At 47.6% G+C, this 72,089-nt stretch overlaps 2 protein-coding genes across 3 annotated transcripts in view; both read left to right on the forward strand.

Moving 5' to 3' along the window:
• LOC144130342 (membrane metallo-endopeptidase-like 1) overlaps positions 1–80 on the forward strand; it is a 9,062-nt gene extending 8,982 nt beyond the window's left edge. The window contains exon 2 of the mRNA XM_077664272.1: positions 1–80. This exon is cut by the window's left edge and continues 2,307 nt beyond it. The gene's annotated coding sequence lies outside the window, so the exon portion shown is untranslated.
• A 16,032-nt stretch (positions 81–16,112) lies between these two features.
• Positions 16,113–53,655, forward strand: LOC144130343 (uncharacterized). Of its 2 annotated transcripts, none has more exons than XM_077664274.1 (8): positions 16,113–16,246; positions 18,326–18,479; positions 23,854–23,969; positions 26,344–26,453; positions 35,682–35,822; positions 38,414–38,487; positions 49,679–49,877; positions 52,574–53,655. In XM_077664274.1, exons 4-8 carry the CDS (start codon positions 26,355–26,357, stop codon positions 52,925–52,927), a joined length of 867 nt encoding a protein of 288 aa, XP_077520400.1. In that variant the 5' UTR covers positions 16,113–16,246; positions 18,326–18,479; positions 23,854–23,969; positions 26,344–26,354; the 3' UTR covers positions 52,928–53,655. The 2 variants fall into 2 exon arrangements, with proteins under 2 accessions (XP_077520400.1, XP_077520401.1); XM_077664275.1 differs by having other exon boundaries at positions 52,577–53,653.
• Positions 53,656–72,089: the final 18,434 nt, after the last annotated feature.

Here is a 72,089-nt window from a genome sequence, read left to right on the forward strand (position 1 = left end):
GCTGTTCTGCTGTTCACCAGCGTGCACCTTGACTAAGATTTCTTAACGGTTATTCTGCCTAAACCGTGCTGCAGAGAAATTGTGCGTTCCCACATGTAATTGTGTTTTTTTCTTGAAATTTTGGTTTTGATTACCTGTGATCCAAAGCGCATTTGGCGTAGTGTTCCAAAATGCTGGTGGCGCACACATACGTGTTAATTGTTTATTTTGTCTCGGATGCTCAAGCTGTCACGTTCCACGATATTATTGTACGCGGCTGCACTGCGGGCTTCTTGAGCTTCTCTGGAACTTGTATTAAGATTGTATTTGCTATTTGAGGCTTCGCTGGAGACAAGCGCATCTAATATGAAAGTGCTGTAGCCATTAGCATGGGGCTTTTCAAGATTAGCGAACTTACTGCTTCAGTCATTAAAACTTCTTTTTCAGCGATTTGGTACATTCTGATTTTATAAATAAAATTACAGCGCCAAAACATGCAGCCACAGAATACTGCGTCAAGGACAGTGAAGGGATTGTCACCTTGTGTGTATACGAGCCGCCTTTTGTGTTCGCGCGCCTGTTTTAAGTAACAACTAAGGTTTTGAACATCTTCCGCAGATATTTTCTGCTCTAGTTCAAACTTGTTTCACGAATGTTAAGTATCAACCGCCCAGACGACAATTGAAAAATCAACTGAAATCAATTGAAAAGACACCCTTATTAAAATTTTCATGCTTCCAAGCTGGTAAAAGTCATTTTTTGCTAGAGGTTAATGGTACCCAGCGTGAAATAGCACATTTTAGGCTTGAAGACAAAAAGTTCTAGCAGGAACTTTATTGTTTTCAGGCACTGTTTTCAAGATCAACTTTCATGCTGATAAGACAGTGGGACTGGCAGAAGATCCAGAACGTGTGTTTATCACAGAAGCTTTATCAGCTACCACATGGTATCTTGCATTCTCTAACTGAGCATCCGCATGACATTGAGGTGCAAAATCTTTATTAAAATACTTTACTTTGCCGCAGTGAGGCAGGTTACTTGAAAGAGAACAGCATAGCGCGAATAATACTTCCAGCGTCTCTCGAGTCGGCTGCTTCGCTGGCTACTCGGTGCTGCTCATGCTCTTTGGTGACAGCCATCCACGCTCACTCCTGTTGGAAAGTGCTACAAGTCCTCAAATGGCTTGCGCTGCGTCCCTCACCGATAGTTTTTTTATAACTCTTTGTGGCTACGCGGCAATTTCCAAACGCACTCGAAAGCTTCATTATCTCGTTGCATTGCAATAGCGTTGTTCCCATCAAGTATCGCTTTTCTCCTTTCGGTCGTGTGCTTATCTCGCTCCTTTAGCAGCTTCGCGCCGTGGTAAGGCGCTGACAAATCGGCAGGTTGATGGTCGCGGGGTGTGCATACAACGACGCGTCAATGACGTCACACGGCATGTCACCGCGGCCACAATAGACCGACGACGATGCCAGCAGGACGAGGAGCAGCATATTCTTGCAGCGTGACATGCTTTTAACGTCGACAACACCGAAAGATACGGCCGGCGTGCGATCATCGTTCATGTCGTTGGCTGATCGGTGGCTTAGCGAAAACTTGAAGCTAATGAGGCGGCGGCGTGAATATAACTGCGCTTGTTTCAATATTATCCGCATTAGAAATCAGCACAACGAGCGGCTACATTTCAGATGGGCCTACTTAAAAACTCACCAGCGATACACGCTTGTCAAATTTAATCGATGACAATCTCTTTCCACGACGAGCTGGACTATTGGCTAGCGAGTCCGCAGGATTGTTGCATGCGATTTCGGTTATTGTGGAGAGTGAATTGACACGTTTTAGCGAATGTGAATAGCCATCGAGTGTAGTTCTGACAAAAGTGGCCTGAAAGCGGCTATTGCTTACATAGCAGGACGCGCATACAACCAAACGGAAGTGCAGGAGTGACCCAGCCTGCCGAACAATGAATGCTTTAGGCGACCAGGAGCGGGCGTAGCCGTCGATTGTGGATAGCAAATTAGGCCGTTTCAGTCAATGCGAACAGTCACTAAACATACTTCTGGACAAAGTTATTTAAAATGAAGGAGTGCTCACATCGGAGAAAACACGTGAAATTAGCGAGAAGCCTCGGTCCTACGCGATGCCAGAAGCCTGGCTATAAGTATTTTCCATGAAGCGTACTCCTGGAAAACATATGCGCTGGCGCCTGCATTATACTTAGGATAGGTCACTCATGCCCGGTGGCCGACCACATAGGAACAGTATTGAGGAAAAAGCATGGGCATACTGCTTGTTTCACCTAGAACTGCTAGCTATTCCTAAAATGGCTTTATTAAGTTAAAAGAGGCGTATTCGTTTTTCCCAGTGGTCTCTATCACAAAATAACTTAGATGTGGTAATTTGGAAGTTAAAAACTAAACTCTACTGAACAACGTTTAAGTGACGGAGGCCAATAGTCACCGCAACCAAGGAGCATAGGAGCTATCTTTTTTTTCGCAAACCACAAACCACAAAACACAAAAAAATCGCTTAGGCTCCTTGGATTCGGTGTCTGTTGGGTTGCGTCATGAATGTCATAACGAGCCCCTCTTTTAATGCGACAACATTTCTTATGTCATGAATGGCGTGTACAGGAGCGGCCAGCAGAGCGTGTCTGCAAGAAAATGACCATTTATAAAAAGGAACTCGAAGGCATTGCGGTTCGCACCCAGGTCCTTCGTGTGCCGGGCGGGCGCGCAACGCATACATCACAAAGGGTTTTAATTTTTCTCATCATAATATTTATTACAATGATGTGATGTTTTATGTACATGAGCTACCGGCAAACATTAGGAAAACAGTGTAAATCAACACATAAGCAATCAAGCACGAGAAAAGAGTCAATGCAGAGCACACAGCTATTAGATCATAATACGACACATCTAAGCAACGAATAACTAGAAGAAAAAAGAAATGAAGAGCACAGCACTAACACTGGGTGCGTCTGTTGTTCATACTAATACTGGCCATACAATTTTTTAGGTGTACAATGATTCCAGTGAAGAGGTCTTTAACAGAAACAACAGATTTACGATTTTCATCCATCATGCGTGTTTTGCACAGGCTGTGTAAGCTAATTAGGAATAACTTATTTAATGGTTCAACAACAAATGGCAGTGCAGGGAGATATCGTACAAAATGCGGCAGCAAATTGTCTCTTTTCAATGTCTTTCGCTTGATGCCCCAGTAGAGTATTGCATCTTTACAATTGAGGATACGGTGCTCAATAGTTTCAGGAGCATCACAAAGGCGACAATTACGCGTAGACACAAAAATACCCTTCTTTAGCCACATTTTAACTGGCAATCTCTCAGTACCTAAAGAAAAACGTTCATGCACATGGCGAGAGGAGAATTTTATGTACTCTCTTGAGTACGTCATGTTCCGGTAAACAAAATTACACAAGGCGATACATTGGCTGAAGGAAGAGCATAAAAACTAAGTCCTTGTGCAAACTTTCCCTCGACACCGAAAACTGGGACTCGGGGCAAAATGAACAAGTAGGAAACGAACAGCCAAATGCACTACATGCACGAAGTCCCACAAACACGGACGATCAGAAACATCACAAGACACATTGAGGCTCGCTAAAGCATGAACTAGATTAACTTTCAAGAATGCACGCACTATTGGGAGAGCGGTCTCAAGGAAAATCATGAAACGTGGAACTACCTGCCGGACATAGAGGTGGACTAAAGCAAGGCCGCCAGCGCTTACAGGCCGATAAATGCTATCACGCGCTGTAGATACAAAAAACGAATTTCTCACAAAAGTGGCGAAAATTCTCTAAAAGGTCGATATAGAGTCTTGTGCAATGAATAATTTGCAGGACGTAGTGAATTTTACTGGCGAGAAACAGATTGCATGCGGTCTCCCTGCCAAAAATCGAGAGACCATAGGGCAAAAAATTCTGAGCGTAGCGCTGAAGAGTCGTCACGCTGTCTTTCCAGTAATGTGCATTAAATTTATAGGCATTCAAAGGAACGCCAAGGAACTTTATTGACATACGTGTCAATTGCATACCAGCATATTCGGCAGGCGTCGTGCCCCGCATACCAAACCAGAGACCGCAACTCTTAGAACGATTCATTCAAGCTCCTGGCTCTGCACCGAAGTCTCCCCTCAAACGAATAACCTCATCGATGCTTGGCTTATCAGCAAGAAAAACGTGAGGTCGTTTGGCCGATGGCTCAAAAGGTTACATTGCTCGACTACTAAACCGAAGTACCCGGGTTAGCATTCAGCAGCGGCGGCCACGTTTTGATGTAGGCGATTCGCTAAAAGGAGCCCGAGTGATGTGCGATGTCAGTGCCTGTAAAAGATCTCCATGTGGTCGAAATTATATTGCAGCCCTCAAGTAGGCACCTTTTTCTCCCTTTCTTCTTGAGCAGCCAACTTCTCCTTCCTCATGGCGCGTTTGTGATGTCCACCTAGAAGTTGAAAAGTTTCGGCCCCTTAATTTCCTTATAAACGATTCTACACCTCCTGCTCCTACTCTTTTCTTGTTCGAAATGATTTCTCTCTCTCCACGCCGTTCATTGGCCTTTCCACAACATCCGGTTAAAGGCTACGCTAACTACGATGCCACTGAAGCCTAGAACGGGCGCTTAACAGCAACCTACACCAAAGAAACACACATCCCAAGCCCGATGATGAAAAAAGGGGAAGAGCACGACAGGGCGAAATGCAAAATATTTACTCAAATAGCGACTCCAGCATAGCGTATAGATACGCAGCCTTTATTAAGAGCAAGAACCGTTGCAGGTCTTCTGAAAAAAAATCTTACTAACTGAAGGAGTCGGTGTGCCCGTGATCGGACTAAACTATCTTGAAGCCCACCATGACTTATGTTTTCACGTTGGCAGTTGCTTGAATACCGACCCTGGAGAGGCTCACAGGTACATGACTAGAGCTACCAAATCGAACACATTCTCTTCGCATAGTTTACGCAGTACAATATGTCCTTAATTCACTCCTTGCAAGAACAATCTCTTTGAAACACAGGTTTCTCTTGTTTCTTTCATGGGGTTCTTGAGTTCATACTGCCTTGTCTTGTGAAGCCTTAACAGCAATCGCTTACCATTTAGAGTCACTAATGCGAAATTATAACCTGTGTATTGCACTGAGTGGATGTTCGTATCAGCTGCTTTGTTCTTCACACCTTTCATAACAGCAGGGAAATCGCAAGAATAATAAGAAGCTGTTATTTATGTAAGGCAGGTTCCTTGATGCAACCTGCATTCGGCAGGTCAACGTCGCTCGAAACACATGACGGGACAGGTCATCGCATCTGGTCTCGTCGTCTCTAAGACATGTCAACTCCAGGAATGCTAGCTGTAACGGTGCGTGGCTGTTGTCTATGCAAAGAATCAGTGAGAAGTTGCAGAGCTCAGCTCTTTTCAGTTGCAGTCGGCTGCGCGATGACCATCATTTGCCTACGTATTTTAATGGAGGCATTGTCTACAGCTTAGCACGCTAGGGTTTCGCTACGTCTCGACTCTTTCGCGCCGGAACGGACTTCTTAGAAACTTGGAGCGTTCCAGCAAACCATGGAAAGGACAAACCGAACAATTCTGGAAAATCATTTTTGAGCGGGAAGAATTTTATGAACGCACTTTTTTCTTACAGTGTGCGATTTCACTATGACAATTAATATATCTACAAATCTCCCGTCGGCAGGCTTGAATTTTTCACTTTCAACGTTTTTTGTGTTGTCAAAAGCTTTCTCTATGGTTTTTTTATGGCAGCCTTAACTGCTCGATGCGATCAATGAAAAAACTTTGGAAGAAAGGTTTTGCTACACAGGGGACGAGTGAACCATTACCTTCAATATTTCTATACCAGAACCTTACAGTTATCTATTATTCAATATTTTTAGCAAAGAATGTTGGAGATGTATTGTGCTACAGGTCTGTAGTTAAGAGAGTTGCTTCCTCTATGAGAGAAACGGTGTTCCTCTTCCTCTACAGTCTTCTTTCCCAGAACCGGGCTCATAGCCCGGAGGAGCTTCTAATGAGGTGGCGAGCGCCAAAAGCAAGTGAATCCTTTTGAAAGCGCCTTTGTATGTTGCACGGTCGCTTGCAATAATGCCCCTCAGTGAACAGCCAACTGAGCGTAAAAGGACACCTTTTCGCTGAGCAACCACTTATTTTCTCTCTTCCGGCTCCTTGCTCGTTAATGAGGTGAAGTGGCCACTCCCTCAGTACACAAGGCTGATAAAACTTTCTCTTCCGACCTCTCTAGACAAGCATCGCAGAAACGAACACAGTGGCCCCAGCTTAATCTTTACAGGCAGTTTTCCAGGGTTATATTCTCCACAGCCATTATTAGCGTTGATGTATTTGGGTCATTTTCTCTGTAAGAAGGAAATAAACTAAAACAACTTTGTTGGTTCAGATAGTCTCGTTCTACAGTGTGCTGAGTCAGTCAAGGCGAACCATTTCCAGCCAATGAACCAGTAGTAGTGATGTTAGCGATAGTCGAAATCTCAAAAATATGTTATCCCCAGTGAACTAAAATATCGCGCCAAAGCCCACACGCTTTTGGTCTCCGCGGCATTATCCTGACTTCCGCTCGGCTCTTCGAAACCTGATTAAAGTCTTTGTATAATAATGTGACTTTGTAGAACCATATCCTGCGCGCCTGTGCAAAAAGCCGCTACTGCTAAGTTTTAGCGGTCAGGATGGCGGAAGCCTTCCCAGATGTTGGCGAGAAAAGCGTGCCCCTGCTCAAGGTAAATTTTAAAAGAGCTGTAAATGGTGCCAGTCTCGACGGCCGACGGAGAACTTCGGACTCCTAAAGAATCGAAAAGACACTTTGTGTACTCAGATCCTGCGCACCGACCTCTCGTTTGGGCTCCAGGTTACCAGGGCCTCCACGGAAACGAAGCAGCCGACGCCGGCGTCCGCGCACTATCGCACCGGGCATTTCCCACGGGACCCGACGCTGACCAGGACTCTGATTTCAATCCGGTTTACACTTTTAAGGACATATGCGATTATTACAAATCCATGCACCAAACCCTTCCCACCCCGTGCAAAGGGCTGGGGAAGGCCAATGACCGAGTACTCCTGCGCCTGCTCCCTAACACGATGTTGCGCTTAGCAACTCTAAAGCATTTCAATCCTCAATTCGAAGGGCGGTATTCAGAGTGTGGGGAGCTGTCTGACACCTACCTCATGGTGTGGGCCTACCAGCAGAACACATATCTAGCCCGTATCCCAAACCCCACCCCAGAGGAGTGGGAGGCGACCCTGTCCGGCTGCTGCATCCTCGATGCCAAAAGAGCCTTAGCGCAGCGCACCTAGACTGCGGCAACCGAGAATGTGGTGCCTGACTAGGAATGCCACCTAGTGGTTGTAGGGGCATGACCCTTCAGGTCACGACCCCGAACACCTCTCTCTGTAATTATTAAATACTTTCACCACCACCACCACCACCTTCACAAGCTGGTAGAACAACAGCGGGCTAACGGGGTGGCATTTCCTATTATGGCGCTGATGCTTTAGTTTAAGATTTCGACGTGTCTGTCTTTATGTCTGAAAATTACTTGACATGAAATAAAATAATCGACATTTTTTCACAGCGGCGAGTGATGTTCGAACCAGGATCGGCGATAACGCATCAGTTTTCGTGGTTACTGAATTAGACAACTGCGACACTGCCGTAGCCGAGCATTCAGCGTCATAAAATACCAATCTCTTGCACTGTGTTTTGAATTTCATCGTCTTCATCAACTGCATCCATGCGCAACGGAACAGAACACCGAAACAGCACTGAAAACCGAAGTGCTAGCACTCATAGTTGCATTTGGCGTAACCACGCTAAATCGTCCGAAATTTGTTTTTGTGCCACTGTTTACCTGTGCCATGCTCTGCTCTTGTAGCAAAGCTGGTGGAATTCATAAAGCTAGTGGAAGGCAATAATGAACGTAACTGATCTGCAGAAGCTCTGATGCCATTTTTAGGAGATTTTACTCCGCGTGTGGAGAGACCCTTTGCCAGGACTGACAAATTAGCAGTTGTAAGTTTTGTTTTATGACATGGCTTGAGACAAGAGTGCGTCCTCGACCTTTCGGGGCCGTTTTCGCAGAGGCGCCGCCTTCGTCGTGCTTCACCGTAGGGAGCAGAAACATGGAGAATTCAAGGAGAAACCGCGGTATGGGCTCCACGGTCCGACGAACAGTAAAAGGAGGAAAAAAAGAAAGACAGGCAAACGGGCACCGCAGGAGACCTCTCCCCACTGTCCTTTTTTTCCAACCCCTCACCGCTCTAAAACCCGCTGCACGTGTAGTTCTTGAAAAAGAATTTCTCTCTACCCATGCGCCTGCTGACATCATCCTTGGCCATTCACGATACCGCCCGTACCCCTTCTTCGTGCGTTTGATACTGACAAGTGCGTCTTGTTGTTGTAGCCTTTGTGGAATGAACACTGCCAATAATTGTGTCCGACGGATTGGTTGAAATTCAAGCAAATTTTAGTTAAGACGATTGCGAATACCTGCTTATTTGTTTTAAAATCAGCGACAACAGCAATGGCACATCTTTTAAGCATGCTTCTCGAGGACGGTGTGTGATTCGTTCCACAGTGCCGCTTTGTACCCTTCGGTTTCCAATGGGCACAAGTTTTCTCGAAGCCTGGTGCATGGTTCCTTTTAGTTGAAGTGCTTGTAATATGGTCTTTCACCTAACGTTCTGTTACTTGTGTTGAAGAAAACACTTCATCCCATTGCTCTTGGTGCGAGGTTGCCATTGCACTATTAAATCTCAACATCAGCAAAAGAAAAAAATTCTAAGAAATGGATATCCAAGATTCTTCACTCGATGTATCATCCAAAACCGAAAAGAATGCAATGATACAACAATTCATGAGAACCAGAAATCAGGCACCCATGACAATAGCACTGCAAGAAAAAAAGTGGACCTGCAGAACTCTCCGGGTACAAGATCTTTGATGACGGTTTGGGACGGAAAAGCAGAGTAGCCATATTTGTCAAATCTAATATAGCCGCCCTAATACATGAGGTTAGAAACAAGGAAGCAATCGCAGTTCTGCTCGAGTGCATCACCGAAAAAGAACAGAGGGAGCGTCTTCATCCTAAACATATACAGCACGCCTCAGCAAACCGAGACAAGATTTGCGACTTGCCTAAGTAGAGCCATGAGAATAGCAAACGGGAAACCCCTAATTGTCATGGGAGATTTCAACGCCAGCCACACCAGATGGGGGTATCAAAAGATTGACGCCAAAGGAAAAATGTTAAATGACGACATAGAAGAACTGGAATTAAAGTTGCTCAAACAAGAAGGCATTAAAACAAGAAAAGGAGAAAATTATCAGGCAGACACTACTCTGATCTAACCCTATCTAACTCGGCGGAAGATGCCATATGGAGATGCAGTAGTAAAGACTTCGGGAGTGACCATTATATCATAGAAGCAAAGTTAAACAGGAAGATCATCATGAAGCACTGCCAAAGGGTCAAAGAACAGGTCACGGACTGGGAGAAGTTTAGAGATCTAGCGGAAGAAATCCCAGACTTAGAAATCAATAACATAGCCGAATGAGTAAAGGACGTGATTTTAAGACCTAAGAAAGCCACCAAAGAGGATAAAACGGAGAATGAAGGGATTGAGCCTGACAGTCACGTGTTCAAGCTTTGGGAAAATAAGGAAAAGCTAGAAGCGAAAAGAAGAACACCTAGGTGAACAAGAAAGGTTAGAAGACAACTAACCCTACTCAACCACGAAATAGGAAAACATGCAAGATACCTGGAAAGACAAAGATGGGAGAACAAGTGCGATGAGCTCGACAGGAACATGGGAATCACCAATACCTGGCAGCTCTTCAAGATTCTGGTAGAACCAGTGAAAATCAAAAGTGTCACAAAAAGAGACCAGGAAATCAAGAAGCACTGGTACAGAGGGACGGACGGAGCCACGGAGGCTAGATATGAAGACTATAAATGGAAAGCTAACGATGAGCTAAAGGGACCAATCAGAGAGGCCGAAGTAAGAATAGCACTTCATGCACTCAAGAGAAGACCTGCCCCAGGACCAGATAAAGTCAACAAGAAGGTGCAGAGGAATCTCGATGAGGGAGTCATAAAGAAAATAATGGAACTCTTCACTGAAGTCTGGAGCAAAGGAGAAATCCCGGAGATGTGGAAACATGCCAACATCATACTAGTACATAAAGCAGGGAAGACACCTAGATTAGAGAACTTAAGACCAATCTCGAAAACATCGAGCCTAGGAAAAGTCATAGAAAACATAATCCAGAAGACAGTTTCAGACTATACGGAGAGAGAAGGCCTATGGCCTCACGAAATGGTTTGTTTCAGGCCGATGCTAAGCACACAAGATACAATGCTTCGACTGAGAAGGACATCAAGTGCGACAAAGAGAAAGGGATAATGGTCGTTCTTGGTATAGACATGACCAAAGCGTTTGACAATGTAGAGCATGACAGCATATTAGAAGAAACTAACCAGCTGAACCTGGAAGAAAAAGCATTCAAGTTGATCAGATCTTTCCTGAAAGACAGAACAGCCAACGCCAGGTTCCAAGGAGTGGAAGCGGGGAGCATCAAACTTAGGAACAGATGTACCCCGCAAGGGGTGGCACTCTCGCCAATGCTCTTCAATCTCACCATGAGGAGGTTGGTGGAAAAAATCAAGCAAATCCCAGGATTAGAAGTAGGAATCTATGCAGACGATGTAAACGTTTGCGCCAGTATGAGGGGCAAGAGGAAGCCAGAAGCATATCTTCAGCTAGCAGTGCATACGATAAAGGGTCATGCAGAAGAGAAGGGACTTACTTGCTCGCCGCAGAAATTCGAACTTCTGATAATGGGCAGAAGAGCAGAACGCCAAGATATTAGGATGGAGCTGGACGGAACAGAAATATCAAAAGTGGAAGAAGTGAGGATACTGGGTCTAATCATCAACAAGGCTGCAAAGAACGCCACTACGACAAAGAAACTCAAGGACGAGGTGGTCAAAGTCTGTGGGATGATCAGAAGAATCACCAACAAAGTCAAAGGCATCAGGGAAGAAAATGCAATAAGCATCATCCAAGCATTCATCATCAGCAGTTTGCTACGCACTGGATTATATGAACCTAAAAAAGGCAAACAAAAAGTATGTAGAAATCATCATAAAAAGGTGCGCCAAAAGAGCGATAGGCCTGCCGATTACAACACCGGACACAAATTTGGAAGAAATGAGCATTCTAAATACGCTTGAAGAATACTTGGAAGCTACGAAGCAAGCGCAGAAGGTAAGACTCGCCAGGACTGCAGCAGGCAGAGCAATAATAAAAATGTCATGAGTAGAAGGAAAACCTGCAAGACGGCACTCCACCTACCGAAGAACACACCGAACGAAAAGCTGCTCCAGCTGGGGATGAGCAACGCCTTCACCGAGCTAGTGGAAGCGCAGCTTGGAGCACAAATAGTAAGTCTCAGAGGCACGGCCACAGGAAGAGCGCTCCTGACGAGGTTAGGTCGAGACATGAGTGGACGCCTCGTTCGATACGCCTACGTACCCGACGACATCCGTAAGACCCTCCAGGTCAGCCCTATACCGAAAAACGTGGATCCGAATCTCCACGCGGCCAGGAGACAGGCGCGGGCAGAGTAAGTAGAACGGCATCTAGCCAAGCTCGAAAACACGGTGTTCACGGACGCAACATTATACCCGTGGAACAGGAATTCAACATGCATTAGAGCAACAGCCGTAGTGGTATACAACACAGGCAAGCTGATTACCTGCGCAACCACCGGAAGCTATACGGTAGCTGAGGCGGAGGAGGTCGCCGTGGCGCTGGCGGCGGCTGAAGGCTACCAGAAAAACAATTCACTATACATCCTTACGGACTCAAAAGAAGCATGCAGAAACTACACGAAAGGTAGACTTTGCAGAGCCGCCCTAAATATCCTCCGTAAAGTAGGGCATCTCAAGCACAACACAACCCCCAGAATAATCTGGATTCCAGTACACACGAGAATAGAGGGTAACGAAAAGGCGGATAGCTTAACTTGCGAGATCACGCACCGAGCAGAGCAGACACAAACCCTGGGTCACCACTATACCGTTGAGATCGGATATTCGGAGATATTGAATTTTCGCAGAGGAAGGAGGATTAGATACTCTCCTCCGCATAAGTCTCTAACACAGCAAGAAGCAGCTAGTTGGCGTAGGCTGCAAACCGGAACTTTAACTTACACATCCTACACAACATGCATCCTAAACAATTCAGGGACATATGCCCTTGGTGCGGGGCGACCCCCACGCTATACCATATCACCTGGGAGTGCCAACGCAACTACGCATTCCACCAACACAAAACCCCGAGTGCGGAGCAATGGGAGAGCCGGCTCACCAGCTGCGAGCTCACTTCCCAAAGGGCACTAGTGTAGCACGCAAGCGAAGCAGCTAGGATCAGTGGAGCCCTGAAATAGGGGCGCAAACTTGCTGAAAGAGGTGAAGCGTCGACAGCGATGAAGACGAAGACCGAACCGCCAATCTTTTAAGAGACCGCAATAAAGTTTCTCTCTCTCTCTCTTTCCCCATCAAAAGGAGCGCTACACTCCATGTTGTGTCGTCTGCTCAGCGCATGCATGAAGCAGATCACGCAATTGTCGCTAAATTTCTTGAACAGTAAGTTCATCGATGGAAGAAGGGTTGGCGACGAGTTCCTCGTGCGAACTACAAAGCATCCTGCTTCTGTTGAGACTAGAGGAACAGCGTTCTGCGCCGCGTTGACCCCACGGCGTTCCGCGGCATATGGGGTGCCACTTTCGATGGCTGTTCCTCTGCTCTCAGCCAGCGGCCTGACCGACCGCTTTGAGGCGCCGCCTTATTGATACACAGACGTGATAGACGATACTGTAAGCCTAGGGAGCTTCGCACTACTATCCACAGATACGTAAATGACCATGTAGGCAAAATACATTTTTTCACGTGGATCGCTCATCACCGATACCAACGGAACGAACGCTGCTTACCTAAACACGAAGTAGCGTTCGGCAGAATAAAATACGCACATTCAGAGGTTTAAGCAGTTTTTATCTTCGCAGAGGGTAAGGTTGCCGCTGCCTGTCTCGTGGGTGCACCACCAAAACGCTGCAATTGTTCAGGCGGACGAACTTCACAGACTTGCGAGGCTGCGCTGCAACCGTTCGCGAAATTTAGTCACAAAATGGCGCTGTGCGTTTGAAACGCGCGCCTTCTTTTTTTGTCTGCTAGCCTACACCTCCAAAGAAAACAGTGTAGAAAGTGTACTTACCCTCCTACACTACGCATAAAAGAAATACGCTCGTGTAGGTGTGCGGAGCTACACTTTTTCTACACTGGTAAAAAAATAGACCGATGCTACACTGGCTACACTAGTGTAGATATTGTAGGTAAAAAAATGGCCCTAGTGGAGGCTGCTTAGACGAACAACTCACTCTTTTTAGCAGGCCCGGCTCCTTTCTTGAGTGTAGCGTTCCGTGGTGAGTGCGTCTCCTGGGTCTTCTGTGGGTTCACCGGCTTTCGAGGTTAGAGGCCCGCGGTTTGGTGGCGTCTGTCTTGGTACCACTGCGCGCTAAAGTTTTACGACCGGCGTTCACGGTGTCCACACTGTACTTTTAAGTGTGATTTTTGTTGTCTTGTGTGTGCGACGATTCCGGGTTATCTGGGTGGCCGTGGTGACTTCTACGTTCTACTTCCTGAGCGGTGGAAGGGGTGGCCATTCTTCAGCGCTTCTGTTCCAAGGTTTCTTAGGATGGACGGTGAGTGCCTTACTTGGACCGTTGCTCTGATTCACTTCCGTGGGCAGTGTTGCGCTGTTGCTGTATCTTTGCGGTTCTGCCGGCCGATCGAGTTGGGTTTGATTCAAACGGGGCCGATGCTCATTCTTGGGTCAATCCTCAGCCTTCTGCTCCTGCTCAGTCTTGTTCTGCTCAGTTTTTCTACTTCTGCACATCTAGAATAGTGCTCTGTGCAGCAATTAGAGAGACATGAGAGAGAGGCCATATCGGCGGAGACCTGAACCGCGCCGTAAGGGAGGGGATAAAGGAGGGAGTGAATGAAGAAATGAAGAAACACGGACAATTGAGGGAGTTGGTGCATCATTTTAAAACTTTCGAAAGCACTGACGGGTGCCTCTCGGTGTCCCCGTAGCAGCGCATTCGAAAGTTTTAAAAAGAAATGAAGAAAGGTGCCGCAGTGGAGGGCTCCGGCTTGTGGAAAAAACCCGCGTTCTGGAAAATTCCACGCTTTCCATTTCCTGCACGTGATTACTGTTCACGTGCCTGCAGACTTTTTTAAAGCGAAAGCTTTACTACTACCCTCCGTAGTTTCTTCGCTGTTTTTTGCGCCGTGTGCGCGAGTTATACCAGAACTACGTAGGAAGCGCATGACAGCATTGACGTTACTCAGCCGCGGCCGCCGAACCCTAGCACGCGCCTCTGTTAGTATAGGCCATCGGCGTTCATTGTGTTCATTGGTGATGACAACGTTCTAGACTCCAATGATTTTTAGGAACGTAAGGGAGCATAACTGGCTCCCTTGGTCAGCGGAAGCCTCAATCGCGCTTTGAGGTACGTGGCGGTGTCGAGAGAGAGATGTGGGCTGCATGCCTTAACGCTGACAATGTTGCCGCAGACACGTGGCACTGCAGCAATAGAGCGCAGCGTTCACAGGGTGACAAACCTCTTGTGACAACCATCAACTTCCCTCTGCCAGGGCGGGCGCGCTGCGTATCGTGTGTGCGGTACGCATTCAACGTTACAGACAAAAAGCCACGTCTATGTGCTCGATACATCAGAGTTTCGCTCTCTAATCAGTCAGCAATAGTTGAACCGCAGCTAATTTTGAAGCCAAAAGCTTCACTACGCCAGCTTTTAGAGCCGTCAGCGGAGCCGCAAGTTTGGCCTCAAATATAGCTAGAGGTCACGGTGGCCGCAAGTTTCGCCTTGAACGAAGGTAGAATTCAAGCCATGAGCATAACTGGTGGTAGTCAGGATCGACACATGACGTCTAATGCAGCAGCGACATCAGCGGCTGTTACACCATCTCGACTGCTGTTGCCGACAGGATGAAAGAAAAGGAAAGTGCACGAGCCTGCCTACTGGCTTAAGCCGAGGTACGCTCGCTGCCGCGTGCTGAAAATATACAAGAGAGTTTAAGGATAAGAGAGCAAAGACAGAATGAAAAGGCCCCCGGCCAGCGTCAAGCGTCAAGCGGGAAAACGTTTGCCGGCATCGCATGCGCAGGTCAAGAAAGTTGGTTCTTCATAAAACACAGGCGCACTTAAATGCGTTCAGTAAAACGGAACGCTAGGTGTGATCGATGCGACGCCTGCCGCGGAGACCGACACCCGAACCGCGCCCGTAAGGGAAGGAAAATGAAATGCAAATTGGTTTCAAGGATAAGTATTTAGGCCAGTCTCACATATCTCCGTGGACAACCGAACCGCATCTATGGAAACCGCCGCTCGCTCGACCACACACGCAGCCAGGGAAATGCAGCTTTTAGCTTTCGACCAGGGTTAATTCCTGGTAGCTCCCCACAGCGGTCGCTCAGTGTTAAGACGCTCGGCAGATGATCCGGTGTTCCCGGGTTCGAACAAGACCGCGACGGCTACGTTCTTATGGAGGCAAAACGCTAAGGCGTCCGTGTGCTGTGCGATGTCAGTGCACGTTAAAGATCGTCAGGTGGTCGAAATTATTCCCGAACCCTCCACTACGGCACCTCTTTCTTCCTTTCCTCTTTAATTCCCTCCTTTATCCCTTCCCTTACGACGCGTTTCAAGTGTCCGCCGATACATAAGACTGATACTGCGCCATTTCCTCTCCCCACAAACAAATTATTATTATTATTATTATCATCATCATCATCATCATCATTAATATTATTATTATTATTATTATTATTATTATTATTATTATTATTATTATTATTATTATTATTATTATTATTATTATTATTATTATTATTATTATTATATTCGTTGTCATTACCAGGGTTAACCTGAGCTGAGCCACCAGCAATTTTTTTCATTTCGAACCCACGAGCCTTCGTAGCGCGCTCTCCGCGTGCTCGCCTCGCAATCTCGAAAGACCTTGGTTTGTTTCCACGTATCTTCACAAGGTTTTTATTCGGAGATTCTCGTGTTTCGTGTTACAATGCCAACAACATAACACGCCAGCGACCGACAACGCCGTTACCGGATTATCTGCGGTAAGAGCTTCTTAGCGCTATCGCGTTAAATGTTTCTACCGCCACCATCATGGCACCTCTTTCGTCTTTCACTCCAATTTCCTCACTTCCCTTAGGCGTGGTTCGGGTATGTACCGATATGTCAGACAATTTTGTGTTGAGTGTTCCTTCCAGAAACAGTGAGACAAGCAGGTTGAAACGCGTTCTCGATGACCAGCAAATGCGGGAGAGGACCGCGCAGCCAGGTATGGGTTTAGCCACTTCGATCTACACAGTTAAACAGGTCGGTCAACACAATAAAACAGCATTCGTCTTCAGCAGGTGGACAAAACCGCCGCTTACCTCAAAGCGCGATTGAGCTGTGCCCTAACCCAGAGAACCAGTTATGCGCTTGTCATTTCCTCCAAATCAACGGAGTCTAAATTGCCTTTTTGGTTTTTGAGGAAAGGAAATAGCGCTGCAATTGTCTCTCATCACGTAGGACACTGGACCCACTGCGTAAGGCAAGTGAAGAAGATGGCAGTGAAATAAGAAAGAGAGAAAGAGGTGGCATTGTGGAGGTCTCCGCAATATTAATTCGTACGCCTGGAGTTATTTAACCCACCGCGGTGGCTCAGTGGCTAGGGCGCCTGGCTACTGAGCCGGAGTTCCCGGGTTCGAATGCGACCGCGGCGGCCGTGTTTCGATGGAGGCAAAACGCTAAGGTGCCCGTGTGCTGTGCAATGTTAGTGCACGTACGTTTAGGATTCCCAGATGGTCGAAATTACTCCGGGGCCCTCCACTACGGCACCTCTTTCTTCCTTTCTTCTTTAGCTCCCTCCTTTATGCCTTCCCTTCAGGCGTCCGCCGACACCTGACACAGATACTGCGCAGTTTCCTTTCCCTAAAAAGCAATTTCAATTTTTTTCAGACTACTAAGAGCTTGACTGAGGTGTCCACTTACCCCTAATGACCCAGTTGCATTTGCTACTCAGAGGCTTTAGACAGGCGGAAACCGCTGGAACCCGGGGAGTCAGTGCTTTAGCAATAATAGGTGCTCGAACCCCAGATGGTCGAAATTATTTCGCAGAACTCTACTGCGGCGTACGGCCTTTACTGTGGGGAAGTGTCCGATAACTTCCACATGGTTTTAGTCCGTCATAAGAGTCCTTCCCTTCCTCCAAACCCTTCCCCTTCCCGAGAGGCATGGGAGGCAGCTCTGCTCAACTGCTCAGGGCTTGAGTCTCAAAGGGCTGTAGTCCAACGGGCGCGAGTAGCGGCCTCGTTCAGCGGGGTCCCGGACTAAGGACTCGACCTATGGAAAGGGCCATTTTTGTCCTGCAAACTCACTTCACTGAATAAATAGTTTTCACCATCACCACTACCACCACAACATGCGGTGGATTAGGCACAAATATCAGGCAAAAAACTTTAGTAGTAATGATGCAGGAGGCGTCCTTTGTATTTTCTTAGTCACCTTGGCGGAATACATCTGACACAATGTCAATACACATAAGCCCATCCGTCGCTAGTATATTTTTGTACTTTGTATGTTAGTATGCTTTTCGTGCCGATACACCGTCCTAGCGAATTCGTTCTGAAGCAGGGCGAAGTCTCAGATCTTTTGCAGACAAGCCTACCCTTTGCACTCGATAACTCTCGACGCGACACGTAACGAAGCATGGATTCCCTGCACTGGTTGTAAAGCGCCGCTCTAGTGGCATCCGGAGGAACAATTCGAAGTGGCGTCCTCCTTGTCATCGTTAGGGGCCAAGATCGTCTCTATCGAATCCAGCTGCACAAGCGACTTTGTCTTAGCACTTCGTCTCGCAAAGCCAGCGCTCCGCTGTCCACGCGATACTGGTGTGTCCGTCCCAAGGTTGGCCAACAAACGCGCTGTGAACGCGGCGCACGACAACGTCACGTGCCACTGTTGGCAGCAGTGCTTGATGCAGGGCACTGGTGTTCGACCCATCGAGAGGCCAGACCTCACTGCGACGCGCGTACTGGGGAGCGTTATCACGGTGGTGGTGGTGGTTATGCATAACGGTGTCGATCCAAATCAACGCGGACGCGTTGCTAAACGCAGCAAGCCTGTGATAAGCAGCGACGACGATGCAGGCGGTGTGGCGGTCGGCGAGTCGGAGGTCACCGGAGCCACGGCGGGTCAACGCAAGACACCAGGCAGCTGCTGGTGTGGGGATGACCCCGGATTCAGTGCCCGACACACCCTGACCGACGACTTGACCGGCGTGGTGGTGATCAGCGGGGGCAGGTGAGTCAGTCCTGATTGAAATTTATTCTCCATGAAAACTTGTGAAAATTGTGAAACGCGGCAGGTCAGTAATTTAAAGAAGCGAAGTATGCTGTCCAGTTGAGTTTGTAATGAACGAAATATCGAAATTTACTTCGGTTCATTCGATTGGAAATAAAGGACGCGTAGATGCGTGCACGTGGGCTTCTACACGAAAAATGATGGACACTAAACGCTGTGCACACAACTTCTTCGTGCCGGAATTCGAACACTGTCTAATGCGCAGGAGCCATGTCTCACTCACTAGGCTTTCTCGATTCTTATCTGGTTAGCTTCATATATTATGGAAGCGTAAAGCCTCTCTACGCTAGGTAAAGCAGTCTTCGGTTAGGCAGCGCAACTACCTTGAACGACGTTCATTCCAGCCAGGATAGCCATGCATGACCATATGTAGTACAGTTATGGTGTCGAACCCTTGACCCCTGATCTTGAACCATTACCTTTAGTTGGCCTTTGACCTTTGATATTGGGCGAATTCTGGATTGATCTTTGACTTTAAGAATATCCGATGGGGTCATGTGATGCTACGTGATGATATACGATGGGGGTGTCGAACGACCATGTGATAATAAGTCATAGCCACGTGGTCGTGTGGGTATATATAGAATTGCTGTCGTGAGCGTGTAGCGGCCATTCTATCCATACCCACACAACCACGTGGCTAAGACGTGGTACTCTTGTGAGTGTGTAGCGGAGTAGCAGCGGTGGCTTCTTGGCCTCACGGGGGCCCTCTCTAGGGACTCTGGCACATGTGGCAAGGGCTCCTTGCCACCGGGGTTATCTGTTGCTAATCCGTCGTCGTCGCCTCTGATGACGCAGTTGTGTCGACCGCGCGTCTCTTCTTTCACTCTGTCGTATGCTATCTTTCAACTCTCGTACTGTCTGCACGAGACAGCAATTGTGACTCAGCTTGAGCCAGTGCGCAATCCCGTGCAATTTCCTTTCCAGTCTTCCTGCAGCCGCAACAACAAAAGCGTATAGCGGAGCTCCAAGGGACGAGTCTAAGACGCTTAGCAAGCGAGCTTGCTTTTCGCTGAATTCCGGGGTTAGCCAAGTTTAGCTGCTATTTTTTTTTTGCACGGCTTGTCTCAATGTCCTTAGGGTGCATACTCTCTAGTTTCTGCAGTGATGTGACCTACAGTCGTGTCCAACGTGACCGGAAGGAAAGAAACGTTGGTAGTACTTTGGTTTTTTTGAGGAATTTTAAATCAGCCGTGGCACACACACACGCGCGCACACAAAAAACGAGCGGGAACACTGGTCTATTCCCCACTCTTTCGAATATATATAAATGCACAATTCGTTAGCACTTCCGAGCCCGCATTCCGTACTGAAATTGGCTGAGACCATAGAGTAATGTGCATCTTTATAATACAGATATAAAAAAAAATTTATCGCTTAAACCGCTGGCTCGATTCCGGCAAACCTGAGCACAGAGCTTGCATATTGTAGTACATTTTGTGTCGTAGCAAGTTTTACAACCATAATTACTTCATTCAGCCGTGAATGATGAAACTCCGCAATTGTCTCCGTCTAGATTGATGAAACGAAAGCCGCCAGCGCCGAATTGTTGCGAAGGACGCCAGAGACGCCATAAAAGGATTTGCGCAGCTTGTAATGATGACCTCGGCACTCTTAGCATTATAACGCTTTCTTATACGAACACCCTTTGGCGAACACCCAGAGTCGGCGGCTTTTGGTTCGTCAATTTCTAGGCAGACGATTAAGGGTTTGCATCGTGCGCTGCTTAACGAGGTAGGTACCGTTGACAAACATATTACGAGACAAAAGTTACAGCAACACCTAATTTGTGTGCGCAGTTTCAGCGTAAACGAGGCAGTGGTTAATTATAATAATAATTGTTTTTTTGGGGGAAAGGAACTGGCGCAGTATCTGTCGCATATATCGTAGGACACCTGAACCGCGCCGTAAGGGAAGGGATAAGGGAAGGAGTTAAAGAGGAAAGGAAGAAGGAGGTGCCGTAGTAAAGGGCTTCGGAATAATTTCGACCACCTGGGGATCTTTAACGTGCACTGACATCGCACAGCACACGGGCGCCTTAGCGTTTTTCCTGCATAAAAACGCAGCCGCCGCGGTCGGGTTCGAACCCGGGAACTCCGGATCAGTAGTCGAGCGCCCTAACCACTGAGCCACCGCGGCGAGTCAGGCAATGGTTGAGGCGAGAAAATTTTTAAGTCGTGCCGCAGTGGCTCAGTGGTTAGAACGCTCGGATATTGATCTCGAGTTCCCGGGTTCTTTCCCGACCGCGGCGGCAGCGTTTCGATGGAGGCGATACGCAAAGGCACCCATGTGCTGTGGGATGTCAGTGCACGTTAAAGATCCCCAGGTGGTCGATATTATCTGGGAGCCCTCCACTACAGCACTGCCTTTCTCCTTTCAGTCCATCCTTTATCTCTTCCCTTACGGTGCGGTTCAGGTTTTCCGCCGATATGTGGGACAGATACTGCGCCATTTTTCCTTTTCCCAAGAACCAATTTTCCTTTACAATAAAGATGCACTATACTGTATATGCTATGCGTCTCGTATATTGGACGCGATCACATCTGCAGCATTGAATGAAACGCATAAAGGAGCACAAACATGAGCTGATGGAGAAGAAATATAGACGTGGTCGAATAAGGCTTTCAAAGAGGTGTCTTAGCACCTTGAAAAAAAACCGCTAGTATCCACACCTAACTTCCTCATAGATAATCCTGTTTATTTTTTGCTTTTGGCTTTTGAATCCTCTGAGGGTTTCACTTGGTGCTAAGAGCAATATTGCAGCTTTATGGCAGTGAGATATATATTGATAGGCGTTTTACTTGGTGCGGATAAAACACGTCAGGTCATTGAAAGGGAACGGATTGCATATTAACGCGATAGCGTTAAGGATCTCGTGTAGCCGGTGTCGTCGGCGTCTTTGGCCGTGAGCGAAAAATGCCGCATCTCGATGGACACCTAAACCGCGCATTAAGGAAAGGGATTCTCCTCTTACGGCGCGGTAAGGGTGTCCAGTGAGAATTGTAATACAGACGTAATTTCCTTTCCTTACAATAAATTTTCATTTCAATTTCCTGCCCTTACGGCCGGTTCCGGTGTCCAGAGAGATATTTGACACAGGCGTCCATTCCTTTCGTTATTTTTTGGATTGGAAAACGTTTATTAACGGCTTGAGTTATAAATGGGTTTGTTGATCTTGTTAGGCGGCCATCAGTGGAGACTGGCGGCGACCTCTTCGGCTCTCGTCACCACCTGTACTTGAGTTTCCAGGTCGGAGCTGAGCAACAAGGTCTCCCACGAGTCAGGGAGCGCGAGCCTCTTGAGCGATATTGGTAGGGATCTCTCGGACAGTTCCAGAAGATGTGGTCTACGGTGGCTTTGCCGCTGCATTTGCTGCACTCCGGCTTAAATCCATCCGAGTACACATGGCTTAGGGCAGCTTGATTATGGAGAGCACCTCCCTAAGTACCTCCACAGTACCTCCTGTTCTTTGTTTAGGGTTTTATGGGGAGCAGGGATGGTTAGCCTTTATAGCCTGTTATTGTGAGTAATATCACGGTAGGTATTAAGGCCGTCTCTCGTCATTTCGTCGTCCGCGTTAGCGTCCACAGCTCGGCTGATAGACCCTCGAGCTTTATCGTGGGCTGTCTCATTCCCCGTGTTTGACGAGTGAGCCGGTACCCAAACCCATTCCACGTCTGTCCGGGTAAATCCTGAGAATTCTCAAAGAGATGGCAGATTTCTGCCCTTGGCGAAATTGCCAATGGCTGCTTTTGAATCGCTGACAATCACTTCTGCTCGCGGGTTTGTCAACGCCAAGGCGATTGCCTCTTCTTCGGATATTTCTGAAGAGTTGGTGCGAACTGTCGCGTTTGCAATGAGTTGGCCTTCCATGGTCACCGCGGCTATCGTGAATGCTTTCTCGGGTGTTGGGTAAGCTGCCGCGTCTACGTAGACTACGTCCTGTCCGCCCTCAAGTTTCTTAGCTAGAGCTTTTGTTCTGGCCTTGCGTCTTCCTACGTGATGGACGGGGTGCATATTTTTCGGTAATAGTTTTACCGTGATTGTCCTTCGGAGATTGGACGGGATTTTCGAGTATCCGCGTTGAGCGGTTCCGTGTTTATTCCGAGCCTTTCTAAGATTGCTCTGCCTTCATTGGTTCTAGTGAGCCGAGCACTTGTATTCTACGATGGGCCTCACTCAATTCGTCTAGCGTGTTGTGTAGGCCGATTTGCAGTAACTTCTCAGTGGAGGTGTTGACTGGAAGACATAGGGCTGCCTTGTAGGCCTTCCTGATGATTCCTTCAATTTTGAGTTTCTCAGCGTTGTTTAACTGTAGCTAGGGGAGGGCGTAATTCATCCTGCTGATGACAAAGGCTTGCACCAACCGACATAGATCTTTTTCCTTAACTCCTGTTTTTCTGTTTCGCTATCCGTGTTATGCATACATGAGATGTAAGTCCCTAACAGTTTCTGTGCAAAAAAAATCTATCAACGTGCCAACTACAAATGTTAGTGTTTGGTTCCTTTAAGCCCATGTATTACGCGAATAAAGCCTTGACTAATACGTGCACGTTTGTGTACGTACAAACGTCGGCGTAGGCGCCCATCCTTTCACCGCTACCCTGATATTTTTTGTGTGTGCGGACTATGGCCTTAACACCAGCAGTTGATGATACCTTTGGAGGGGAAGACGGCCGCTTTTGCGCGTTTCACCGGCGGAGCTCACTTGAGAGTGGGAGATGAAAATGATAAGTATTGGGTTTTTAGGAAACGAAATGGCGCAGTATCAGTCTCATATATCCGCGGACACCTGAACCACGCCGTAAGGGAAGAGATAAAGGAGATAGCGAAAAAAGAAAGGTAGAAAGAGGTGCCGTAGTGGAAGGCTGCGGAATAATTACGGCCACCTGGTGATCTTTAACATGCACTGACATCGCACAGCACACGAGCGCCTTAGCGTTTTGTCTCCATAAAACGCAGCCGCTGCGATCGAGTTCGAACCCGGGAACTCCGGATCAGTAACCGAGCGCCTTAACCACTGAGCCACCGCGGTGGGTATGAAAGTAATCGAAAATTGGTTTTGGGGGAAAGGAAATGTCGCAGAATGTCTCACATATCGGCGGACACTTTAACCGCGCCGCAAATAATGGAAGGGATACAGGAGGAACTGAGAGAAAAAAAGGTAAAAAAGAGGTGCTGTAGTGGAAGACTCTTGAATAATTTGGACCACCTGGGCATATTTAATGCGCATGGGTACAGTGCATGGGTAGTCTGTGTATTCCTGCTGTGGCACTCATAATTAATGCTCTTCCTGTTATTGCTCGCGTCGCAGGTTCCCTTGCCTTCACATCGGCCTCGTTGGACTCCGCCCCGACGTGAGGTACTTAGTGGCCCTGGACTTCGTGGAAGTGAAGAGCCTTGATGGATCATCTTCCTACGAATTTACCGGTATATCAAGTGTAACTATCAATTCAATTCAAGATGACAAGACAGGCCCCTCATAGCCGTAGGGAAATGAAACTTGGTTGTCAGGAAAGAAAATGGCGCAGCAACTGTCTCACGTATCTCGGTGAACACCCGAACCGCGCTGTAAGGGAAGGGATAAAGGAAGCAGTGAAAGCAGAAAAGAAGAAAGAAGTGCCGTAGTGAAGGTCCGCGGCAAAAGTTCGACCACTTGGGGATTTTTAACGTGCACTTGATGTCGACTACTTGGTGGGCGCTGCTGCGCGTGCGCGGAAACCTCGCGGCCGCTTTGAGCGTGCGCGCTTTGTTTATTTTGTATATATGCCATTCGCATTACTGCGATGATATAATCAATGTGCAATAAGTTCGAAGCAAGCATATATACTAGCTGCGCATGCACCCATCAGAGCGAGGGTAAGTTTACGATGTCAAGTAGAGTTATCGCGATGGGTCCTTGGCGAGGGCTTCAATTATGTTAAATAAAAATAGCGGACGCTTTAGCATGTCTAAGCGTGTAATATCGTGCAGTAGCACTAGTTACTGTGGGCACTTAAGGTCGTTAAGTGCAAATTGCCTTTGACCTAAGGACCTCTACAATAAAGGCCTTTCCTCGTAAGGTATTTACTATAAAGTCGTTCACCCTAAAGTGTTTTACCTTAAAGGCCTCCACACTGCCGGATGTACACACCTGGAAGGTTAACCACAACCCGGTGGGCTGCAGGTTGGCCGCTTGCGACAAGCAGGCTTCTGAAACGGGTGTATGCTTGAAATCGGAAAATAAAAAAATATAATTAGTTGGCTCCATTACCGCTTATTACCCCCCTCCCCCCTTTCCCCAGAATTTTTACTCTTGTTGGGCCCTGCCGTGGTGGCTCAGAGGCCCAGGGACGCGGGTTGGAATTGAGTTGAGTAACCGGTAGCCAGCTTTCTTTCTTGCTTGTTTTCCTGTATGAAAAACTTCATGATGGGTTTATGTTCTCTTCACAATTATATCATCACACAAAATTATTGCGTTGCAGCACAGGGGTTTCTTTTTGAGAGAGCCCCAAGTAAGAAAAGTGTTTTTTCGGTATACCCGTTAGGGTCGGTATCTGACGTCAAAACAAACATCCTGACGTCAAAGCAGGAGGATCTGACCTCAAAACAAACGTTTTTCGGTAATTGTGCCATTTATGCTAGGCAATATTTTATGAGGAGCAGGATTTTATAATTGCGTTGACACGTTGCTGTAAAGTTCCAGTAATTACTGGTTATTAGTAGACCTGCGAAGTGCGCTCCTGGCACTGTTCTGTAGTAACAGACTCGGTGCACTTCAGAAGTCACGATGTAGATTCAAATGCTTTACGTGACAGCGTATGCAGCTCGCGCAGTCGAAAAGCCCTCAGTGTCGTAGTAGTAGTTCTCGGCACCACTCGTCGGAAATATTCTAGGGCTGCGTAAAAATCAGAGGGCACGCACGCTCTATGAATAAAAGGTCGAGGTCTTGTTCGGGAATAAGCCAAGGCCTTTGGCGTTCGTGACAGGGAGGCTTCCACTCCGCCACGACGGCTCCATCTTTTAACACGAATATAGGCGCGTCTAGTGAATGCATGGGTTTCTTAGACGCTTACCTTCGAGGTCTGTACTGAGGCATAGATGAATAAATACTGGAGTAATTATGGATTAATTTTATTGGAGTAAATATCAGCATGTCGGAATTCAGCGAGTACCATGCGTGTCCGCTGAATTTCCTCCGTGCTTGGCGTGCAGCCGTAGCGCCATCGTTTGGCACACACTGAAATCGCCCTTTATCATGCATGACACTGGCCCGGCAGATGGCGCCAGCGTCGTAGTAGTGACGTTCTTTTCTGAACATGTGTAATAGAACCACAGCCGTCTGCGAGTGCTAACGTGAAGCAGTGTCTGTTATTTTCAGAGGCCTGCTAGAGACACTCAGCGATTTGTCCAACGCGCAAGGCGATGGCTTTCCGTGGACTCCCTGGCAGCTCTGCAACACGCCGTCGCATTCCACTCTTAAAGGCGAAGCTTAAGCTACCTCTAATTTTTGAACTATTGCTTACTTTGTAATAGAAAAAGTACACAAATCGTTCGTGAATATGTTCGCAAGCTTGCGTCAGCGCATGCAGTTAACATTCATGAGTGCCGGAGAAATTTAATTCGGGCGAGCTGTTTGGGTCCGCCGCGTTAGAAGCCACGGATGCACTTATTAGCAACCTTGATTTTATCCTTTCCCCCAGAGTTACTGTGTACTTTGCCATGAGGAACAGAACGGAAGGTAAAGCTTCTTGTTTACTGCGTGTTGTTTTTCTGAGCTGTGACGTTGACGATCGTGCGCCCGACGCGTCGCAACTTTTCGCAGAGCCGTATTTCATGCCGCGGCCGAACAACCAGTCGGGGATGCAGTGGATGGACGGCGTGCTATGCTTCAACCTGAACTCCATCGCCAACGGAGGACTGCGAGAGAGCGGTGTACGTATACTGACCCCTCTGCTGCACCCTTTCCGAACATCTACGCGTGAAATTTCTCTGCAGCTTTCTCGTGGAAGCTGCCGGGCTACGAATGACGCCAACGTTTAGGGTTTCCCGGCGGCAACTGGCTACACTTATCCTTCCAAAGTTGGCTGCGGTATTTAAGAGCTGTCAGAGACGAGTTGTTCGTGAACACTTGCTTAAGGCTTCGCGGTAGTGGCGGATGCGTGTGAAGGCTGGCCTACGCTTTGCTACACGATGTTGAGATGCAACAGTCCGGTGATTAAATTTTGTTTTCCACTTGGCACTAAAGCCTTCACCATCGCAAAGGATTTTTGGGAAGAACCCTCGGGTCTAAACCCGTCGGGAGCATGAAACTGTGGACAACCGGTGTATTGGGAGGAGGAGGAGGAGGAGGAGGAGGGACCACTTTATTTTTAGAAAATGTATTTTAAGAAAAGAGCAAAAGGTGTACAAAGGTGGGCTCCTCTTTGTTCAAGAGTGCACGGGCTTCGACTTAACCGAGAGCACTGTCCACTAGCCATGTTGGCCAGTTGGCTGCGTAGCACGCAGCGCGGCCTGTCATGAAGAGGGGTACCGGTTGGGTGTTCGGGGAACTGCCATGATTTGGTAGCATTCCCACTGGCACTGCATGAGGGTGGCCTCCGATGCCTCACATGTTGAGCAGAGTCGGAGGGTCAAGGCAGGGTAGCAGCCATGAAGAAGGTGAGGTGAGATGTAGCAGTTCGTCTGCAGTTGCCGCCAGACCGCACTATATTAAAGCGAAAGCCTTTTTTGGCTCATGAGTGGCGTGGACGGATGTTGTAGACGGAAGCTGTAGACGGAAGTTATCCGCAAGAACTGTCAGTCATAAGTTGTGTGGTAAATACCACAAAAATGTAAAAGTTGATTTAGCAGCAATTCTTTAGCAACGTATATGCAATGAAATAAACCAAAAATAAACAAATAAAATCAGAAAGTAAAAAGTGTTAAAGATAGAAAAACCCAAAGAAGCAAGAACAAAACAAAATTTAAAAAGAATGAAAAATAAAACCAAAAGAATGGAGGACGCTTAAGGTTCGTCTTAAGAGTGGGACGCGACAGTGTGTTGCAGCGTTGTCAAGGGGTCCATGCAACACCATCGCCGTTCGGCGCGACGCGCTGCCCGTTGGACAATTTAAGGAAAGGACGCATGACTTACATGTCTCGGTGGACACCCGAACAGGGCCTTGAGGGAAGCAACATGAAATAAAAAAAAATTAATTTGGATTAGCTGACCTAGTCCAGGATGTACAAATCGAGATATCGGCGTTCACTGTGTTCATTGGCGTTGGCGTTGATGTTTTACACGGCGATGGCCTTGAGGAAAGGGAGGGCGCATAACTGGCTCCGCGGATATGCGGTCGCCTCATTCTTCATTTGATACATGTGGCGGGGGTGATAGAGAGATGTGGGCTGAATGCATAAGCACTGACAGCGTTGTGGCTGACATGCGCCACTCTAGCGTTCATTTGGCGATCAATCTCTCGCGATCAACCATAACTGCATGCCACCGCCCAGGGTGTCAGGGAGGGCGCGCTGCCTATCCTTTGTGCGGGACGCAATCAAAGCAGGCTTTTGCAGTTGGACACCAACGCCACGTATATGAAATCGAGATTAAGGTTTCCACTGACCCGCGGAGCGGGTTCTGCGCCTTTCTTTTCGTGAAAATGAACGGCCTTTGCAAAGTTGTACACGCCAAAGAACTCTATGAACGCCGTTGTCTCACTTGTTTCTTTGGTTACTGAGGAAAGTGAATGGTACAGTAACCGTATCACATATCTCGGTGGACACCACGGAGCGAGAGAGAGAGAGAGAGAGAAAGAGAGATACACGCCGTTTAGCGAGACGTGGCTGTCGTACTTCTGACGTTTCAGACTCAGCTTTGCTGCGTCGTTTAGCGAGACGTTCTTCTCGTTCGGGTGTCTCGGACGCTCGTTGAGCTTCGATCCTTTCATTTCTTCGCTCCTTTTCAGCCAACTCTCGTGGTAGCACATCTGTATCGGTAGTATATCACGGCTATTCTCTGCCAAGCGGTTATAGATTCGGCCTCCGCAATAAAAACGCGCTTGCGGCGAACGTAAAACGATGACGCATAACGCGCGGCAGCGGCCACCTGTGCCACGCGTGGCATGACGCGCGGCAGCGGCGAGAGGTCAGTCGACGGAGTCTTCCGACGTATAGTCCTCCGGCATATCCTCCGACTTAACCTCCGACATACGCCGGCTCGCGCGAAGCGCAGTGCTGACTTACGTAGTGAAGCTTTTTGCTTCAAAATTGGTTTTAAGGGAAGAAAATGAAGCCTGTCTCACATATCTCGGTGGACACCCCGGACCGCGCCGTAAGGGAAGAAAAATTAATGTGGGTTAGCTCAGCTAATCCAGGATATACAAAACGAAAGTTGTTGGCATTCACTGTCGTCATTGGCGTTGGCGTTGACAATGTTCTTCACGGCGATGGCTCTAAGGGAAAGAAGGGCGCATAACTGGCTCTCTGGATATGTGGACGCCTCATTCGTGCTTTCGATACATGTGGCGGTGGTGAGAGAGAGATATGGCCTATATGCATTAGCGCTGACAGCGTTGTGGCTGACATGCGGCACTGCAGCAATAGCTAGACCGCAGCCTTGATTTTTTTATCTATCTCTCGCAATCAGCCATTACACAACATGCCACATCCCAGGGTGATGGTGGTGGTGAAAACATTTATTTATCATAGAAAGAGTTATTGGGGGTCGTGACATGAAGGGTCAGGTCCTTACAACGACTTGGTGGGACGCCTAGTCAGGCATCACATTGGCGATCGCCGCAGCCCGGGCGCGCTGTATTAAGGCCCTTTGGGCCTCGAAGGTGCAGCAGCCGGATAGGGTCGCCTTTAAGTCCTCTCGGGTGGGGTTTGGGAAAGGGGTAGGGATGGGCTCTGCTGCCAGGCTCACAACATGTGGTAGGTGTCGGACACCTCCCAAGAGTGTGAGCACCGCCAATATAATTGAGGATCGAAATGCTTTAGAGTTGCCGGGCGCAGCATCGTGTTAGTGAGCAGCCGCATGAGTAACCGGCGTTGGCCTTCCACAGCCCATCGCACGGGGTGGGAAGAGTCTGGAGCGCGGATTTGAAATAATTGCATATTTTCTTAAAAGTGTAAACCTAATTGAATTCGGAGTCCTGGTCAGCTATGGGCCCAGTGGGAAATGCCCGGAGCGAGAGCGCGCGGGCGGCGGCATCGGCTGCTTCGTTTCCGCTAAGGCCTTGCTGGCCTGGAGCCCAAACGAGAGATCGGTGCGCAGGATCCGAATCTCGGCTACAATTTTTATAGATGCGATAAGCCAGGGGAGCAGCCCACCCTTGCTCGACCTTTCGACAAGTCCCTCGCGAGCCGGTGATTTTGTATTTGGAGGAGGAGTCGGAGGCTGCCAGGGCGATGGCAACCTCTTCAGCGTGAATTGCTGACTGGGCCTTGAAAGTAAGGCCGTCTACTGTTTTGCTCTCGTGGACGACCGCGGCCGTGTACCATCCCCTGGAGTCCGGGCCGGAGGCGCCCACGTAGAGGCCTGGTTTGCTCCCGAAATGGCGGTGCAAGGCTCCCGCCCGCGCCAGACGCCTGCCATTATATTTCTCTTTGGACATGTTGGTGGGGAGAGGCCGCACGTGGAGGGCGCGAGCCCAGTGTACGGGAAGGCTGCCACTCTCCTCTGTGAAATGGGTGTGCTGGATGTGAAGACGGGCTAAAAGTCTGCGGCTCGAACCTGTCTTTATGACACGAGTGTGTTGGCTGTTGAGGTGGGTCTCTTGAAGATCCCTGAAAGTGTTCACCATCCCCAGTGCCATGAGGTGTATGGTAGAGGTAGAGAACGGGAAGTCCAGCGCTCGTTTCATGATTTTGCAGATGATGACCTCAAGGACATATTCTTCCTGTTTCTTCAGGCGGAGGTAGGGAGTCGAATACAAGAGTCGACTGGTCACGAAGATGTTCGCCAGCCGCAGGGCTTCTTTGCATCGTAACCCACTGCGCTTATTGGTGTCGCCACTTCGCGCACTTTTGCGTGCACTCCCACACGCCCTTAGAGCATGTGGGGGTAGCGGTCTCGGTCACAAAGGAGATGCCCTCGACTCAGCGTGGCAAGCTCAGCCGGAGACCAGCTACCAAGTGACAAAGGGGTTGGTCGTTTGGTGCCCACCTTTCGCCGGTCGCAAGCCAGAGAATGGGTCGGAGCCAAAGGTTCACAAAACAAAACAAAGTTTATACAGAGAAGAGACGATACAAAGGATTTCACTATCACTCGTAGGAACAGATACAAAGTGATTCACAAATGCAAAGCAACTCGTGCAAAGTAACAACCGAGAGAGATTACCATTCTACAAAGTCTTTGCACCTACAGTGCAGTAACGTAGAGAGAGACAAATAAAACAAAATTTGTTCACCGGGCACTGCGACACTCCGACGACCTGAGGAGCACGACGGGGCCGATCCGCAGGTTTGCGCACGTTGCCTCGCTGGTCCGTCCGTGGCTGGGCGAGTAGTGTTCTCCCGGGAGTCGAGTGGGCGCGCTTCTCGGAAGCTTAAACGGCGGCTCGTGCTAACCGACAGCGGTTGAAGCCCCTCATTTATAGGCGCAGACCGCGTCTGTTTGTTCTGCGCGCCAAGGCTGGCGCGCACATACACGCAGTATCAACTGTACAAGCTCCTTCTTCTCGCGCCGGGCGCCCGACCCCATTGGTCGAGCGCGGAAATCACCGTCCTGAAAAATCTAGGTCATTCTCGGCACGCGGAGTCAACGGCGCAGGAGCGAAGGGGGGAGGGTACCACTTTAGCGCGGACAAGATTACCCCCTTTCCATCGACAGCGAGCAGAAACTTCGATATTCTAGAGAAATCGACGCCGCGCGCGCCATGCCTCCCTCGGCGCCACGCCGGCGAGCTGAGTTGCGGCAGTACGCGCAAAGGTACGCTCTCTCCGGGTGTACTTCCCCCCAGTTTTTATGCGTTGCATATTGCAATCACTCAGTTCAGCCCTTGGGCGCGGTCGGGCAGCCACCATTGACCTTTAGCGCAACCACGTGACGTGACGTCACGACAGCCGGAGGAAAAGCTGGTCCCCAACTCGCGCGGTCGCGCGCGGCCGCAACCACCACCTGACTCCCGCTCCTCCCGCTAGGGGCGCTGCGCCGGCGCGTGACGTCACGGAGGAAAAGCTGGGCCCCAACTGACGCGGTCGCGCGCGGCCGCAGCCACCACCTGACTCCCGCTCCTCCCGCTAGGGACGCTGCGCTATGATTGACGTCACGGCATATGTGTAAAAAAGCTGCGCTCCTTCGCCGGGACCGTCTTATACCCCTGTCACACGGGCATTTCGAGGGCCCTCGAACCGATAGTCTATCGACTCAAAGGCGATCGAGCGCTGCTACACGGGCAGTTTCAATGGCGATCGAGTCAATAGCCTATCGAGTCAACGGAGCAGCACGGAACTCCATCGAGATTTCGAGGGCCTTCGAGCGCTGCCCAAGGTCGCTAGCGTTGCTTCGAGCGGCGCCAAGCGCACTTTTGTACACGACACATTCACGGTACAAAAACATGAACATACATTTTCGCATAAAATTTAATGCAAGCAGTCTGTAAAATTATTCTAAAATTATATTAGACTGGTTTTAAGCGCATTAACTTTGCGTTGCAGTCTTTGCGTTGCTTGCGTACTTAACGTTGACAACATGACGGCGCCCTGCCCGCCCGCTTCACAGCGATAACAGCTTAGACCGCGCAATATGCAACGCATTCTTGGCTTAACCAAGCTAAGCCTGGCCATTTTTTTTATTTTACAGCGCTCGGGCGCGATTGCTTATGCGCTGCGACGTTTTTTTTTTCGAAGATTCGCCGAATTTTGTGACGCTGCCCCTTCCTTTAAGAATATTGTGCAATTATATTCACAAAACACAAAATTCGTGCGCACATGCTTGCGCTCACAAACTCAATGGCGAATGCCAAAAAAAACACAAATGACTACAACGATGTCTCCACGTACATGACACTTGCAACTTTCAAGATTCACTTCATGCCGCAACTGGGAAACACATTAGTACAACACAAAGAGGAAGCACACAAATTCAAGGTATTCCTGCGCCTATATTTCCACATTCGGCGTATGGAGTCGGTTCGGGATAAAGTTGCCCCGCTCGAGATTTCGGAAGCGTTTGTGGCTCGCTTTCTAACGCGACTCTGGGTTTTCTTCCTGTCGCGCGTTCTGCTCGTCTTCCTCTTTCTACAGAGGTTCCTCTTCCGAACGCGTTCTGGCTCTGCTTCCTACTCGTACCCCTGTGAGTGTTTCTCCTCAGACTTCGAGCTCTTCCTTTTTTCCGGTGGCTAGCGGGTCTGTTGCGAAACGATTTTACGCCAGTGCGCTCATGACGGCTCCATTTCTCGTGTGTTTCGTCTTCCCGGCGTTCGCTCTTCTGTTTGCGCTTCTGCTTCCACACTGAGTCCTTTCTGAAAGTTGAGACTGGTTTGTCTGAGCTTCTTTCTCACTTTGCTGCGATGTTCGTGCAGCTCTCTTGCACCCGACTGAGCTGTCTTCAGCTTGGTTCTCTTTCGTCCTACTTCTTTCCTCATTCTTCTGGGCAAGCCCGTTTCCTTTTGATTTGCATCATTGGAGATTAGTTCTCGCAATGAAACCAGTGGTTCAGTCCCCTTTCGTTCTTCGAGGACTGAACTTTCTTCTCTGCCAGATGTTTTCTTTGTGGTCCTCATTTTGACCTTGTCTCGTGTAGCGCGATGAGCGCACGGCTCACGAAAGGTTGGTGACACATTCTCCTCACTTGCACTCAATTCTTCTTCAATTCCTTTCTTCAGAGGGTCACTTTCGGTGCAATCACAAAAAGGCTTTCCTTCTACTGCACATTTGGCTTCTCCACAGGAAGAATTTACCTCGCTTCCCTCGTCGTGAAAACCCTCCTCGATGCTCGAAGGTTCCTGTGTAACAGGCTCCGGTTTTTCACTTATAGCGCTCTCCGCAGCTACAGTGACGACAATGCCTTCGCGCTCTTCGTCATTTGACCGCTCTTTCTCACACCCACTGCTGAAACAATCAAGCGCAGAACACCGACTTCTCTGTGAAGCTCCTGCTTTCTTCTTCAACTTCAGGCGACTGCCCTAAGGTGCCCTCTGACTGATGCGCCAGGCTGACTTACTTGCGCAACGCACACGGCGCTGTCGGTTCGCTCTCACGTCGCGAGGAGTGCGCGTGCGCTGCTAATGCTGCAAAACAGAGGCTTCTTCGCCCCACGCGATGGCTTCGATCATCACGGAGACGACGCAACAGGAGCAAAAAACATTTTATGCTTAGAAAACTGCGGAACTCGGCAGAAGTTAAGCCAACAGCTACTAGCACTCGCTGCCGTTTAGCACTCCTCCGATTTGTCTGATGGTCATGCCGGGTTTGTGATAAAAGTGGTGCCCATTACCTCTCACCCAGATGACCGCATAAATATAATAGCTACGGGATTCCTCACCTTATTTAACGGCTTCTCGTGCGATGTATGTTTGCAAGTTATCCGACACGTGCGCTGCCTATGAGGAAAAGCTGCCAGGCATCGGTGTTCAGGCGACCACCGACTGCGCACCCAAGTTCATTTGGTTGGTAATCTGGATATACAACTACGGTTGGTAACAGTTATTTCCGATATTTGAGCCATCCGCGCGACTCGTTTTGAGACATTGGTTACACAGGGGTATGGCAAGCAGACGTCGATAGAGGGAAGCACAATAACATTGACGCCTTTCAAGGAAACATTTACTGTGGGGATAGCATATTATCAAATATTATCAAAGCATATTTCAGCAGAGGGATTTTTTTAATTAATTCCAGCTTCTGCACGGAGTAAGCGCGTCTATTATCCGGAGCTAGTAGCATCGCTGTCTCCAGTGGGTCCGCTGTGCAGCGTTGCGTGTGGCGCCAAACAGCGTTCACCATGGCCAGTGGAACCTGGCAGTAAGTCCCGTGAAGGCATTGGAGGGGCGATGTCGTCCGGTTTGAGCCCCCCCTCTCTCCTCATAATCGCTATCTATCTCCTCTGAGCGAGCGAAAGCCGGGAATTGGTCGGGTAGTGCGTGTTGATGTCAGGATAGTGTCAGAAGAGCTCAATTGAGGCACTTCTCCTCAGATTTAATAACGCTCCACGCGCTTGAACACTCTAAATTTTAATTTCTGGGTGTCCGCACTCTTGGCTCTGATCTGCTGCAATGGTGACGGGCTTGTACCCTCTTTGCCAAAAGTAACCGAGCTGCAGGCTTTTGCTTCTCAACCGTATCAGGGAGCCTTTAGGGTACCCCTAATTACTGAAAGGTGTCAGAACATAAGAACAAGGGTTCACCATACTTTACACAGACTCAGAGCTTGAGAGTTGTCATAAGTGCTTCGCTATGAGGCTAAGAAACAAGCCACAGTTGCCATGCTACCTTTGGCAACGATGGTACATATTCACATCTGTCTCTTGTTTGATTTGATTTGAATTATTTGTTTCTTTCTGATGCCGAAAGAGGAGCAAGAGCAAAAGCCGAAACGCCTGACTATGGCTCCAATCGTCACCCACCATACCTTGTCATGTTTCTTATTGCAGAGTAGCAAGCCAGGCAATCGTAACTCAACTCTTCCTTGAAAAAAAAATAGCAGTGGCTTAACTTGCCTAACCCCGGAATTCAGGGGAAGCCAAGCATGCTTGATAAGCGTCTGAGGCTCGTCCAGGGCAGCCCCACTACACGCTCGCGACCGCCGTTCTACATATACCCACTCGGCCACGTGGCTATTTGACGTGTATCACATGGTCTTTCTACACCCCCTTCGGATGTTATCACGCGGCTCTGACCTGGTATCACATGATCTTACGACACTCCTGTCGGATGTCATCACGTGGCATCACATCACCACATCGGGTGTTCTTACTGTCCGAGGTTAATATGAAGGTCACCCAATTTCAGTCGTCAGAAGTGAGAGGTCAAAGGTCAACTGACGGTCATGGGTCAAGGGCAGGGATCAAGGGGTCGACACCATAACTGTACCACATATGGTCATACACGAATAACGTGGTTGGGCTGAAGGTCGTTCAAGGTTATTCTCCGGCCCACGCGACGACTGCTTTACCTAGCGCAATGAAGCTTTTCGCTTTAAAGAAATCTATCTTCCTGCGCTTTTTCATTCCGACAGGCCGCGCTGAAGGTTGGCAGCGAGTACGAGCCCACGCTGCGTCTGCTGGAGCTGAGTGACGACCCGAAGCCCTCAGGCGGTCCGGCCATGCGCTTCCCGCTGCGGGGCACCGCTTTCCTCGTCGTCTCACTGAACAGCGAGGTACCTGAGTGATGGGCACCTTTGGTACCTTCTTGCCTGCAATTGCATTGTACTAGAGGCGTTCCTCTTTTAATATGCTGAAGTGGACAAATGGTCGCTGCTTGGTACAGGTAGCTCAGTTCGTTACAAAAAACAGCCTGAAAAATACGAGGACCAAAATATAGGAAAACACTACGAGCACAGTGAACGTGCAGTTCACTGCACTGGTTTCTGGTAGGAGGATTGTTAGTTGCAGGGGACTAGTGAGTGAATTGAACAAGGGTGGTTATTAAGTGCTGCAGAGTTAATTACTGGGCTCTGAAAGTTCCACGCTGAGTGGCGCCAGATGAATCATGGCGGATGTAAAGCATGTCACTGCAATTACCTAGGATAGTTACTGGCCGGCGCAGGCTTGGCAGTCGGGTTGGGCAACGTTTGTTACTGAGTGCAGTGTGTTTAGAGGGCTGCGCTATCTAGGCAGCGACGGTGTACAAAACTGTGGTAAGAGAACGTTCCGAGCCATGCTACTGCCCAGCAGACACCTGTCCATGAGCTCCAATATAATTTCTAGAGCGATGACTGTAACTTGAGATATTGCCTAGCGCACATGGTTTCGTACGTCAATTAAAACTTCACGTTGCCGCGCTGTTTAGAAGACAGTGTGGAGCGGGGGGACTTCAGCCATTAGGGAACATGTTTTGAAACCACGTTCTGCAGATAGGCTCGATGTTGCTTGTGTTGCCTTCGTCCGCACGGCGCTACTGAATGTGTGGGAATTTAATGGTCACTTTCTTGTTGCTGACTTGACCCGCATCACCAGCTCGCCTGAGGTTATTTGAGGATTTTGCTCTGATGCTTCAATGTTCTGTGTACCCCAGGCAGGTCTTGTCCGTAGCGTGAAAACTAGTGTCAGTAAAGCTCACACGTGGTAATGTTACTGAACTGACGTCAATCGTTATATCGCTTTGTTAAGAAGCCGTTTCATTTAGTGTTCATGCCGCCCACGTGCCTCCATAAGTTCACATGACACAAACTGTTTCACCTCAGACTTCGTCGCCGCCGCGGTGGCTCAGTGGCACTACCGCTCGGCTGCTGACCCGAAAGAAGCGGGTTCGATCCCGACCACGGCAGTCGAATTTCGATGAAGGCCAAATTCTAGAGGCCCGTGTACTGGCGATGTCAGGGCTCTCTAAAGAACCCTAGGTGGTCGAAATTTTCGGAACCTTTCATTACGGCGTCCCTTATAGCCTGAATCACTTTGGGACGTTTAACACCCATAAACCAAGCCATCATTTTGCATAATTTTTAAAAACAGGTTTTTTGAGTTAGAACGTTTTTTTTCGCCACAAAGTTGTCAGCGCTGTAGTACACCAGTAAACAGCTAAGATGTGCAAACTAGCAGGATGGTTAACTAACGTTGAATAGCTAACTTTTTATCTATTACTGTTAGCTTGCAAGCTTGGAAGAATAGCAACCTCTCCAGTCCCCGGAACCCGTTGAAATAGCCAAGATTTTTTGGGCCCCAGCAGCGAGGGTAACTGTGCTTTATAATTAGTAAAAACTTAAATAGGTAGTAATTAAAGGGGGCTACACGCCTTTCAGTAATTAAGGAGCGTAACAGTAATAAAGCTAGCTGTTTACTAATAGTTATCTAGTTTGCTACTTAGCACGTCGTAACTGAATTTTTATGCACTACACCGCTGACAATGCACTGCTGAAAAAGCTTTCTTGTAGTTCTAAAAGCCTATTTAAAAAAATTGTGTAAGGTCTTTGAACACCCTGTTGAGAGAAGTGAAGAACACAAAATTAAGGTCGAAGGAAGCAGAGCGCACCAGCAGTGTAGCATTTTCGTTCAACCATCAGCATTTTCATGGTTGCTAACAGCCGATTCCGTGTGAGATATGCCTAATGTCACATCTGAAGCTAATATGCGGCAACAGTGAGCAGTTGTGGGGCAAGGACGAATTGAGCGGAGTGCTGTTTGTGTGTCTTACTGTAGCAATGTGAAATCGCGTAAGCCGTTCACCGCACAATTGTACATCCGTTTTGATTGGGCGGCTTTGTCAGCACTTACTCCTTCTCGGGCTTGCAAAAAGTTTCCCGTGGCTATCGTTATCGGGATTGCGTGAGCGGAACTGCTTGGAAAAAATATCGTGACCCTGCCTTGGAGAGACCAAACACGAGCCATGGCACTCTTTGCTTAAGCTACTATTGGTGCGGTAAATATTAAACCATCATCGCAAAGAGAACAGGACAAAACATGGCGGCGCGGCACCCTCGTTGTGAGTTTGTCATGCCCATCCGGTCATTTTCTATCGCTATCTGATCATTCAGTAAAGATTTGGAAGACGTACCTTATGTGTGGCAGCCATTTGCACAGACAATATTTGCAAGACATTAGTTGTATTCCTTTGCGTATATATTTATGCGTGGAGTAATGTGATTTTTGCACAGCGCGCCCAAGGTGTGCCGAATCTGGTGGTATCGCGATGACTACATAGTTTTTTTTTTTAACACAACGTCCGACTGCTTGTGTCCCTTCTCGCAAGGATACTGACCCGCCTGCTGCCAGCAGCAGCCTCACACTCCTCTCTCTTCCTAATTGTCCGCAGGTTCGAACGAACAGCACCGCATCCGCCAGCGAGATATTGCTCGTGCGCAGATCGGAAATGTCCAGACCCGAAAGGTGAGCCCCCGTGCCCAATTTTCGTGCATGCAAGTGCCAATCACACCACAAAAAAAGCGATGCAGATGGCGCTAATAGATTTAGTAGAGCACCTGCCGGTTAGATGGAGCCACTTATTCTGTCTGTGTGCGCGCCCTTTATTTCCCACTAAATTAAACTGCGACTCAGTCCGCTCGTGTCTCATTGTGTCTTCGGCTAAGCCGCACTGCCTCCGTGCAAGTGCTTAGCAAGTGACGTCAAATACTACACGAGAGGCATGCCCCCTTCCACCTCAGCCGAACGTGCGAAAACATTCGCAATGTGCCGTTGCTCCTTCTGCCCTCTTTTCACTGTGGCCTCCGATACCCTCGTCCCCTCTGAGGCCATTCTTACGAGCGCCCGACGCCAACGACTGCAGTCAGCAAGTTGTACAGTTAGCAACAACCTCTTCACTAACATCCCGCAGGACCGGCGTTCATTGTAACGGTGGGAAATACGGGAACCACAAGCATGCTCATCAAATACTGCTATTGTACTTGTGCAGGTTTGCAAGACACAACACCACGGTGTTATGCTTGCCGGCTTCGATGCATATGCTTTTGAGTAGCTAGAGTAACTACTGAAAATATCCGACATTGGTCAGCGCGCGCTGTACGACGGGATTGCACCGCACTCCACTAGCTCCATCGTCGGTCTCCCCGGTGGCGCGGTGGCGCGCACTCGTGTCGTGCTCGTCCCAGCCGAACGTACGGCACTACACGAGTGACATCCAGCCGAACGTCTGGCACCGCACGAGTGTGTGGAAAACTCCAGGAGTGCCGTCAGCCGAAGACAGCGTAACATTTCTCATCATCTGCTTTTTGGATCCCGTCATCACACTTAGCAGACCAGTTCTGAGGCATTAAATCGAATAAATAAACTAATTGGTTTCAGAAGGAGATGCAGAGACCCGTTTCGGAAAGGAAGGTGTTCAGGTCTGCGAAAAAAGACCATTGGTACTTTGCGCTACCCACCGCGGTGGCTCAGTGCTTAGGGCGCTCGTCTACTCAGCCGAAAATTGCGGGTTCGAACCCTGGTGCGGCGGCCGGGTTTCGATGGAGGCGAAACGCTAAAGATGCCCGTATGTTGTGCGATGTCAGCGCATGTTAAAGTTCACCAGGTGGTCGAAATTATTCTGGAGGCATCCACTGTGGCACCTTTTTCTTCCTTCATTTTTTTCACTCCCTCGCCTTGTGGCACGGTTGGGTCAGATCATCATATGCTTTGTTAACGGTCATTGCAAGACAAAAGTCTCTCCCATATCACTCCACCTAATCCTCTTCTGTGGCTGCCTTATTCAAGCAGACGATATTGGCATCAGCCTAGCGGCTCTCGCCGCCCATTGCTGCGCTTGCTTACTCTTGAGATTGGCTATGTTACCGTGTAGGACCATCGGCTAGCTTGCCCTGACATCAAATGCCCTGCGTATGGCCATTCTTTCCTGTTTTTAACAAGGACATCATTCCTTCGCGTTTTCTCCCAGATCCACTCTGCCTTCTTTCTTGTCTTTTAACGTCGCCCCTATTATTTTCCTTACCATAGCTCTCACCGAAAAACAGCGCGCTTACACGGGACAAAGAAGACAAGCACAGACACAGTGCGTCTCTTCTTTCTTTGTCCGGTGTAAGCGCGCTGTTTTTCGATGACATCTTGTACCAACTGTCCCGGCAACTCTCCTTAATACAATAGCTCGCTGTGCTCTCCTGAATTTATGTTCAACTTTTTCCGTTGTCCTCCAAGCTTCTGCCCGATAATGAGTAGTGGCAAGGTACAACTCTTACACTTGTCTCTTGGGGGAAACTGGTAAGCTACTACTCATGACCTGCCAAACGCGCGCCACCCAGTTTTAATGGGGAATACAATGTGCCGTCGGAAACAATATTCGATGGTTGGCTGGATGCAAGTGGTGTTACCAGACCGAAGCATTTCCATTGGCAGCAGAATTGACATTACCATGTAGGAAGCCACGTCACTCCCAGGAAAGACATTGATAATGCTAGTTCATTCCCCACACGGAATGGAACTAAGTGTCCCTGTGAATTTTTTATTCTCCATTACTTCCCTCTTCGGGCTATGATCTGCGGTCGGTACCTGCCATAAGTAGATATACTGTACATGGCTACCATTTCTAATCATTCTCTGACTATCGGAAGTTGTTGTTTCCTTCTGGGACACTGTTTCCTTGTGAAACATTACGCGACATTTCTATGTGTTAATTCCAAACCTATTTTTCTCCTTTGCCTGTCTAGGAACTCAATTACGCCCCGAAATTAGTCTCTCGCATTACTTAGCAAAGCAATGTCATCAGCAGTTCGAAGATTACTAAGGCATTTTGCGTAAACGCTTATCCTCTTCTTCCCTGCTTTATCTCCTGACCTGAAAATATGTGATTATTGGTTTTGTGTAGATATTGTCCCTCTGCCTGATATCATTTCAGGTTGGGATTTTATCACTTCGTCTATGGAAGCCATGCTCGCTTTGCAGCTGTTATGCATACTTAATAGTACCTTTACCAAGGTTCTTCTCCAGGTTCTTTACAAAATGCCTGCATGACGGTTGAGCTTTGGGCTGAGTGAAATGCTTTGACGTGACCTATGACAGCTATGCGTAGGGGTTGGTTATAACTAGGGATTCCTAGAAATGATCTGTGTAGTGAGCTCTCCCGCGAGAATCATAATCGGGTTTCAGCGATGCACTGGTTCAGCCAATCATTGTTTGACGAGTGCCTTCTGATCAGGAAGTCCATCGACCAGTTCTACCTCTCATTCATGCAAGCCGCAGAATGTCGTCGATCTTCTGCCGCGCATCCCATCTCTTCATTTCCCCGGACCATGCCATTCGTAAAATACAGACAAACACGCTGCGTATTACACAAGCAATGCTTTGTTTATAGCACTTCCGCTCTGACCTCACCTGCGCATGCGCCCTGAACTCAAGGCCGATCTTGCTCATGTCCCTTAATCCTACTGTCCTGCCACTCTTTAGGCCACTTCCTACCCCGTCACTTAACCCCAGTCCTCAGATAGCATGCCTCGTCGGCTCCTCGTAAAGCGGAACAGCTCGGCCTCACATCGCGGGCGAAGCGCAATTTAAGCACATAATTTGGGTTTTGAAATAACGTGTTTTACGACTGTTACTACTACTGAATACTGGGCGTTTCTTTGCCCCCTTATTGTTGGTGCGAAAATGGTGTATACTTGAGTAGCCTTTTCGAATGCCAGCCCGGTTCTAAGGACTAACTTATAACTTTGATCTTAGTAACTATGTTATAAGCAACGAGCAGTAAGCTGGTCGGTCTTGAATATTTAAATATTCGATCACGTTGCTTTCCGTATCAATTGGACAATATCTGCATCCTTCCAAGATTCCGGTACGCGAGCATTGGGATTACGGGGTGGAAAAGATTTCTAGCAGATTGCCCCCACCTCCTTCAATAAAAGTGTAGTTACCTGATCCTCACCAGCGCCGTTTCTCGTTTGAATCGCGTGTACGGCCTTTTTTACCTTCTAATTCTCTACGGTAAGGATTTCCAATTCCTCCCCATTTCTGTCCCCGTCACTGGAATCAATACTGTTGAGTCTACTCTACAGATATGTTTACAATTCCTTCCTCGGCACTTAAATTTTCTTATCGATATTCGGAATCCCATTGCCCTCCCTATGTCTAAGGGTGTACATCTGATTTCCCTCATGCATAGCTTTCTCTTGACCGCATTTAGGGTAACTCCGTTCTTTGGACCATGCTCAATCCTCGCCAAAGTATCCTTATGACGTTCGTCGTGCGCTAATAATTAGGTTTGAGAGTTCTGCTAGTCCAATTCTATCTACGTGGTTAGAGCCTATCATGCTTTGGCGCTTCTTCATCAGAGTTTTTGTCTTCTGAGAAATCTTGCACGTATTTAATCTAGTTATCTTACCGCACACTTATATTGCATACTCTGTAATTATAGTTCTAAAATTACATTTTCTTGCTCGAACACGAAGGTCGGCGTCGGTGATTAAAGCGAAATATCTGTTTTTGAGAGATCTCCTGAACTCATCTATTATATCTGTTACGGCTAACTCATTTATATGGTCCTTTTACACCACCTTCCCCTATTTCCTTCTGAAGCGTAATCGAATTGTAATCCTACACTTCCTGTGGTCATTGCATCTCATCTTTCCTTGCACCTTCACATCCTCAATGATGCCTGGATAAACGCACAATATGAAGTCGGTTTCGTTTTTAGTTTCGCCATTCGAGCCTTCCTATGTGCGCCAACAGTTCTCCCATTTGCAGGAGAAGGTATTGAAGATTTCGCGAACTATTGCGTTCTGAGAACTGTGCTCATAGCTATAGCTTCTTACAGTCCGTGCAGACTTATACCCCTGTCACACGGGCATTTCAAAGGCCCTCGAACCGATAGTCTATCGACACAAAGGCGATCGAGCGCTGTTACACGGGCAGTTTCAATGGCCATCGAATCAATAGTCTATTGAGTCAACGGAGCAGCGCGCAACTACATCGAGATTTTGAGGGCCTTCGAGTGCTGCCCAAGGTTGCTAGCGTTGCTTCGAGCGGCGCCAAGCGCACTTTCGTACAGGATACATTCACGGCACAAAAGCAAGAACAAAGATTATTCGCCTAAACTTTAGCGCTAGCAGCCTGTACAAGAATTATAAAATTGTATCAGACTGATTTTAGGCGCATTACGCGCATTAGTTTTGCTTTGCGGTCTATGCGTTGCTTGCGTACAAAGCGTTGACAACATGGCGGCGCCCTGCCTGCCCGCTTTACAGCGATACCAGCTTCGTCGCTAATTCCTCAAAGCAATATCCTGTTTTAAACTATTGTATTCGCCTTCGATTTGCCCATTCTTACCCTCGAATAAAGTTTCAAGAGACAAATAGCACTTGTTTTACAGATATCAAGAAGATTTCACAGGGGTTAAGCCTGACGAAGCAGCGCTCCGACGGAGTTGGATTGGCTTGGTTTTTTGGCTCCTCTTCTATTAGAGTGTCTACACCAGTGTCTGCATGTGTCTGTCGCGTACGTGCAATTAAAGGGTTTTTAACGACATGCTCGTATACGTGTATTTAAGCATTTAGTACACATTTATCAAATATTTTTGTTAATTTTGAAAAATCGAAAGTAGCGATTGTGGCGCCACACTAGCTTGGCGTGAGACACGAGAACCATTTCAATGGCCATTCAGAGTTGCCGTGTAGCAGCGCCGCAACTCCTTCGAGTTCGATGGCGATTGAGAATCTCGAAGGCCCTCGACTCGAGGGGCATTGAAACTGGCCGTGTGACAGGGGTATTATATTCTTCTGCTTGTCTGTGCTGTATAACTTTTGCGACCGTATCTTTTGCCTGCGCGAATTTTTTGGCTACTTTTCCTGGAGGTGACTTTAAGATGCAGGTGTGTGGAAACCCCCCGGCGGTTTCAGTAGCGATGTTCCCTGAATTCTGCTTCTTGGGTGATCTGCTTCTCTTCTTACTATTTCAGCATTTTTAGTGGCTTTTTTTCATTGCACATGTGTCACCTTTTCTGACTAACACGGTGGTACACTGTAAGCAGTGAGTAGCAAATAGGGATTGAGCTGTACTCTAGCGCACTCCCTCTATTAAAAAGAAGTGCGCTAGAAGACAGCTTACTCCCTTTCAACTCCCATTTAGGCGTATTGCTGTTTAGAGTGTAGGTTCTTGTCGCCAGAGTTTCTTCAAGTCAGCATGGTATGTCTGGGTAGGGCCGTTACGCCTCAGAGTAGCTGACTGTATAGCACGTTGAGTTTGTCGATTTGCTTTCGGGTTAAGATTTCGGCGCACAACGATGTGTGTGTCGGGTGCGTGTGCGGTTTTTGCGAGTGCTATTATTCTGGTGCAAGCTCCTCCCCTTCGTTTACAATTCTTTTCAAGAGTTTGAGTCCTTCGCGTGCTTCTCGTAGCCACTTGGCATTTCCTTTACTACAAAAATATACTCCAAAAAATTTGAGACTCCTGCCATCGGGCGCTTTGATGGCTATTATTTATTATGAGGTGAAATTTCTTCTTTCTCAGTCTCCTCCTACGATGGCCAGCATCTTACTTTTTTTTTGGTTGATACGCTCATGCCTTTCGAGTCCAGGGCTTCTTCTAGCCATAGTCGCGCCATTCGCGCTGCACTGCTCGCGATATCCTTGGCGGCCAGGTATAGAAGCTCCACTCAAAGCTTGACGTGGTCTACGCGCAGTCATTGCTCGTCGGCGGCCGGACACCTCGGGTAACCAAGCATATTATAGCTGGCAATTCCTTTCTGTTTCTAGAAAAGGTTCTGTATTTTGGTTCTCGTCTACACTTTATCAGTCCTGTTCTCCAAAAATTACCTATAAAGTTTTTCATTTTGAGATCCAGAGGAGCTCAGGAGATCCAGGAAGGAGCAAAATACCCGCCGTGGTCTAATCAGAACTCAAAATCTGAATCTAAATCTCTGATTAAAGCACGTTTTTCGGTTTAGCGGAGCATGAAAACTTGCTCCGCATCGCCGATTGGAATTTCGGAATGGATAGATGGATAGATGGCTAGAAGGCAGGGGCGTCCCCTTTGAAACAGGGTGGTAGAAATTGCCACCATGCCCAGCTTTTTCTCCTTATTTTTGTTTATCTGCGTTCTTAATCGATATTAAAATTCACCATTTTCTTTAAACACGTTTTCCTACATGGATTACTTTAAGTAACCTCTCAGCTTTCGAGGCTCCAATCTTCCAATTGATTTTTGTTAAATTCCACCGCAGATTTATCTACATGACCATTGTTATATCAAAACCCTAAGGCCTCAGAAGAGTGACTGTGCCTGCATCGACATCTGTTAAGATACCATCATATTAGAGTATGAGGTATTCAGTGTGTTCAATTTTGTACACATTTACCACCCAGCACATGCGTCATCTTCTTCGTCAAGCTTACTTTTGTAGCTGCGCGTTCAAAGGCACCCTGACCTAGCTTCAAACAGTAGGGCACTGCCTCCTGAGAGATCACAGAACAATTCTTTGCTGATCTGCCTTTTCCAGTATCGACATAGCTCTACACTATCTATAAAATAACATTGCAGTGCTGTTTCGCACCGACCGTAGCCCTGGTCGGAAGAACGAATCTTCTCGCGATAATAGCGCCCCCCTTACGCTGAGCTGCGTGGCGAGTCATGGTTTCCATTTCTGAGCCTTAGTTCTGGGCAGGATTTGAACGAGCTGTCGTCTTTGACGCAGTAACGTCATGACGTCAAGCAGCAGCACGTGAGTGTTATGTCACCAGAAATTACGCCAGATGCTGGGGAAAGCAGGCAGAACGCCTTATCACGTGCGATAACAACCATAGCCTTCCTTGCACATTTAACATCTGTGCCGCTGCCGACATTATGGGCGCAGGCGGAACTTTGAATAAGGAAATGAATGCGGTGATGTCTCTCCTGTTCTGTCGAGGGTTCATCGGGACGAATAATGTTATATGCGCTCGGCACTCAGGTGGGCCGTCTTGGGCGGCGAATTTCTATCGGCGGCGCCGCAGCTCTGATAAGGAATGTGCTGTGCAAATCGCCTAATTTGAGTTCGGCAATTCCGAGATTCCGTTTGTCGATATTTAAACATTCAAACTTTTCGTTCTTTTTCTTCTGCTCCTGAAGCACGAATATTTATCCGACTTAGCAACCAATATTCGAGTAAATAGGTTGTTTATACCGGTCAGCACATTGTGGTGGCACCATTGAGCTACGCTCTAAATTTCATAAGTCATGGCTAGGTGGCTTCACCCACCGCCAGATTTAAAGGGTTCAGCCGCATTCATCCCTCCATCCACCCTATGCGACTGGCGCGATACTTCCGTTTCTCCACTTTATTCGGGTTTTGGTTCGCGATGAGCAGTTCCACTAAATGCCGCAGGGGCATGACAATCTGTTAACCACTGCGTCTTATCTGCTGGGAATAACATCGCCGGTCCTGTTGTCTTCTTTCTTTGGCCCTGTTCTCAGCGCTGTTATTCCCAGCATTATGTGCCAACTAGCTCAACTCTCCGTTTTTTTGGGGTCTTGTCTGACGAGAGTAACAGGACTCGAATATAATTCGTATGGTGTGGCATGCAAGAAAAAAAACAGGAGCTAGCGATCATGAGAAGCCCCACAATTGAGCAGTGGGAGGGGATGGTGACCAGTTCACGCCTGGCGGACCAGAAAGCACCGGTGAAACGGGCGAAACAGGGCCATCTCCGAAGGAGTCCTGGACTAAGGAATTCATTCAGTATTTTTTTGCTCATAGAGTTTTATTCATTCATTCAATAGCGATTTCAGCAACTGGCACGAAAAAAGAACTCTGGGAAATGGTAAGTTCTGCGTTCGCCCTTTGGCCAGTGCTAATATCGTCCGAGTGAGTTTTGTTATGCAGTGAGCTTAATCTAAAATTATCCTGTGGAAAATTTTGTCCACATAGTGCCAACAGGCATCAGCTTTCGAGAAGCTTGAAGGCAAAGCAAACGGCGTAACGCGTCGATATACACAATTTGTTGGGGCGCAACGCCGAGGGTAACTGCGGTAAAAATTTAACTATTCGATGTTAGTTAACCTGCCTGCTAGTAAAACGTCTTACCTGTATTCTAATGTAGTATAGCGCGGACATTAGTACACTGAAGAGAGCGCTCTTCTAAATCAAAAGCCTATCTTTAAAAAAAATGTGTTAAGTCCTAGGTGAAACACCTGCACACTGTATGTCTCTGCATATTTATGATAATGTCTCGAAAATAGTTATCAGGAATCATTTTTTTGCCTTTTGGATTTCTCGAATTTACAGTATCTCAGCTTACACCGAAAGGTGATGTGGGGCGTGTACCATCAGAAGATGGAAGCCGTGAGTTGAAGGCCTTCACTTTGCAAGCGGATGCAGTCCGAAAACTGTCTGTGATAGTCGAGGCCAACATCTTTGTAGAGTGGGACCTTCTGCTTGTGCATTTGGTGTTCTGCTGCTGGGCAAGTACTCAAAAATACGATCCTGCGGTTGGGCAGCACTTTGAAGCTGCCCAAAATCGTAGGTGCTCTGAGTTATCAGTGTACATTAAACCGCAAGTGGCAGCAGTCTTCTCTGTGTTCTGCAATAGTTGCGCACGTTAAAGATGAGAATTGGCTTTGGCGCAAAAGCACGGAACATTACCTGTGAAACCGGAGTGCATCTATTCGGACCATGGCCTGCCGTACCGTGCTAAGTGCCTTACATATACAAGCTTGTTTTCCTTCCGTAGGTCACAGATAACTAGAGCCGGGAACATAATGCATTCACCCTTATAAAAATAGTGCGCACACTTTTGTGGACTTTATTAACTTTCTATAGATATTTCTTTTCATCTATTCATAGTCTATAGACTCTCTATAGACAAAGTACTAAACGTGTATGCCCATGAATCTATAGATTGTCTACAGGCAGTCAATAGGATTTGTATTCACTGTAGACTATCCATTAAGACTTGTTTATAAGAAGTCTATAGACTTTATAGAGAGAATTCGATGGAGAGTCTATAAACTGTCTAACATTTTTTTTTGGTAGGGGTACCTAAAAAGTCTATGAATGTATAACGGAAATTTTGGGCTTGCCTGCCTTTTTGTCATTTTGCTTTTTCTATCTCAGCAGACTCTTTGCCTATGAACACCTAAATCCGGAATTTTGGTATTTGGTAGCTTTTATGTTTTGCGAAATCTTTCTAGGTTGAAAGGCGCGCGCTGATGAACCCCCAAAAGGCGCGGGTCTCGCCAAGCGTTTTTCTCAAGTGTTGCCGACACCCGAACCCGCACCGTAAACGGGGCACCGTGTACCTTAAAAGGATACTCTCACCAAGATCAGCGATTAAATTGAGGACCACTACATTTGGGTGTCGGTCGACGAAACCACAGACGCTAGCGGACTGCATGTGGCCAACTTCATCGTCGGAACAATGAGCGCAGAGAAAGCCGGACGAGCAATCCATGCTCAGTGCAGATGTTCTTGAGAGGGTGAGCCATTCGACAGCACCGCGTTTATTTTTTTACTTCAACTCTAGAGCTTCGATGGCCAGGAACTATTGAATATGAGAAGGTACTTTTGTCTGTCTCCGATGGGGCATCCTACATTTCCAAGGCATGAAAGGGACCAGCGCTTATATGGTTCAGCCAACCGGCATTGTTCATGCAATGCATCGTGTCGCCGAATGTGTCCGGCCCTCTTTTCACCAAGTGGATGCGTCAGTGCTGAACGGAAACCAGGTGTTGCTTAAATGCCCGTCAACAATTGCTGCCATCCGTGCCACACAATAGGACATTTATCTGCTGTCAAAGCCTGTTTTATCTTAATGGGGAACATGAATTAACGCAGCAATATACTATGCACGGCGCTCTGAAGGTGACAAACCTGACTGAGAAAACTAAAAATGACGCTGCGTGTGGGATCAAAGCGAAAGCCATTTCAAAGACACGAGCATGGAAAGAGAGCTGGCATACACCAGTGAAAATTTCTCAACATTGATGGAAAGGAGGACAAAACTGGAAAACGTTTGACTCTAAATAGATGAATCGTTGGAGACAGCCGAAGAGGTACAAGCAGCATTTCGTAGTCTGGAAGGAAAGGGTGCTACTCCGTCTACTAAGATAGAACATCCGGTAGAAAAAAATAGAGTCCTTGAAACTCTATCTCAGATCAGAGATCTATGCGGAGACAATACGGCCACATCACCTGCAAGCCTGAGCCGCTATGAACTCTATTTTGCAGGCTCGCGCTACTAACATCGTGAAATGTACAAAGAAGATTTTAAAAATACAAAGCTATACTTACCTAAAACAGAAGCCTCAACTTTGACAACTTGAGAATGTGCTTCATTGTTGTGCGCTTCAAGGAATATGTAAGCTCCGTGCTTGATTCACCAATTTTTGTGCGGTTTTTTTGCGCTAACTGCCTGAACAGGTCGAACGCATCGTTTTTAAAAAAATCTAATTTCAGTTATTGGACAGAAAGTATCAATAAATCCAGATGCGTTGGTAATAAAAGAGAGTTCTAAAAAAATGCCAATTTTTTGCTTACAGCGCCTAGTTTAATATTTTTAGAGCCTAAATGCCTGCCAATGTCGAGGTTGTATAGTGCCTAAATTTCCGGGCCCTCTGAGCAACTTGATTGTAGAAAGACTGAGTGCGCTATTCTATTTGCTGTCTCTAGGGGCCGCTTCGACGGGGCGTCTGCCACCAGGACCCGCTGCAGTACGCAAGAGGCTCCTCAGCAGCCGCACGCGGAACAGCAGGGTTGCCCGCAGCAGAGGTGCTTCACCGGCAGCGGTGCCGCATACCGCAGCAGCTCCGCCGAGGCCATGTCGGCCTCGCTGCTGTCCGACCGACGGCGGCTACTGGAGCAGCGCGTGGTGGGTGAACTGTCATAGACTCGCGCATTACAGCCAGCAGCTGAGTGCTTCCACGGAGAAGGGCTGAAGGAAAGGGCGTGCGCCTTGTCCAGTCACCAACTATTTGGCGGCATGACCCAGTTACGACTGCTACAGCCCTGTAGCCTTTCCTTAATTGCCAAGAAAATCGGTCACCGTGGAGGAGGAGAAAACTTTGTTCTATTCTGCGGTTTTGGGGCACCTTCAGATGTTTTCTCCTTGGTTGTATTCCGAGGAGTCTTCTCTCTCTACCTCGTGAAAATTTAATCAATGGTTAATTGTCCTCAGTCCAGGGTCCCGCTGGCCGCTGCCGCCCATTGAGCTCGCTGTACGAGATCTTGTTGGACTTTACAGCGATCGCGGAACAGCAGTCTCTCCCACTGCTGAGCGTACGGGTTTTGAATTTTGGGGACCACGTCAGTGTTTTGGCAGGCCCATGTGATGTGATATAGTGTGGGTTTTTCGTCGCATCAGGGACATTTGTCCACGTATATCATAGGGTGCATTTTTTGCAATATGTCTAGGTTTGAGTAAGAATCTGTCTGTAGTTGTCTCCATGTGACAGCTTCCTCTCTGCTGACAGTTTTGTGCGGCGGGGGATATCAGATTATTCTGCCTCTGTAGTTTTGTAGTATGACCGAGTATTCCTTGGGTGCTGGCACGAATTCTGCGGACTCATCGGATTCTCGGAAAGTATTGTACCCTCGAGCTATCCCGTCAGCCTCTTAGTTCCCTACCACCCCCGTGTGTCGCTGTACCCACGCAATTTTGTGTGTGTTCTTATCGGTTTCTTCTAGATTTTAATTCTGTCGCTCGCTGCCAGGATTATAAGGAGCGCTTGACGACCTATCCTACCACTCATCTAATTTCGGCAGGCTGCTTGAGAGTCCGTTAGTATTGATAGCCACCACCCTTTACTATAGCCCGCTGCCACCGCTAGATCAACGGATTCTTCCTCGGCCTCTACTACCGTTCGGTCTCGTATAGACGCGTTGGATATTTCGCGCAGTGTCGAATCGACCACTGTGGCCCCTGCAATTTGGTGCCTCCCTTTCTTGAGGACTCATTGCATACACGGTCGTGTCGTGAGGAGCGTATATTTTCTGGATCAATTCGCCCTCGCTTTTCTTCTCTCGCTGGAGGTCGAGGTCCATGTTTCTTGGTATTGGCGCTACCATGAGGCACTTGCGACAATAGTATTGTCGCACTTAGCTAGTGAAAAGAGCTACGGGTAGAATATCGCATTTTTAAAACTTTTTATCTTAGGAAAGCCCTGCTTTCTGTGAAACTGCCGTTTCTGTCATCGTAACACACTAATCACATGGCTCTCGCCAACTTGACTTCGTGCTGAGTGCCTTCTACGGAGAAGGCCCCTAAGAGAAACGGAGTGGAGAGCACTGCTCCGAATACTAACCTTTGCTTCCCTGCATGGTTTTATGCTAAGATGATTTAGAAAAGAGCGGTCGAGAGCTCCCATTTCGACCTTAACGCGGATCATGTAGTAGATATTGCTCGTTGCAAATTTCTGCAGATCCTATAAATACGCAAGCGCAACATTGTAGGACTTTGTTCGTTTCTTAGATATATCATTGCATTCTTGCTGCGGTTATACTGTCTCAACTTTGAAGAACCCTCCGTACACACTGTCGATGTTTAAGTGGCATTGATTCGCATGCCGGTGAAACAAAGAGCGGCATCCTTGAAAGGTGCAGGATGATTTGTTAAAACAACTCTTACATAAAAAAGTGGCTTCTTTACTGTAAATCAAACTCATGACAGCATAGCTGTGGGGGACGACCCGCATCGGATTTGTTACAGAGCTTTACGAGTTTACCCTTCGTGAAGCCTTGTCACTCCTCGAGTCTAGATTTATTTATTGTTACAAAACGCAGAGCAAGTCCTTTTATTAAGCAGCTCATGCTTTAAAGGTCAATTAAGCACTTGATTGTCCTGCACAGCATCGTTGAGGCAAGAAAGGAGGCAACTTCTGAACGTTCGGTCAGGACCTCTTGTTCGGCAAGAGCTGTCTTTCTTGATGTGCGAGCATACGGTTTTTGGCTGCGGCCATTGGTAATTTGGTATAGCGCCTGAATTGATGTTTTTTGCCCTTCGTTTTGATTCAGAGCGCTGCACAGAGGAAAAATGACGTTAATGTTGAGTATCCGTAAGCGTCGATCCGCGGCATATTATTCAATTTATTACAAACAGCGAGCAGCTTTATCGCATTATAGATACCAGCTGTCGTGGCACCCGCAGTGTAGCTATGTGTCACCCTGGAGAAAAGGGAAAATAGAGTCCAAGAGAGTGGTCTGCTTTAAAAAGGCAGGGGTTAGCTTCGTAAATTCGTGCCGTCAGTGTGTCGCCTTTCCAGGGTACGTCTCACTTGTTGAATTATGCACCACGGCTGTAGGAAAAGATCAATGGTCCCGTGTGTGGATTGTACTCCTGCCCGGGGTTCCTTGTGTTTTTGGCGACACAACATTATAAATCTCGCATCGGCTCTGAAATATTTATGGAATGCGATGACGCAGCTTGAAGTTGGATGCCGAACAGAAACTGATGTAGTACTTTAGCATGCGCCTGTGCGGCTGGACTACACATATGAAGCCTCCAGATTGTAGATATATTCTCGTGCGCATGTAAGCCCTTACACGTGCTCTTATACCTTCCTTCTCAAGCAGGGCATCACCAGGGCGTCCTCACTGCCGGTGCAGCAGCGCGGGGTTTTCCAGCAGCAGTCGAGGACCGTGCTGTTTGACTTTCACAGTGGTTGTTGGAACGGAAGCCCGTCTCCCGCAGCTGACATCAGTCACGCGCATCCACGGTTCTGCCCGCAGCACGCGAACGCGGTCCATGACTGGTGGTTTCGCAGTACGCCGCCGCCCATGTTGGGAGCGCCACCTATGATGCGCTTCAGCTGCGGCTGCTTCATGCCACCTCCTCGCCTAGACCAGGTGCCCGTCGGCAGGCCCAGCCCGGCAGTACCGGAGCACAACATCGGCCCCGGTGCTCGTGGTGCGTCGACAGATTAGGATGCATCCGAGGACATCAGAAGGCGTTGTGTTTTTTTTTTATTGAGAGCTAGCAAGGCGCTGGCTTCTTGAACTCTGCTTAAATGTGTGACGGAGATTTATGTTGAACAAAGTGAGAGATAAGAAACTCCTGGGACTCCTTCTGTCTTTCATGCGGAGAAAAGCCGGTGATAGCTGCAGCGTCCAGCGGACACGAAAGATTACCCCTGTCAGACCATCATAATCGACAGTGAACAACACAATGTCTCTCCTTAATCAGAAGGTAACACGTGAAACTTAAAAGCTGGCGTCACTGATTTTTTCGTATGACAGACAAATTCTACCGAAATGAAGCAGTCAACTGCGGAAAGTTTCCATTTCGCAGCTATCGCAGTGTGAAGTTAGAAAAAATGACGCACATTAGGGCTTTAGTTACGACCATGTGGATTGTGTTAGCTCCGGCTAACGCCGAGTTTCAACTGTTTGTCGTAATGGCTTTATATAGCTCTCTGGAACATAGAAAAGGAAGCATATACGCAAAAGGAACAGCACCTAAGGAGAGCATGTGTAAAAGTTTAGTGGGGCCCAATCCAAGTTTATATTTCTGCATTCTCGACTACGTTCTTGAGAAAGACCAAATGGGAGTAGGGCTCCAGAGCAAGTCTCGAAGGCCTACTCCCATTTGGGCATGTCATCGAGGCTTTTGCCGAGCGTCCTCAAATGTACGATATGCAGGGAGGGCGGTCTCCATGCCTGGCCTTGTAAAAAGACCCCCCCCTCTCTCTCTCTCCAGCAGGCTCCAGTACGAAAGGTACATGCCACATCCAATGTTTGTAGAGCTTGAGGATGGCAGGGATCTTGCACAACTGAGACGAATTTGAGAATAATAATATTAGTAAATACGAATAAAGCATTCCTGATGTCAGTACAGAAACTAAAGAAATATTTCTTTCTCGCGTTTACTTCTCAGATTGAAGACAGCCTTGTTCAGATCAACACCTATAAAACACAATACTAATGTCGTGGCCGCCTTAATACGCAATGCGTGCAAAGTAACACTCAAACTACCGCTTAATTCACCCACAACCGACAACTCGGTATGGCCGTCCACAACACTTTCGGGGAACTTGTGGAGGCCCTGTGACAAGCCGAATACATTCGCCTCACACAGACATCTACTGGCTCGTATATCCTGGACGACTCGGAATGTCTGATCCCGGCCAATGACCCAACACTCCTTTTCGTACCACGCTCCATCCACTGGAAGCTGCTTATTAAGTCACTTCTGAGGAACATGCATCCACAGAACCGAGCTGAAGATATGGCGCTTCACCGCTTTTACCGATTGGAATTACGAGAAAGCAAGCGGTCGACGCCATGGTTGACCTCTCTTTCTCTCCAACCGTCACACTACTCCTCGCTCCAGACATCCCCACCCAGAAGTTGCAGCGGAGCCTGCGATTGCCATTGCCATCGGCAGTGCGCAAGCCAGGTGCATAACAAGACTAAAAAAAAAGCGACACTTACTTTTGCACGAAGCCGAGTCAGTGTCACTGCTTGTTGCATCTGAGCTGTGCCGTTCCACTCAGGCCTCGCCATGTGCAGCTAATATGGTGCCTGTGCACTTGGGGAATCCCTAAAACAAGGCCGCAATCCTTTATCTTGAGGTTCTATTAACCGAGCTGAAATAGCCTCTGATCAGGGATTCACGAAGGAGCGTATGCACTCTTTCAGCATGCTGAGGCGAGCCTACAGAGCCGCGCGTCAGCTGTACTCCCCCCACCTCATCCCTCCCTAGACAGCAGACATGCGACACTGGCAGAAACTTCAGACACACGCACTGCCTTCCTCTATCACCCTATACCATTGCCATCCCTATTTCCCCACCCCACCTGCACACTTTTTCTTGAACCATTCACATCCACTATCTACATCCTCTTCATTTGACCGGCGGACCCTCCCCCGCGGAGCCTGGAGCACCAGACAACTGCCAATGCCAATGCAGCCCATCGCGACCAGCGGGGTCCCAATGCTATGAACCTACGCAACATAAACACTTGAGTGGAGATGGTCGTGCTGGAACCCGCGGGATGTGTGGTCGAAACATCCTTATTTTAAATACTTTTGCTGTCTCTCTGTGTCCGAACAACCAGTAGTCTGCAGTTGGCCGACCCGGCTGCCTCTCGGACATCACTACACTATCGAGTCAAATCAATAAATTACCTCATTCGAGCCCTCTTGCTCTATTTTCTCAAAGCGTGGAAGTGGCCCAGAATTTGTGGAGCTCGGCTACTTGGCCAAAATCCAGGGTGCGAACCTTGCCGTGGCGGCCGCATTTAGAAGGAGGCAAAACGCAAAGCCAGCACTGTGCTGTGCGACATCAATGGACGTTGACGATTTCAAGTATGTAAAATTTATTCTGGAGCCCTCCACTACAGCACCTCTGTCTCTCTTCTTTCACTCCCAACTTCGTACTTTCCCTTACTGCGTGGTTTGCGTGGCCACCGGGATGTGAAACAATTCCTGCGCTATTTCCTTCCCTAAAAAACCAATTTTCAATCTGCAATGCGCCAACAGAAACTGTAGCTGTCGTTTTCTGAATTGGCAGTTTTGAGCAAACATCTGTCTCCGAAGCCATCCGTAATTGCCGAGAGAGCAAGTTCTGCCGAGCAGTGCAGCGCAAAACGCAGACGAAATCCCAATTTGTAAAAGAGATACGCAGACTGGCTCAGACCAGTGATTTCGGTTTTTTTCTTGGCGATCCGCTTCGCGGGAAGTTTGTCTGTGGCATGCGGCGAATTGACAATGAGAAACAGCTTCTCGTAGAAGACAAGCACTTAACATTTCAGAAGGTAGTTGACAGTGCTTTGGCATCGGAAGCCACAATGAACAATGCAGCGACATCTCATGGCTTATTAGACAGCGGTAACCACGTTCGCCGAATATATGGTGGAAATGAAAATAATTACGCTAGTAGACGGTGAAAGCACCGTTCTTGATATGGCTGTCGTTCTGTCAAGCCTGACGCACACGCATGTCCGCACGTAAAAGCTAATTGCTTCGAATGCACACTCCAAGGGCACATGCTCAAGATGTGCAAAGGAAGAACAGAATCGAAAAGACGGAAATGGTGTATGCGCGCTCTTTAGTGCAAGGCCATCCCGACCTAACGGCGCTGAACAGTGTCGGCATGTCTCGAATATTGACCACAATGGTAGAATTTAAGGTGGAAGCAACTACTTGGCCGATGGAGCTTGACACTGGAGCAGTAGTATCGGTCATGTCGCATCATCAGACCAAAGTGTACTTTCCCGGTATCCGATTGCAGCGAACAGAGATGCAACTGAAGACGTACACGGGGGAAAATAACGCCTTTTGCGTAATAGATGTGCTGGTCCGCCACAACAAACAAGAGGCGCTACTGCCGCGTTATATTCTACCGCAAAACGGGACATAGCTTCTAGGCCGTAACTGGCCTACAACACATCGGGCTGTACTGGGCAGACATTCAAGGCCTTTGCAAGGTGTCCACTATGCTAGGCACTCCGCTGGCAGCATTAGAAACACTGCTACGAAAAAACGAAGACATGTTCAAGGATGAGCAAGGAAACATACAAGGAGAGCAGGCAAGTCTGAGTTTCAAGGATGGCCAAATGCCCCGTTTTCTGAAAGCACGCGCTGTACCTTTCGCTGTTGTGGAAGGGGTAGAGGCTGAACTACAAAAGCTCGAGAAGTTCAGAATCGTTTCTCGCGCCGCCAGTAGAAAGTACGCTGCGTTAATTGTTGTCCTTAGTAAAGCGCGATGGGTCAATTAGAATTTGTGGCAAGTACAAACTCATGCTGAAGCCAATCATCGATTTGGAGACGCACCCGCTTCCGAAATTGGAAGAGCTTTTGACAGCGTTTGCGGGAGGTCAACAGTTCTCGAAAATTAATCTAAATAGGGCTTATCAGCAAGTCTAGATCGACGAGGAACCGAAAGCCTACCCGACTTTGAACACGCACAAAAGCTTGTATGGGCTTAACCGTTTGCCTTTCGGCATAGCCTCGGAATATCATGGACAATGTTCTGAAGGTTCTTGACGGAGTTTCTTGCAGCATCGATGACATATTGGTCACCGGTAGGACGGAAGAGGAGCATCTTGGAAATTTGGAGGCGGTACTGGAACGATTACCGGAGAGAGGGTGAGATCAAAATAAAATAGCGCAAGTGCGAATTTTTCAAAAACAAGCTGCAGTACTTGGGGCATGTCATTATCAGGCATGGAGTTGAACCGGCTGGACAAGCTAGAAGCTATTCCAAACGGTCCGCGTCCTCCGGATAAGCAGCATTTGCGTCCACTGCTTGTCTTGATAAACTACTACGGCAAGTTTGTTCCCAAGCTATCAAGAGTCGTTTTTCCTCTCAACAGATTGGTACGGCTCGATGCCCCCCGGGGCCTGGAATGACGAGTGCGAAACAGCTTTCTCCGACATCAAAAACCTGCTTTCACAGCCACCAGTTCTTGCGTATTACGACCCCAGTACACCACTGCATTTGTCGTGTGACGCATAGGCATACAATATAGGAGCTGTCATCTCTCATGTGCTGGCGAACGGTGAATGCCATCCGGTGGCGTACGCATCCCGCACATTATCTTCAGTAGATGTCAATTATAGTCAGTTGGAAAAAGAGGCACTAGCTGTAATTGTCGGCTTGAAACGCTTCAACTGCTACCTTTTTGAGCGTCCGTTTGTTTTTTATTACGAACCACAATCCCTTGCAGACAATTTTTGGTCCCAAGACGGGAATCCCAACCATTGCTGCAGCGACACTCAGCACTGCGCTATAGTTCTGTCAACTTGAAATTTTACCTTGTAGTATAAACCGCCGCCTAAAAACACTGACGCAGGTTGCTTATCTCGAATGCCTTTGCCGAGCGAAAGTGAAGAATGCTCGGATAAGTAATTTGATCTCCTACGCGTGCAGTCCCTGCCCATTGTATTTAGTTAGGCGACACGGAAGCTTGCCGAAATCCGCTTTTAACGCAACTCATGCGACACGTAGTGAACGGTTGGCCTGAGGAACTTTGTGAGTGCAAAAATGAAGCCAGTCGTCCTTAGACGCTGGGAGCTTTCTGCACAGCTAGGATGCCTCATTCTAGGAAAGCGTGTTGTTATTCCTCGTAAATAATAGCTTCAAATGCTCGATGAATTGCGCCAGGGGCATCCTGGCAATGTTAGAACGAACTAGCGCGAAGCTACGTGTGGTGGTCAGAAATCGACCGCTACATTGCGACCCACGTGTGTCTGAGAAATCGCCGTTTAACTCAATGCACAATGTCTTGCCTTGCTCCTTTGCACCCGTGGGCATGGCCAACGGAACCATGGGCACATCTGCACATCAATTTTGGGGGACCTTTCAAGGGTGCCATGTCCTTGATGTTGATCGACACTCACTCCAAGTGACCTGAGGTGTACCAGATGCGTGACACGTCCCCAGAAAGCACAGTAAACCATCTTCACAGAATTTTCTGCATGTGTGGTTACCCTGAAGCGGTGCTGTCTGACAATGGGCCGCAGTTCATTTCGGTCGTTTTTTTCAACGATCTTAAAAGCATTGGCACGTAGTACGTAAGGATATCAGCCTACCATCCCAGCAGTAATGAATAAGCTGAACGGTTTGTCCAAACCTGAAAGCAGGATTACATAAAAAGTATCGCCGTAGACTTAATCAGCATACGTTGGGGGGAGGTTTTGTTGTCTTACAGGAACACTCCACGCACGACCACAGACGAGGCACCGGCCAATCTTCTGCTACAGAGGCGGCTGCGCTCCCGACTGGACGCAGTCAAGCCGTCGCTGCAGCGGAACGTTTCGACAAGGCAGTTCGCCCAGACAGCGCGTCGCAAGCAGCGCACAGTGTTCTGGTGCGAAACTTCAGACGCGGTGAAAAGCGGTTGCCTGCTGTCGTGATACAGCGAACTGGACCGTTTCGTACAGACTGAGAGTAGAAACCGCTCAAGCTGTGTTTCTTTGGAACGTCGTCAAAACCACATGATTCAGGCTATGAGCATGGCATCGGGTTCTACGCCTGAACAGCATGATGATTCCGAGCAGCCGCACTCAGCGTGAGACGGCGGTGCATCAAGATTCACCCGATCTGCAAGCCACGGCAGAGCGCCGCTATCCTGAAAGACACTGGCGCCCTACGGGCTCCTATGTGCCATGAACTACGATGTTCATGTTTCATTTGCCTGCACCCGAATCAAGATAAAAACGGGGAAGTGTAGTGGCGGCGCACAGACTGATAGCGACACACGCGCTACTGGGATATGTCCCTTTAATAAGGGCTTATACACCACGGCGCCGAGCGCCGTCGGAGAATGCTGCTCCGTAGTTATTTTTCTTTTATGCGTTGCATATTGCAGTCACTCAGTTCAGCCCTTGGGCGCGGCCGGGCAGCCACCAAACCACGTGACGTGACGTCACGACAGCCGGAGGAAAAGCTGGGCGGTCGCACGCGGCCGCAGCCACCACCTGACTCCCGCTCCTCCCGCTAGGGGCGCTGCGCCGGCGCGTGACGTCACGGAGGAAAAGCTGGGCCCCAACTCGCGCGGTCGCGCGCAGCCGCAGCCACCACCTGACTCCCGCTCCTCACGCTAAGGGCGCTGCGCCGGCGCGTGACGTCACGGAGGAAAAGCTGGGCCCCAGCTGGCGCGGTCGCGCGCGGCCGCAGCCACCACCTGACTCCCGCTCCTCCCGCTAGGGGCGCTGCGCTATGATTGACGTCATGGCATATGTATAAAAGAGCTGCGCTCCTTCGCCGGGACAGTCTTACACCCCTGTCACACGGGCATTTCGAGGGCCCTCGAACCGATAGTCTATCGACTCAAAGGCGACCGAGCGCTGCTACACGGGCAGTTTCAATGGCGATCGAGTCAATAGCCTATCGAGTCAACGGAGCAGCACGGAACTCCATCGAGATATGCAACGCATTCTTGGCTTAACCAAGCTAAGCCTGGCCATTTTTCGGCCTGCACTTCAATTAAAGTTTTTATCCACCACCACAGCTTTCGGAGCACGTCATCCTAGCTTGTCACTGACGGCAGCCCAGCTCTCCTCGTGCTCGCAAGTAACATTGTTAGACGAAATTCCGTCAGCGCACTTCGCCGCAACTTCGTGGTATTTGCTTGCACGGAAGATTAGCACAACTACATGGTTAGAAAAAATTGGCAGTGGCTTAGCTCCGCTATGCCAGGATACACGTAGCGGGAGATACGTTTCCCTGGAGGAGCTTGTTCTGGTAATGCCAAATGCAGTATCATGCGTTGGATTACTCACTGGTGTCAAGTCCTTTTGGTGCCACAGTCTTTTGCACACACTACAAATGTGTCGAAACTGAATGTTCACAAAGTCTGCTTCAAATGTCCGGGTAGCACATGCACTATCGGAATCTCAAATGGTGTCATCAGTCACAAGACGGGCCTTCACATCCTCTTCGTTTGGTTCCCGTTGACTGACGCTTTCCATAGGCTCCATCTCGGCGGCTCTTCGGTGTCTATTACGCTCGGCAGTCTGGCGTCTCTGTTTGGCAAGGTGTTCCTCTCTCTGTTCGGGCGTCTCCGCTGCTTTCTTCGCCTTCTGAAGCTCATTTTGTGTTTGTTGAGTGGCCAACTGCCAGGCAACAACCTCCGGATCGGAAGAGTTATTGTTCTCTTGTCCATACCGCCATTTAGCAGCGGCTGGGCTCTCCTTCTGTGCATCCATATCCAGCGTTGCGATACAGCCACCGATTACATCTCCGCATTTTATACGCAATTGTGCGCAAGCGACGACGCGCGGTTCGGGAGATTGAGCGGCGTGCGGCGAGGCGCTGGTGGCGAACGCGGCCAGGCGTGCGGTCTGGTTAGGATAGTATCGGCGCATGCGCACAACTGCTCATCCGCGTGACGTCACATTCACCTCCGACGGTGGAGCGGGCGCGCGGCCACGGTGACGGCGGCGACGAAGCGCGCGGCGCACCCACTCCTCCACTCCGGTCGCCATGGTAGCGACCCGTGCGCACAACTGACCTCTCCCGTGTACCGCGAAATGCTCTACTGGTAGCCTAGTGTAGCTCCCGCTCCGAAAAAATTATTTACATATGTACACATTCCAAGGTTACCGGATACATTGACATTCAGAAGTAGACTGTGTAAGGCGAGCCATTTAAAGAGGTGCCATCGGCAAATTTGAGTAACTAAAAGGAATTGCTCGTGGGCGATGCAAAACAGGATAGCATACCTATTGAACCCGACCGCGGGCTCTTTATTCCGTCTAACAAAGTTACTGGCATGCGGGAGGTGCGGGGTTCGATCCCCAGTGCCGCCGGGTATCCACCGGTGATACAATGAGTACAAGCTATCCCCTGGTCTGGTGCTCGGCTTATTTAGGGTGAAATGCCTGGAAAATGGGCGTTGGATCCCACCTAGAGAAATAACGACGCCCGTCTCGACTGCGGGAGGTGGTTGGTTCGAAACCCACCGCCGGACGCCCACCAGTAAAAATGGGTACAAGCGGCCCCTGGCCTGGCGCCCAGCTTTCTTTAGGGGTTTTCGCTTGGGAAAAGCTCCGTAAACACCGCTGCGCCTCTCGCGGGCCAAGCCCCAGTTTCGAACGACCTCGCAGCCTGCTAAAGGTGGTACCCCTTCGGCCAACGTGGTTCGAACCTTGATCTGCTGCAGCAGCAGTCACAACCGGACTCGGTTATTTCAAGAGCGTGTTAGAAGCTACTTTCCACGGTAAAGGCTGGTCGTTCCGGGAACACTAAGAACGGTGAGGAGGGAGAACAAAGGAAAAAGAAGCAAACCGTGGCAATTCCGTATGTCCATCTCATGTCGCACAACCTTAGTAATGTTGGGAGGAGGTTTAGGGTGGACGTCGTATGCACAGCACTGTTTAAAGTGCAACGCCTTTGGGCCATGACAAAAAGAAGAGTAAAAAGGTGGCGTAACGTCAACCCATTCGTGTGCACAGTACGTCACCGCTCCACATTTTTGGGTTGCGTTTGCGGCGTTGTGTAAGAGATTTCGTGTTCGTGAAAAAATTGAACAAACCGGGCGATGGCTGAACGTTCGGCTCATAGAACATGACAGCCATTCTTCACACACCGTTCCTTCAAGCATCGCTACACTGTGCAGAGTGCACCACGAAAAATAAAAATGTATGCAAAGCTGATTTTAAAGAAACCACCATGTTGTACCGGCAGCGCGACCAGCGCACTCGAGAGATTATGGAGCCGGATCTTATCGAAAAGAAAAAAAGATGTCTGTGTTAGCACTCTCGGTCACGTTATTTGAAAGCAAGAAAGGATTTTTAGATGCCTCGTGACGTGTCACCTTTTTGATCTGTGGCGCACTGTATTTGGTTTTTGAACTTTGGAGGTGATAGTGCCCTCAACGCTATCATTTTACTAAGTGCCTATCGCACCTATGCCTTTTTCTCTAAGTATATATTTGTGTTCCTTCTCAAAAAAGCTTATGGTGACTTCCAATCGCAGAGTTGGAGCACTTCTGGAGGAACGTTTCCTGCTCTTTTCGGAGCAACTGTATTCCAAACGCAGATATGAGGCACGGATCACGTCTTCCATTCGTAGACAGGGAGCGGTTGCTGAGCTGAGATTGCTCCGTGGAGCAGTCGGGACTGCTCCGCCGAAATCGGCGGATCCGACCGGAAGTTTGCGTGACGTTCTATTTCAGCGGCGATAGCGGCGCCCTACATTCTCTGGCCAGATCAAGTGTACTCCAATCGCAATTTCAGGCCGCGCGCTCTGGCTGGATTCATGCGCTCTTCACAGAGCGTGCAGACCGCTCCGGGCCTGCGATTGGAACTCACCATTAGTTGCGAGACAGCGCTTGTTTTTGCCCCCTTTCTGTGTCCTTCGTCCCTCCGCGCTGAATATACCGCCAAAATGAACTACATCCAACTCGCCCAACTCACCATTGAAAAGGGCTTGTTTTCTGATTTTGTTGTTGCTGTTTACACTGCCACTGCCACAAAAAATCACGTGCAGCTCTGACTCACACTGCCCCTAGTACCGTAGGAAGGTCGATGGCAGCGTACTAACAGCAAAGGTTTTCAGTCTGATAACACTTAGAAACAACGGCGGCCACGCATTTATAGCCCCAAAGTAAATAAGACTGAGATGCATGATGCAAATATAAATTTACTGCCGCATGCATGAAATAGTGTCATCTATACAAACAATTGAAAATAAAAGACCGCCGTAGATGTCCATCTGGTGCCGAGTAACCCGTATATGTAGAACCATGAAAAAACGTTTACCGGAAGCGGCTTTAAGAGAAAAAATTTATATCTTCGTGTGGTGAGGCTAAGCAGGCCAGACAAATGTATAGAGGTATCCTGAGACATATGCGGTTTATTCCCCGGACGAATGTCAGCTGACTGCGTAGCGAGGGAACGGAGGAATATTTCTTTCCCCGAATCTATATCTCGCAAACATTCTTTCGTGACTGTACACGTAACACTGTTGTGGGCATAGCGTAATAATGATCATGATCAGATGGCGATACGTCGTAGTATTGGCAATGTTCTGCAAATACGTGTGTGCAATTTCTGTAGAAAAAAAAAGAATTCCGACAATGAAGCAACTTTAATGTCTTCTTAAAAGGATCGTTGTTCCAGCCATCATGAGGAACATTTGCACATGTTCAAAGCCTCAGTCATCCTAAACGCTCTAAAGAACAGGTGAGCGATATAAATTTCACAGAACGTGAACTCTGATATATCTAATGGCCTAACTTCTGACTCTAGCGCGGTGTCTCTGACAACGATAGTCGACTATTTGTAGTGTGGTCGCGGCTGGTGCCGTTTCCAGTAAGTGGGCCAGATATCCGCTAAGCCCTTTTGCCACTTGCCGAAGGTCCAGCTAATCCACAAACTCCTTACCACGAGCACCTATGTATTTGCCTTCCCAGAAGGGGACAAAAGTTGACTGGTGCATATCATAGAATGCCAACTTTAAAAATAAAAAATAAAATTGGTTTTTGAGGAAAGGAAATGGTGCAGTGATTGTCTCGCATAGGTCGCTGGACACCTGAACCGCACTGCAAGGGAACGGATAAAAGCGGGAGTGAAAGAAGATAGAGGTACGATAGTGGAGGGGTCCGGAATATTTTCGCCCACCTGGGGTTCTTGGGAGCGTGCAAAGACATAGAACAGCATACGGGACAACAAACGCAGCCGCCGCGGCCGGGTTCGAACCCGACCGCGGCGGCTGCGTTTTTATGGAGGAAAAACGCTAAGGCGCCCGTGTGCTGTGCGATTTCAGTGCACGTTAAAGATCCCCAGGTGGTCGAAGTTTTTCCGGAGCCCTCCACTACGGAACCTATTATCCTTTCTTCTTTCACTCCCTCCTTTATCCCTTCCCTTACGGCGCGGTTCAGGTGTCCAACGATATATGAGACAGATACTGCGCCATTTCCTTTCCCCAAAAACCAGTTATTATTATTATTATTATTATTATTATTATTATTATTATTATTATTATTATTATTATTATTATTATTATTATTATTATTATTATTATTATTATTATTATTATTAAACGGCCACGTTTAGCGTTTCGCCTCCATAGAAACACAGCCGCCGCGGTCGGGTTCAAACCCTGTTACTCCGGCTCAGTAGCCTAGTGCCCTAACTACTGAGCCCCCGCGAAGGGTCCTACTTTCCTACTCTCGCCATCTCTGTACAGTGCCATAGACATTAATATGTGCTCTAAAGATTTCTTGTCAACATGGTTAATGTTTCCTTATAGAATGCGCAGTGATCACGTCCCAATTTTTATTCACTTTTCTGAAGCAAGGGTGTTCAAGGGTAAGAGAGAGCCGAGTGTCTGACTTTCACAAACTCAGGCGTCAGCTAAAATCACACTCTGGCGACAACTTCGATGGTATGAAAAAAATTCACGACTCTGCCACATCGTCTCGCTAGACTTGCCTGCGTAATTCTCAGCCAGTGTCTGACATAAGGTTGAGAAACGTCTGTGCTTCGAGACACAGGGCAGATTGGAGGCTCATGTGAAGCCAGGGCGATCCCTCTTATAAAAACATGTAAATCGGCTAAATTCACCAGCTCACCGGTATACACAAAAAAGGTAAAGAAAAAAAACGTTTGTGCATTTTTTTGTGCTACTCTGCGTGCTTACACAGCAGTTTCACGAACCTGGTCAAATGTGAAGCACTTCTTGGAAATATGCCGTAAGGCTAAAGGTTTTGACGCCCAGGAGTAACGTTTAAACATAGCTTGTGTATCGCAGAAGAATTTGCCGATGCTCATACCCAAGGAAGATAAAACTTCTCTGTCCCAGCCTGTGTGTGTTTGTCTCCTTGTGCGGTGGATACTCTGTTCATAACGAAAATATCAACGAGTATCGAGTATCCCGTAACAGGATGGAAACGTCACTTTTTTGTTCTAGCGGTTTGTCGGCGCTTGACACTTTTGATTCAAAGAGAGGCAGTTGCCGGCTGCTCCTCGGCAATTGCGAAGATGATGTGGCTTGGGTACTGATGACGTGTCCAATCAAATACTCCGGGTATCTCCGGACCAAAGGTCACGTGGTCTGTTAAACATCTCTTGTGAGGTCTGGTGATTAAAACATTATATTAGCCTGGTTGACAGCATGGACTGTGCCTGTTTTAAAACTCCAGAAAGATGACGCGGATCTCTCCTCGTGCCGGGCAGTATTGCCCACCTCGTGAGTCTCAAAGTTAATGGAGAGAGCCCGTCCTGGTGGGTGGATTTCAAACATTACTTCTCTTTTGTACAAGCGGCTTCTGTTCGCGTCTCAGCGCCAAGTGCCTCATTTAAATTTAGTAAGTCCCATCAGGAACAAAGAGAGAAAAGAGCTCACAATACTTGTCTTGTTCCTAAATGCGTTGGAAAACTTTCACTATGCCCTACCAGAAGCCACTCTCAGCTACAACACATGAAGGAGACAGCACACATTATTCGCTTCGTTCAAAAATTTCTGTGCAATATTAGGGTGCAAGTTCGCCACGGAAAGACGTTCAGCAGAGGGAGGACCCTGTCTCGAGGAGTTCCGAAAGGAAGTGTGTTATGGCCTCTTTTAGTCTTATGGCCGCATCGTTCTTTGTTTCTTTACACTATGCTGGGATAAGACACATTAGCATTTTTAAATGTAACAAAATTGAGTAAAATCATGCGAGTACGTAGAGGATGGAGAGTGAACAATGTACGATTCAGTATCATGAAATTTTACTAAGTAGAAATGAACACTGTAACTAGAGCTGAGGGAAAAGTAAAACAAGACAGGTCCAAATAAAAGCAAAATTAACGGCATATTTCATAGTACAAGCTTCTTACAAAGTGAAGCGTGTGCGCGCTGTGTTAGACGTGGTTCCAAAAGCGAATTAAAGATTCGACATAAGCCCGGGCTTTCTGACAGTGACAAAATAAATCCAATGTATTTTTCAAACTGGTATCGATTTTGGGTTTAGTGCCACACTCTATTTATGGACTGTGGATTACAAATTAGTGGGCCTATCGATCTGCACTGTGCGTACTGATGTGCTATTTAATTCATTTTTTATTTATTTTATTTCGAATACACCTCAACGGCCCTAGATATGGGGTTTTACTTGAAAGAATATGGGGTAATACGCGAGGGCTACTACCTATGGGATACTTCGAATTCATTTTGCACACTTCTTTTTAAGAAGTGCTACTTTATCTTGTATTTCCTGTCATTTTATATAGGCAGTTTGGCAGCAGCGTACCATCGGACCACATCACGTATCTTATCTGCCTTTTGCAGGTGAGGTATTTTTGTTAACTTCAGTGCCCGCGTATTATGTGGAAATTGTGCGCTGCTGCCAAACTATATTGACTGATGTGTTGAATGTAGTGTATTTAAAAAAAATGAAAAAAGCTGTAAAATGAAAAAATACGACCGCGATACTGCAAATGCAATCGAAGACCTGTGGCGTGAGCTAAGAGCTGAATTGAGAGCTATAAAAGATAGCCTACAAGGAATGACAGAACTTAAAGATGAATTTCAGCAAGTACTGAAAGAGAACGGCGAACTGAAAGCTCAAAATGACAAATTCACATGCAGGCTTGATGAGATCGAGGAGCAACAGCGCTCCAACAACGTTGAGATCAAGGACATTCCATTGGATGGTGAACCGTTATCTATTGTGCAAAAAATTGGTGTCATTGTTGGAGAGGAAATTACTGAACAGGGCACTGACATATGCCATCGTGTACCCACTGCACGCCATGATGAAACAAACATTGTTGTTCGGCTTGTCCGCAGAACTAAGAAGAACGTAATACTTAACAAGGCCAAGAAAGTCAGAATGGATGCAAAAAAACCTGGGTTTGAAACCTCCTCTCCTGTCTATGTAAATGAGCATCTGACAAGGTTTGGTAAACAGTTGCTTGGTGCGGCGATTAAGAGGGAGAAGGAGGTGCGATAGAAGTTTTTCTGGACCTCTGGATGCAAGGTTTTCGCGCCAAAAGACGAGGGCTCTTCGGTCGTTAGGATCATTTGCATGGATGATCTCGAGAATATGGCAGCCGACGAAGAGTAGACAAATTGTCCTATATCTCTGCATGGCACGCATCCAAGATGGACACAAATATAAACTGCGAATACCATAATCTTGACACTTTTAATTCATTCCTTGACAGCCCGCAAAATCGCCTGACAGTACTACATATCAATTCTCGCAGTATTCGCAATAAGCAAGATAAACTGCATGATCTGTTGTCATCCTTCGCATTTTCAATTGATGTTCTACTTTTCTGTGATACCTGGTTTTCAGTGGGTGAGTCGCCACCGCAATTTGAACAATACAAGTATAATGCCTTAGTTCGTTCGAAAAATAAGGGAGGTGGTGTGGCCGTGTACGTGCTGCAGTCACAAAAACATGACGTCATATCGCAGTTTTCAATGGTCGCAAAAATGATGTTGAATGCCTCACGGTGTGGTTAGATGCAGCTGTAATTGTAGTAGTCTATAGGCCACCGGCAGGGAACAAGTTAGTTTTTTTTTAACACATTGAAGCTCTTCTTCATTACCTCAGTAGTTCAAGGCTTCCCTTTGCAATCATAGGTGACGTGAATATCGACATGCTTTCTGAAAACCCACCGGCAAGGCAACTGAACGAACTGATAAATTCCTCTGCATGTGTGAACCTTATTACAAAAGCGACCCGACTCACGGCATATTCTGCCACGCTCCTAGATATCTGTATCAGTAATATGCATCCGCCCGGCAGTATTTCTTGATTATTGTCAGTAGATATAAGCAATCACCTACCAACGTTTTGTTCTATTGCACTTGCGCACTTTAAAACCAAAGAAAGAGAAATTAAAGTGTCACGCATTAGAAACGAACGCGCTCTGGAAATTTGTCGCTCTCTTATTAGAACCACTGACTGGCAACCTGTTCTAAGTGAAAAATACCCGAAAGAGTCGTATGATGTGTTTTTAGATAAACTTATGTGGTGCTACGATCAGTCTTTTTCAATAAACACACGGAAGCGGCAGAGTAAAAAAATAAGAAAACCATGGATCAGCAAAACTATATTGAAGATGATAAATAGAACAAGATGTACCACGCCTTTGTTAAATGTCGTGATGCGACAGAGTTTACTGAATACAAGAAGTATAGAAATATGGTGAACTCGCTGGTGAAACCAGCGAAAAATCAGTATTATGAACAGCTATTTTCAAAAATAAGAAGCAATCTCCGAAAAATGTGGAATGAAGTTAGAAGCCTAACCAATCAACTGAAACCATGTGCAGACTTGCATATTACAACGCCGAATGGCGTCTTGTCTGGCTGTGCAGCTACAATCGCCATGAATAACTACTTTGTTTCTTGCTCTGAATGTACCAACCTTAACACAAAACAGAAAATAACTCTGCTACTAGTTGTGCTGACTTTGCAAATTCGAACATGTTATCTCCCGTGACAATTTCCGACGTGAAACGAATAATTAATACGTTAAAAAACAATCCAGCTGCTGGCTAGGATGGCATTTCATGTGGACCAATAAAACATGTCGCTGATTTAATATCTATTCCTCTGGCTCATATCAACCATTGTATGTTTGAGATCGGCGGGTTTCCAGACCGCGTAAAGATAGCACGCGTACATCCGATTTTTAAGGGTGGGAACAGCCATTCTTTGACTAACTACCGACCAATTTCAGTCCTGCCGATCCTATCCAAGCTTTTTGAACATGCCATCAACGTCAGGGTACAAAACGTTTTCGATAAATATCATGTAATCAGTAATATGCAGTACGGATTTCAAAAAACAAATATACAGAATCAGCCCTGCTTAACAAAAAAAAATGAGATGATAACAAACTTTGAACAAAGACAATATACGCTTGGAGTATTTCTAGATCTGCGTGAAGCATTTGATTCTGTGTGTCACGATGTCCTCCTAGTTAAACTGATTAGGTTGGGATCCGCGGTATACCACTAGAATTAATAAAAAGCTACCTGTCAAACCGCTATCAATATATCAGTTTTAATAAATATTCATCTCCAGTTCTGCCAGTTAAAAAAGGCGTTCCACAGTGATCTATTCTCGGGCCTTTCTTGTTCATAACATACGTAAATGATTTATGCTCTCTTCATAATACTCCAAACTAATCATGTATGCAAATGACACAAACGTATTTTTCCCTAGCCATTCACTCCCGGATATTGAACATGCTGTCAATAACTATTTGTTCCACCTGTCTACTTGGTTAAACACAAATAAATTATGCCTGAACATTGAAAAAACGAAATACATATTGCTTGCACCACTAAACAAGCCTAGGAAATCTCCCATAGAAATTTTGTTTGATGGCAAAGAAATAGCTCAAGTCAAGGCCCAAAATTTTTAGGCGTGTGGTTTGAAGAAAGCTTATCGTGGAATTTTCATGTTAACAGCCTCATAGCTAACCTAAGTAAAACAATTGGCTGCCTCTTTAAGATTTGCCTACTCATCCCTCAATGGTTGCGAACTGTACTTTATTACTCACTCTTTTACTCCAAGCGGCCTACTGTTCTTTAGTCTGCGGTACCACTACAAGTCACAGTTACAAAAGATAATATAGCCTGCAAAAAAAGTGTTCAGAATATTTGAGCAATATCACTGCCCACCGGAACTACTGCGCACAAGTCCGCTTTTCCTGAAATACAAAATGTTAAAGGCCAATCAAATTTACTATTTCAAATTGCTTCAGTACATAAAAAAAGCGAAGCTTTACAGTGTACAAAAATTCAATGCAGCTCCAGCATACACACTCCGTAAGGAAACTTTGCGGCCTCCAAAAATAAAAACGAATTATAGACGACAACATATTGAATGTGAAACAGCTAACCTCCTAAATAAAATACAAGAATTAACAGATATGAGCGCTAATGTCTCCAGAAACATGCTCAGAGCTCTGCTGCTGAAAAATAACATAAAACTCGCATAATCTGCCATGTTTTGTCCCTAATTGATATTTTTAGGAGTGCATTAAAGCTTTGTATCTGTTTTGTTATAAAAATGTTGCTATATTGTTCTTACTAAGCTTGCAACAACCATGTTCCGAATTTTGTTACATTTGCAATCTTTGTACCAAGTATTTTGTGTTAGCATGTACGAGTTATTGTTTGCTGTATACTGTAAATTTTTTCGTTACATGATTAATTTACCTTTTTTTCCCTTCTTATTTCCCCCAGAAGATTTCGGTGCGAAACTTTTTTAAAGCCATGTTTAACGTTGGTGCCAAACTGTATGCGGGGCAAGAGCCATCGGCAGGTGTTTCGCTTTTTGCTCTTGCTTCTTTTTCTTCATCAGAAAGAAACAAATAAATCAAATCAAATAAAAAAATCAAGCTAATCAGGAAGCATATTACACGTAGGCATAGTCTTTTTGCCAACTACCGCCGCGGTGGCAGAGTGGTTACGGCGCTCGGCTGCTGGCCCAAAAGACGCGGGTTCGATCCAGGCCGCGGCGGTCGAATTTCGATGGAGGCGAAATACTAGAGGCCCGTGTACTGCGCGATGTCAGTGCACATTAAAGAACCCCAGGTGGTCGAAATTTCCGGAGCCCTTCATTACGGCGTCTCTCATAGCCCGAGTCGCTTTCTAACATTAAACCCCCATAAACCAAACCAATTTTCTGCCAACTACAGACACCGAAGAGAAAATACCGTCAACTGTATTTAAATGCGGATAAGCAGGACTGTGCTTCGCAGCGGTGCTCTAGTGTTTTCTACACCTACGTCGCATGCGGGAGGTGTGGGGCTCGAACCCTGGCGCCCACTGGTGACACAATGGGTACGAGCATTACCCTTGCCTTATGCTCGGCTTCTCGGAGGTGTCAATGCGCTTTTTGGCCAAAGCTTCCCTGGCGCCATAAAAATGTCATCCTCCCCATGAGCTCGAGAGCGCAAGGACAAAAGTACGATTCGCGCTGCTTCATTCAGACAACTTCCTCTCGTCGTGCAGTGCTACAGCTGGTTCCAACGGCCCGCTCTGTTGCTTTTGTTTGCAAGCTTCATATCCAGGTGAACCTCCCCCCCCCCCCCCCCATGACCTTCGGTGAAATCACTCAGGTATATCCGCACCTGCAGGAAAGTTTTCAAAACCGGCTTTGTCACATTTAGTCCTCGGCTCCACAGGATATCAAGACAATGAATAAAAAATAAGTAAGAGAGCGGCCATAATGCAGCTCACGAGAAGTAGAGAATATTTTCGAAATTTGCCAGGCAGCTTCAGCAAGTGCTTTCGATTTGAAGAACCTGCATGAGCGAGATTTTTACAGAGAAGAATTTTAATAACATTGCGGGCCCAAATGCGCAAGCAGTCTGCTACAGTCACTCTGTAAATAACAAATCATTCTGAGGATTGTGTTAGCAAGGCTTTGCATGATACTTCACAAAAGAATGGTCGATACCAAACGACACCCTCAAAAATTGTATTTCCGATACCGAAACAAATACCGGTACAGATACTCAGTACAGTATCGTCGATACTTAAAACACCGTTACAGATACTCAATACAGTATCGTCGATGCTTAGAACATTGATATCAACAGTATTAATAAAGTGTGGTGTGATAAAATATTTTAGATTGAGAAATCTTCGTGATTCTTGAGGAGGTCGCGGGTTAACTGTTGCC

Source organism: Amblyomma americanum, chromosome 4 (assembly GCF_052857255.1).
Source record: "Amblyomma americanum isolate KBUSLIRL-KWMA chromosome 4, ASM5285725v1, whole genome shotgun sequence".
Taxonomy (NCBI): Eukaryota; Metazoa; Arthropoda; class Arachnida; order Ixodida; family Ixodidae; genus Amblyomma; species Amblyomma americanum.

Excerpts from the sequence above, each read along its gene's own strand:
- LOC144130343 (XM_077664274.1), top strand. The coding sequence starts at position 26,355 with ATGCCGCGGCCGAACAACCAGTCGGGGATGCAGTGGATGGACGGCGTG. Across the intron at positions 38,488-49,678 it reads GAAATGTCCAGACCCGAAAG|GGGCCGCTTCGACGGGGCGT; the intron begins GTGAGCCCCCGT and ends TGCTGTCTCTAG. Across the intron at positions 49,878-52,573 it reads GGCTACTGGAGCAGCGCGTG|CAGGGCATCACCAGGGCGTC; the intron begins GTGGGTGAACTG and ends TTCCTTCTCAAG.